General features: G+C 32.6%; 2 protein-coding genes across 7 annotated transcripts in view; both read right to left on the minus strand.

Moving 5' to 3' along the window:
* The window catches only part of LOC8284872, a 4,629-nt gene extending 291 nt beyond the window's left edge, over nucleotides 1-4,338 (minus strand). The window contains exons 1-6 of one of the 2 annotated variants that reach the window (XM_015716349.3): nucleotides 4,144-4,311; nucleotides 3,759-4,019; nucleotides 3,535-3,669; nucleotides 2,792-2,848; nucleotides 1,437-1,571; nucleotides 1-110 (exon numbers count right to left, since the gene is read on the minus strand). The exon at nucleotides 1-110 is cut by the window's left edge and continues 291 nt beyond it. In XM_015716349.3, coding sequence (XP_015571835.1) covers nucleotides 45-110; nucleotides 1,437-1,571; nucleotides 2,792-2,848; nucleotides 3,535-3,669; nucleotides 3,759-4,016 — 651 coding nt within the window. In that variant the 5' untranslated portion in view covers nucleotides 4,017-4,019; nucleotides 4,144-4,311 and the 3' untranslated portion in view covers nucleotides 1-44. Of the gene's footprint in view, nucleotides 111-1,436; nucleotides 1,572-2,791; nucleotides 2,849-3,534; nucleotides 3,670-3,758; nucleotides 4,020-4,143 lie in introns of both variants that reach the window. The other variant, XM_048373419.1, reaches the window with a different exon arrangement.
* A 9,360-nt stretch (nucleotides 4,339-13,698) lies between these two features.
* Nucleotides 13,699-40,489, minus strand: LOC8284871 (calcium-transporting ATPase 9, plasma membrane-type). Of its 5 annotated transcripts, XR_007215441.1 has the most exons (35): nucleotides 40,260-40,470; nucleotides 39,654-39,809; nucleotides 39,139-39,255; nucleotides 39,016-39,055; nucleotides 38,549-38,664; nucleotides 38,330-38,461; nucleotides 38,167-38,256; nucleotides 33,937-34,006; nucleotides 33,445-33,515; nucleotides 33,250-33,333; nucleotides 33,091-33,168; nucleotides 32,940-33,011; nucleotides 32,354-32,437; nucleotides 32,186-32,268; nucleotides 31,990-32,098; nucleotides 31,862-31,917; nucleotides 31,706-31,748; nucleotides 31,525-31,608; nucleotides 30,285-30,422; nucleotides 29,566-29,631; nucleotides 29,377-29,475; nucleotides 27,165-27,275; nucleotides 26,172-26,339; nucleotides 25,847-25,906; nucleotides 25,418-25,582; nucleotides 25,183-25,299; nucleotides 24,397-24,495; nucleotides 20,557-20,694; nucleotides 19,661-19,761; nucleotides 17,879-17,924; nucleotides 17,635-17,769; nucleotides 17,209-17,316; nucleotides 17,026-17,117; nucleotides 14,427-14,645; nucleotides 13,699-14,086 (listed from the first exon to the last, which is right to left on the minus strand). XR_007215441.1 is itself a non-coding variant. In XM_015716363.3 (34 exons), the coding sequence occupies exons 2-34, from the start codon at nucleotides 39,795-39,797 to the stop codon at nucleotides 14,540-14,542; spliced, it is 3,216 nt and encodes a 1,071-aa protein (XP_015571849.1). In that variant the 5' UTR covers nucleotides 39,798-39,809; nucleotides 40,260-40,489; the 3' UTR covers nucleotides 14,188-14,539. The 5 variants fall into 5 exon arrangements, 4 of the variants coding, with proteins under 4 accessions (XP_015571849.1, XP_015571848.1, XP_015571847.1 ...); XM_015716363.3 differs by lacking the exon at nucleotides 13,699-14,086 and having other exon boundaries at nucleotides 14,188-14,645; nucleotides 38,549-38,658; nucleotides 40,260-40,489; XM_015716362.3 differs by lacking the exon at nucleotides 13,699-14,086 and having other exon boundaries at nucleotides 14,188-14,645; nucleotides 40,254-40,474.
* Between the last annotated feature and the right edge of the window lie 31,600 nt (nucleotides 40,490-72,089).

Here is a 72,089-nt window from a genome sequence, read left to right on the forward strand (position 1 = left end):
GTGGATCAATGTGGCAGAATGAAAATGTAGATTAAACAGAAAATCTACTTGTAAATCCATTCATTTGCCCGTCCTCCTGACTCATCCATGTCTATAAAAATGCTTACTGCCTGCGGCAAAAGGTGACAGGGAAAAGTGTATATAAGTGTATACCTTCACTAAGAGCCATTACAAACTGCTAAGCTTTACATACTATTTTTGCCATTCAACTCTCAGCATATGCATAATTTGTAGCACATGGAGAAAACAAAATAGAGATAGAGAGAAAGAAAAACAAAGGTAATATCTTAGAAGAAAAAATGCGAAACTTTTCAGATAGGAAAAAATGCTATCAATAAAAAGTGTTCTCAGATCTGGCAGAAAATCTGCTAGTGTAAACCCCTATACCCATCAAAGTTCGTGTTTCTTGGATCGTAGATACCTTCTGCGAGAGCTTCAGCTTTTTATTTATGCATGTGCTCATTTGTTTTTCTTCTGTTTCAGTAATGTTGTGATTTCACGACTTTTATTATGGTCAATTTACTTCCAAGAAATTGGACCATAGGGGCTGACCAGTAAGAAATCTGTGTTAGCTAGAGTATCTAGTTTTATTCTTTTAATTCCTTGTTTACCCTAGTATAACTGCATTAGACATATATCAGTGGACATGGTAAGAAGAATGAACTCAAAGTTTGTAAAATAAATGAATTCCGACCTAGCCTCAGTTTTTACTGCTTTGGCTATGGTTAAGAATTTGGTGGATGGCAAGTTCCCAACAAACTAGGAACCTGATGGATTTGAAGGAAGGCATTTAACTAGTTGTGGGGGCATGATGTGCTTGCTGGAGATGTCAGTGCAAAGTTGTCTGTCTCTCGGCAGTTGTATTTTAAAATCTCAAGATGAGAGATTTCAGCAAATCAGATGCAAATTGTCTAGATGGAACTTGTTAGATGGTGTAAAGTGCAGGAAAAGGTAATTACAGACGATAACAGATGTGTTGACACCTGCCAGTGCCTATCTCTATATGTGTGTGTGCGTGAGAGAGAGAGAGAGAGACGGATCGATCTTGGAAGCCATGCCTGCAATATCAAAAGAGAAAATGGACACAGGAAACTAGGATCTTGTCCCATGTTACTTCATAACATCAATTTCATTATGAACAAGGACTTGTTCATTTCATGAATCCTGATTTCTCTCTTTACTGATTCATACATACTTCAACAGAGGTAATGGCATATACATGAGAGAAAAAAAAAAAAAAAAAAAAACAAGGTAACACATGAATATCATCTCTTCATACAAAATTATTTCTTCTTTCCTCTTTGATCTATTGCAAGAATTTTCAAGTTGAACTACAAAGAAAATTTTCACATTAAACCTAAATGGCTAAAGCACTCCCAATGCAGGATTCAGCCTTTATACATACTCAGGCAATTATGGAAAATCGATTAACTTACCTTCCCTATCCGAGGACGTTCTTTCGACTTTGCCAAGCTGTTTCTAATGTGTGAGACAGCTCCCCAACATTTCAATGTATTTGCTACATCATCGAGTCTTAATATGTACTCTTCTTCAGTCAGTGGAAAGGACCTCTAGATAGAGAAAATGACATGCAGAAGAAAAAAATGACATAAGAAATGATGGTGTAATTGAAAAATTGCTTATTCACAGTTTCCAGCAGCAGCACTCAGTATATTGAATCTTACAGAGAGATCATAAGTATTCAGAGGATAGTTGTCAAATCAACAACCGAAATCCTTAATTTTTGAATCAGGAATCGAGAATTCACTACATCATAAGATTCTGTCTACGTTTTTAAAATGAACTGAATAATAATGTATATCCATATGAAACATTTGGATAAATACAGAGGATTATATGCCCAACAAGAAACATGCTTGCTTATAAGGTAAGAAATGTAGGTCAAAGCCTCATCATAATGGATTATTCTAACACACAAATGCTTATATAATTTATAAATTGAATGCAGGTCAAATGCTTATTCTAAATCCACGCAATAATAAAAGTTGTATGAATATGTTTATTATTTGGTTGTCTATAAATTTTTTTGCTTGTATAATAATAACTTACTTCCAATCACTTGGGGAAGGGTTTGCAAAGAGTTGAATTTTAATTTTTAAATCTATGGAATCTTGCAGACACAATAAAGAACGAATCAACTGAATCAACCAAATTGTAGTGATTCGCTTATTCACTCTATAAATTCAAATTGCTAGGGTGGGGAATCAAATAAACTCGTAATCAAGAATCATAAGATTCTAACAACAATAATGCCAAGTTTCTTAGCAACAAGATTCAGTATATTGAATCTCATAGTGGTGTTCGACAAAGATTCTACACTTTTATACATCATTCATGATATTTCTTGTCGCAATAGAGTGGAAGCAAGAACAAGTGGTAACAGATATTGGTTTACTGCTAGCATAATTCTTTACCAATAAAATTCTGTTTATAATTTCTCAATCCTTCTATGAAATAAGATGTAAAAAAAAAAAAAAAAAAAAACATAAGATAGTTTCTGTTTTTACTTTTTAGGTTCTGTTAAACAATGGGGTAGCCTCTCCTTGGCTCAACATCAAGGAACTTTACCAACTAAATTACATGTAGCCGCAATTAGAACTTAAATTAAATAAGATATTACCAGCAAATACATCATTATTGCTATGGATAAAGCCCTAATAATAGCAAACTTTTTCGAGCATTTTACCAAATATTAAACTCTAGCCAATTCTTATCTTTATTATTTTTACTGTTGAATTCATGTATTTTATTATCAGAAGGACCTGCTTACCTGCTCCATGTACCTCCACATGACATTCAAGGCAAGAAGATTTCTTCCCATGAACTCCTACATCAGGCATTGAGAAGTAGTATATGAAGCACTTGTAACAGCATAACAAGCTATAACTCAAGTTGAACAGTCAAACAGAATTCTTGAGAAGTCAAAATTCTTCAACATGAACTGCCTGCTGACCTCCATAGTCATTAGGAAAATCATACATTAAAATTTCAGGGAAACTAGGGGGTTAGGACCATTCAGAGCACTCAACAATGACCACATCATAGTTTGAATGAGAAATATAACTAATCTTGAGCTTGCAGAAGTCAAATACGAAAGCCAAACAGCAATCATCTAATTTTCTTTTCAGTCTAAAACATGGCTGAGCCAAAACTGGGTCTTTGACCAACTTGAGATATGCGCATATACACCAAGCTAAGCCTGAGGTTGTGCAATCAGCTATATCGTGTTACACTAAGTGAGACGAATTTCTTACACAGAGATATTGCTATTTCAAATTTTAAAATTCCATTCAAGTGAGATAGAATTATGAAAAGCACAATCACATTTCCTAGGTAAGGCAATCGCTACATAAGATCACAAACATTTACTGAACTCGTGATTATTTTGTATTAGCAATTGAAAAATTCTCACAAACTAAGATTTCATATCAAAAGTGAGAAGAATAGAAACTAAACGATGCCTTGAATACAAACTTGTATATGGTGATACAAAAAGACAAGAATATTATGTACCTTCTTTATAAGTTGAACATCATAAGACCTACCATACTTGTTTCTAATAAGAGTTGCAAGGTCTATTCCACTGAAGGCAGAATCATCTGTACCAACAATTCTTTCCAGATTCCTTCTTAGTATTTCGCTATCAACCTGAAAAATAATTATCAAAGAGAATAAATAAATAAAAGTCCAACTGGGTGCTATATTATATCCTTATACAAGTTATTAAATGAGTATACCCCTCCAACATCATCTTTGGAAGTATCCTCGTTTTCATCTTCTGATTCATCATTAACATTATTATCCACAGGAGTGGAGAAAACAGGAGGCCTGGATTTCCTGACACTTAATAGGCGACAACTAAATTGAGCATATGAGCAACGAAAACAGGGAAGCTTATTATTATTACAATTGTAATATCTTCCTCTGCAAAGATGGTCCTGATGATGAGCTCCAACTGACAAATTACAATGTTGGCTTGATATAATGCTCGACATCTCCTAACAAATCACAAAACCAGTCATATTTGAAGCTAAATGAAAATTGGGTTCTTGAATTCCTTTCAATTAAGGCCAAAACGAACAAAAAGAAATAGAAAGTTAATAATAAGAAGAAAGAACGAACCTGGTGGTGAGGTCGGAGAAGAAGAGAAGTTTTGTGAAGTGAGTTGCCAAAAAAAATAAAGAGTTCAGATGTGTTATTATTTATTATTTATTTTTGGGATAAAATAGGAAGCAGAGGTCCACAATTCAACTGCCAACCTTTTCATAACTAATAACTTGCACCAAGAGAATTTTCTGCCTTGTTTGGACGGATTAGCCCCCGCCCGTTCCCTGGGCGCAATCAGGTGGCATTTGGTTGGCAGGACTCGACTGCAGAAGACAAAGACAAAGACAAAATAGTTAGAGCACCTCAATCGTGCTTTTTAATTTTTATTCAATATTTAGTTCACTAGTCTTTTTACTTTTATTTTAGTTTTATTTTATCCAATAACTATTAATATTTTGATCTTTGATTTCTTTTCTTTTCTTAAAAGAAAAGAAAATTTTATTTTTAAAAAAAATAAAACTAAAATTAATAGAAGATCAATTAATAAAATATAAAGAACCAAATTCACTATTTATTTTATAAAATAGCTTTTTATAATAGAAAATTTATTTTATATAAAGAGTCGGCGCTTATTTTATTTTAAATTGCATGATTTCTATGATAAATAGTATTTTAAAAAATATTTAAATATAAAAAATTATTTAAATTTAATAGTATTATTTTACTTTTTTATTATATAAATATTAATAATTTTTATTTATCTTTTCCTTTTCTTTTTAATTTTGACCAATGGCAAAAATAGAATTAAAAATATGAATTTATATTGTTGTAAATTTATAATGTATTTATTAAATTTAAAATAGAGAGTAAAATTTAGCTCTCAGATAATTTAAATACATTTATATACAAATAAATTGGCTTGTGGGTTGGCATGCCTTCTTGCGAGTTGGGCGAGAATTTTCACAAGCTCTAAAATCTTCTCGCCTAGTTAGCTAGGACGTCTGGGTTGGGTGGGGGAGTTCGCCTAGTTGCTTAGGCAAGGCTTGTGTGTGCTGGGCTGTTATGGGTGAGGCACCTCCCTAAGTTAGCTTGCCTTGCAAAACAAGACTTTTGAACTTGCGAGAAATTTATCGTTAAAGAGAAATCTACCGCAACTTAGCTTCTGTTTGATGAGACCAAAACCAAGAATCTAAGTCCTAAAGTATTGGATTCAAGTCAAATAAGATTTCAAGATCCTTTTATGCATACATAAAGGCAAATTATAAGATTTAAGGCCAAGAAGATGGCAAATTATGCCCCGCATCCCAAACCAATTTGCATTGTGGTCTGGGAGGTAGGCCATATGTGCAGGGACTATTTTCCCCGCTTATTTAGTTTTCTTTATTATGATAACATGAGTTATAAAATTAATATTATATTAAAAAAGTATATATTGACTAAAGTTTTATATATTTATGAAAACTAGTCTTTTATCTGTAAGTTGTATAACTGTCTTAATTATTTTAATTATAAATAATAATATAAATTGAGTTTATAGATAAAATTAAATATGATTTTTAATATTTCATAGTTATTTATAATATTTTTAGAAATAATAATAAATTAAATATTTTTAATATTTTTCTTAATTTTGTATTCATAAACTTTAATTCTACGTCTTAGAAACAAGTACACGTGTCAAAATAAAGATTTTATGTGTCAAAATATAGTAATACATGTCAAAAAAAATTATATCTCAAAATTACAAATATATTATAGGTAAATAAAATTTAAAAATTTACATAACTGTTGATACAATTTTTATTTTTCAATTAGTCATATTCGAAAAAATAAAAAAATATATATTTTTAACAAATAATGAAATAAATATTTATTAGAACTAATATAGTATAACTTTTAGGAAGTTTTCATATACTAAAGAGTTATATTATTAGTGAATAAAATTAATTTTTTACATATTTTTTTAAAAAGAAAAATTTCTTATACATTTTTGACAAAATAAGAATTTTATCAATATGTAATTGATAATTCTATTACCAAAAATATTACATTTTTATAAATGTATATTAATATTCATCATTCATAGGCACAATATTCATTTTATTGTAACAATGCTTATTTTGTATTCCATAAATTTTTAGATACTCGTTATTTAGTGAAAGATTAAATGAATTAATTTGAATGGAATTTATGTCAAGCATGTACATGTCATGATTATTAAGATACACACTACCATTAGAAAAAACATTGCACAAGTAAGTAAAATCAGAGTTTATATCAATGGTCTTGGAAGCAAAAGAAATAATGTCCTCATAAAGATCAGACATTATTACATCATCATAAAATGCATCAATGATATTCTTATTCCTAGTGAAATTGCCATTGTGGGCGGTGATTTTGGGCATGCAACTAAGTGCCTTTAGCGACTACGACACTATAAGGATTTACAACCTAAAAAGAATACACTAACTAATTATGGCGACTAGCATGGGGATTTTGGAGTCGCCACCCGGATAATTCACTCGGACACTTTTACTAATTAAGTAGCTTTTCTCGATTCCATAAGGAAGCTTCCCCCACATCTAGAGATAGATTCAGAAACAAGCTTTCTTATTTGTGTATCTTTGTCTTTAATTTATTATTTAACGGGCTATTCCCTATAAACATAAACAAATATAGTCTCTATGGTAAATCATTACTCTATGTGAGATCCACCTAGGTCTAGCCCATTTTATTTAAGCCTAATTCCCATTTAGATAGTTAACCTAACTAGTTATCCAATTATGTATAAAGACCATCTAGTCTATTCAAATTACAAGTTATGTATTTAGATACCAGCTTTTAAACCAAAAATGGACTACTTTTTATGTTAAGGCCTAATTGGATGATCCTATTCTAATGTGATCCACTAGTTAATTAAGAACATGGCAAATTTCCACTAAGTTTACATGAATTCCAGTTTAGGCCCAATGTAGCATCTTTTAACTTAATGGACTACAACTTTTATGTCAGGTCCTATTAGGCAATCAGATAGCAGATATTTGGCATACATCCAAAATAAAATAAAAAAATAAAATGTAGGAAGTTAAATATAGCTATTACAACATTTATATAACTAAAAATCAAGAGAAAAATGCATAAAATAAATTACAGTATACAAAAATTGCCAAAAATTGTATAAAATCATAAAATAGGGCAAAATTGGTGCAAAGCCGATTGGCCTGGGTCATAGAGCCAAATCAGCACTGCACAAGGTCGATCGGCTTTAAAGCTTAGACATGGTTGGTTTTTTATTTTTCCTCGGTCCCTGCACCTAGAAGCTGATTTAACATGCACATGAAACAAAAATATGATTAGAACTTGAAAAAAAAGAGATAAGAAACATAAAAACAAATTAAACTATACCAGAATACATAAAAATAGTGCAAACATGAAAAAGGGATAAATAGAAGACAAAGACCTTACACAGTAAATTCTAAATTTGAACATGTAATCCTAGAAATAGATGCAATCACATAATTATATGAGAAACACATAAATCTAACATATTACTTTAATCATTCAAATTATCATATTCAAAATCCAACATATATCATATGTTATCAGATTCAATGCCCAGCATAACATAAGCATGCTGATTCATATAGAAGCCTAAATCTAATCATGTGAATTATACAAAGAAATTAAAAATCATCCTAATCATGTTTCTAAAATCATAAAGTAAAGGAACTAGTATGAAAAAAGAGATGATAATGCTGGATTTTGGGAACCCTCAAGTTATCATCGTAGAATGCTAATCTTCGAGTTTGAGAAAGCTTCTGTCATCAAAAAAAAAAAAAGTGTTTCCTAATCTTGCTTCTTTCTTTAGTGACCTTTCTCTCAATTACCTAAATTCTTTGCCTTCAATAAATTAACATGGACTTTTGATAAGTGTAGCTAGTAGCTAACTCTAAACCTAGGATGTCTTATTCTATTTATAGTAGTAGGGTTTTAGAGAATCATATAGGACAAATAGATTTTAATTTATTTGAATTTAAAAGAACTGATTATTTTTTTCCTTATTAAATAATTAAATTCCTTAACTTTATATTAATATCCAATTAAATAAATAGCATATTTAAAATTCAAATAATTACCAATAAATATATTTTTAAATCAAAATAATTATCACTAAATATCATATAGAAGCTTCTTTTTTTACAATTTTAGCATTTTAGGTTAAAATACACATAAAAGAGCATCAAATTTTAGAAAATAAGCCAATTGGAACTGTATAGAGCCGATTGGCCTAGGGGGCAAAAAATTCTAAAAGCTTTTACGGTTTAGTCCTTGAATTTGTAAAAATTGTCGTTTCATTTCAAACTTAATTTTTTTTTACCAATTAGACCCAAATTGATTCTAAAAAAATAATTTTATTTCAATTATTCTCAACCCTAACTGAATTTTGCCTGCCCTTAACCTCCTGAGACTAGAGAAAGGCAATAACTTTCATTATCATATTTTTCATAATTTTCTCAATATCTAAATTCAAAAAATGAATGTTTACACTGTTGAAATAAGTTTACTATTTTAAACTACAAAACGTATCACATTTTCTAATATTTGATAAAAGTGAACAGCCTTATTTTAAGAAAATAATCCTATATGAAAAAATTCCCATCTCAAATTACTTTTTTTCATATCTTTTGGCTATTAAAAAATATATAGTTTTCGCTAAAAGAATAAAATTTTGAAAAATAAAAGAAGCTAGACAACTATCATAACTTTCAAGGATTTGCACGTATAGCTTACACTGATGTGGGTATATATAGGTTACACTGACAATGGGTATATATATCTCATGTTCGAATGCCCTTTTCTCGTTTATAATTTAAAACTAAAAAGAAAACAAACAATTTTCGAGGATTTGAATGAGATTTTGGAAGCTTATGCCTGTCAACAAAATCATTAAATGTTAAAAGGGGACCCAATGAATGTAATGGTCACTTGTTTTCAAGTAGCCGATCTCACTTCTCCAGATTGATATGATGAAAAAGTAATTGCACCCACTTTGAAATTCCATTGGAAAAAATTCTTTACAGACAGTTTCTAATTCACCATAGTAGCTTAAATGTTAGTCTGTTTATTGAAGAAAACAGAAAGTAGCTGCAACCTTTTTGGTCTCAGAGGCTGCACAAGCTAGGTTGCTTGTGCAGACCTTTCATCACTGACCAAGGGAAAAAGGAGCATCCTTTCCTGTAAAGCAGGAAAGGTCACTTCCATCTTTTCCCCAAAATTCAGAAGTGTCCGTTAGAAAGAAACTCAGGATCTCGGCATATATATAATTTCATCTCAAGTTGTAAAGAACTCAGAATTCTTGTAACATTAAAATTCATCACAGTTCTATAAAATTCTACATGGTATCAGAGCTGGTTTAAAAACCAGTCATCATCTACCCCATCAACTCAAAATTAAGCCTAAAAAATGGCTCACTCAGAAACCACAAATATCACAAACATTGTTCTGCGAGGCAGTCAAAATTATTTTGAGTGGTCAAAATCTATTTCCATTGCCCTCAGCGGCAGAAAAAAAATTAGGCTTCATTACTGGAAGTAAACAAAAACCCAAACCTGTAAATCCAGAGGCTCCAACAGAAGAAGAACTGGACAAGATGGAAGAATAGCAAACAGCTGACCATTTGGTCATATGTCTATGATCACTAATACCATGGAAAGCAAGATTTCTCGACTCTGTATTCTAATGGAGTCATCAAAGGCAATCTGAGAAAAACTAAAGGGCCTCTATGGGCATCAAAACAATTTTGCACACATTTTCATATTGAAACAAGAACTTTCTCAAATCACTCAGGGAACCAAGAATCCATCAGAATATGCAACAGAGATATTAACTAGATGGGAAGAGTTACAAAATTACCTTCCACGGTCTAATGATCTAGAAGAACTTCAAAGGAGAGCAAAACAAGACTTGATTTATACCTACCTCGAAGGCTTGGATTCAAGCTACGAAGGCTTGCGTTCTCAGATCCTCCTTACCTATCGTCTGCCTTCGATAGACGCTGTGATAGCGACTATTCAACACGAAAAAACCAAAAGGAACACCATGAATGGGTCATCAAAAAGCACAGACAACCATTCTTACCTCGCCCGTCGAAACCAAGCCTGACAGAGAGGAGGGCCGAGCACCATCGTGCGATGTGACCACTGCAAAAAGCAGGGCCATCACTGTGATGGCTGCTGGCACCTTCATCCGCAGCTTAGGCCATCGAGAGGGTGGGAGAGGGCTATAAGCTTGAAGGGAGGCGATAGGGGAAGCGGGGGGAGCGGGATGAGAAGAGAGGATAACCCTAGAAAGGGTGTGCATTTGGGAATAGGGGCGTCATATGTCGAAAAATATATGGCGCCCCGACCTGAAATGCAACCCGAGTTTCTAGGGTTTTCCCAACCCGACCCGACCCGTTTCGACCCGACCCGGACTGAATCCGACTGTAACCTAGCGACCCGACCCAATCTGGCAATTCGACCCGACCTCTTGACCCACAGTTTACATGGGCTGGACCTCTCCACTGGGCCTAGCCCAGTCTCAACTCAAGCCCATCCGGCCCAGTGGACTTTGGCAGCCCAGCAGACCCATCAGGCCCAGCCAACCAGTCAGGCCCAAATGACCGAATTTTTGGCCCAACTCCAAGCTTTGATTCGGCAACCCCATGGATTCGGGTCGGTTCAACCCGAAGGGTCAGATTCGGTTCAAAACAATTTGTTTAATAATGCTAAATCTTATCAAAATGCATGGATTATTGACTCCGGTGCCATTGATCATATGACTTGGAATCTTGCAAAACTGAAAAAAAATTCATTCCACGAAGGATTCCCATCATGTGACCGTTGCAAATGGGAACAATGTCAAAATTCATGGCCATAGCACAACAAATTTATTTAATTGCAACATTAATGATATTTTATTTTTGCCCGAATTTAATTCTAACCTTTTATCTGTTAGTAAGATTACTCGAAATTCAAAATTGCAATGTCATTTTCTCACCATCTTCAGTCTTCTTTCAGGATCGAAATTCCGGGAAGACGATTGTTAAAGGATACCTAGAAAATGGCCTCTACTATCTTCATAGTCCTCCCAAGAAATGTCTTGTGTCAACCACTCCCACCCCTGGCATGCTCATGCATCGGAGATTTGGGCATCCCTCCGACTCCGTTCTAAATAAATTATTTTGTTACAATTTAAACTCTAGTAATTGTGATGTGTATAAATTTTCCAAACACACACGATTGCCTTTTTCCTTGTCTTCAAGCATGTCAGAAAAACCTTTTGATTTAATTCATTCTAATGTTTAGGGACCTGCCCCCGTTACTACCTATAATCATTTTAGATATTTTGTCACTTTCATTGATGATTACTCTCGCATTACCTGGATCTATTTATTAAAAGGAAAATATGAAGTTTTTTCACGATTTCAAGAGTTTTTTAATTTTATCAAAAATCAGTATAATGCAAATTTAAAAAAATTTCGCTCCGATAATGGTACAGAGTACGTAAACCAAAATTTTTCTATTTTCTTTAAATAACATGAGATTTTGCATCAAACCACATGTGTTAATACCCCAGAGCAAAATGGTGTTTCTGAATGTAAAATTCGACATCTTCTCAATGTCACTCACACCCTTCTTTTTCAAAATAATGTCCCTTCCATATTTTGGTCGGATGCTCTCTTAACTGCCATCTATATTATCAATCGGTTACCTATTGTCACCTTAAGGCACATGAGCCCTCTAGAAGTTCTCAAAGGCCGTAAAATAGAATTAGGATATCTTCGGGTCTTTGGCTGTGTCTGCTATGTCCATATAAAGCGCCAGCATAAGCTAGACAGAAGCTTTGTCAAAACTCTCTTTCTAGGATATTCCTCCACCCAAAAAAGGTGCAAATGTTATGATCCCATGACCTATAAAACCTATGTCTCTCGCGATGTTAGTTTTGTCGAGAATGATCCCTATTACACCACTCCCACCAGTGCTGACTTTACCAATGGTCCTCCCCTCTCTTAATTTCCGCTTAACTCTGATTTCCCTCTTAGCAGCTCGGAATAGGATTGTCAACTTCAGGGGGAGTCCTCTCCCGTCTCCAGGCTAATTCCTTCAAAGGGAGACAATCCTACTCTAGAAGCTCAATCTCAAGAAGTAACAGAAGAAGCAATTGCCTTGAGAAGATCTACTCGACAAACTAGACCTCCTGTGAAATTTAGAGACTATGTGTCTCATACGATAACATACCCAATTAAGAATTTTATTTCCTATAATATTTTATCTAATCAATACCGCAACTATTTATGTCAGATTTTCAACCACGTTGAACCCACAAATTTCTATGAAGCCAACACTGACCCCACTTGGTGTAAAGCTATGGAAGAAGAACTTCTTGCTCTAGAAAGGAATGAGACATGGAGTATTGTTTCTTTTCCACCAAATAAAAATCCCGTGGGATGTAAGTGGATATACAAAATCAAGTTCAACAGTGATGGAACCGTTGAAAGATACAAGATAAGACTTGTAGCCCGAGGTTTCACGCAAACCTATGGAGTTAACTATCAAGAGACGTTTGCTCCTGTAGCCAAAATAAATACAGTCAGAATCCTTCTCTCAATAGCAATCAATCAAGGCTGGAATCTATTCCAAATGGATGTCAAGAATGCCTTCTTACAAGGAAACTTAGAAGAGGAAGTTTACATGAAGCTATCTCCTGGACATAAGTCAACCTCAGACACTTTCTTAGTATGTAAACTAAAGAAGGCAATCTATAGCCTGAAACAATCCCCGAGAGCATGGTACGCTAAATTTAACCGTTTTTTATTAAGCATTCATTTTAATAAATGTGAATTTGATTCATCTATGTTCGTTAAACACACTAACAAACATACTATTGTTATTTTAGTATATGTTGATAATATCATAATAACAGGGAACGATGATCAGGGGATAGAAGAGGTCAAATAGAGCCTAAAAAAGGAATTTGATATCAAAGATCTAGACCAACTTTCTTATTTCCTTAGTATAGAGAAATGGTGAAATCTGACAAGGGTTTATTCTTATCTCAAAGGAAATATACCCTTTAACTTGTTAAAGGAAACAGGAAAAATAGGAGTTAAACCGGCCATCACTCCAATGGAAACCAAAGTCAAACTCAATCTTGAAGATGGAGAACCCTTAACCAACATAGGGCATTATCAGCGCCTGGTAGGAAAACTGATTTATTTGACTGTCACTAGATCTGACATTTCATTTGCAGTTAGTATGGTAAGTCAGTTCATGCATGCTCCTCGCTCCAGCCACCTTGAAGCCATAGACCACATCCTTAGATACCTCAACGAAACACCCGGACAAGGAATCTGGATGAAGAAAAACAATTCCACTAACATAGTTGGTTTTTCTGATGCAAATTGGGCTGGAAGCTGTGACAGGAAGTCAACAACTAGTTTCTGTATCTTTATCGGAGGAAATTTGGTGACATGGAAAAGCAAAAACCAAAGTGTGGTTACTAGATCAAGTGCTGAAGCCGAATATCGTGCAATGGCATCCACAGCTAATGAACTCATTTGGATCAAACAAGTCCTTAAGAACATAAAGATTGAAAGCAAAAAACCTATGAAAATGCATTGCGATAACCAAGTTGTCCGTCACATAGCGTCTAATCCAGTATTTCACGAGCGAACTAAGTACATCGAAGTGGACTGCCACTTTATCAAAGAAAAAGTCCAGAAATGAGAAATTAAAACACCTTATATTAAGAGTCAAGATCAGTTGGCAGACATATTCACAAAATCTCTTGACAATCAAAATCATCACTCGATTCTTAGTAAGATGGGCTCGATATATACTTATTCGAACCCACCTTGAGGGAAAGTGTTGAAGAAAACAGAAAGTAGCTGCAACCTTTTTTGTCTCAGAGGCTGCACAAGCTAGGTTGCTTGTGCAAACCTTTCATCACTTACCAAGGAAAAATGGAGCATCATTTCCTGCAAAACAGGAAAAGTCACTTCCACCTTTTCCCCAAAATTCAGAAGTGTCTGTTAGAAAGAAACTCAGGATCTCAACATGTATATAATTCCATCTCAAGTTGTAAAGAATTCAGAATTCTTGTAACATTAAAATTCATCACAGTTCTATAAAATTCTACAATGTTACATATCATATTTCATAGTCCTAACTTGGAAGGAACATTATTTTTGCAAATGGGTTTGGATACCACTGCTAAATAGGACTTACTGTGCAGAAAATTACATTGGAACGGGAGACAATATTATCAACTAAGATCCAACATAGTATAATGTGGAAAACAAGGGATATACAATTTACCAATAAATTGTGTCAAACGGGTTAGTAGCAGAGCTTTGCTGCATCAGGTATATGCTAAAAGCCACGAGTTGACCTCTCAAGTCAAAGGATATTGCCTGCGGAGTATAGAAATTTTATGTACTTTGACGAGTTCTCCATCGTCGAAATGGCTTAACAAAGTACACAGACAATGGAGTTTTGGGAACTGGAAGAAGTTTTCCGACTGCGGCAAGAGGCCAACTGCAAGAAGACAAGAAGTCAGGATCCGTAATTTGTTAAATTGCCAAATAAGGTGCTTCAAGACAATTGCTCAAGGGACTAGAGCATAATTTTTACTATATTCAAGCAAATGAGCCATCAAATTGGTTTTAGGAGGCCATCTATAATTAAAATCTTGAAGGGAAAAAAAATAAAATAAAATAAAATAATAAAAAAAAAGGTTGCAATGGCCTTATGTGAACTCAATTCATGACAGGACTCTGAACAAACACAAATATATATTTTTCTCCCTCAGAAAAAAAAAATGAAGGGTATTTTTACATATACAGGAAATTAGCTGTAAAATTCTACTTTTACGACCCGGATTTTTTTTTTCTTGCAACTTAAGATCTCAATGTTTATTTATTTATATAGATTTACTGCACTGTAATGTCTCTTTGATATTTTATTGATATCTACATATCTTCTTTTAAACTGCATTATAGTATCTTTTCATATTCTTTTATTATTATTTTTCTCAATGAAATTATTATATTATTTTCATCCTCAGTCACTATTCATATTTTCAATAAATAGATGCTATAAACATAAAATTATTATTCTTCTTGGCATCTTTAAGTGATCTTTTTAATTTTATTTTAATTATACTTTTAACTGCATTTGAATATATTTTTCATATATTATAATACATCATATGATATTATCAAAACACATTAATATAATATCATCCAATTCATGAATACTAAATATAAAAATAAAAAATAAAAATAATAAATCTATTTTATTTGGATAATGATGCAATTAAATGATAAATTTTTCAGTATTTTTTATATATATTTTTAATATTTTTTCTGATAAAATTTTAAAATTTAAAATTCTGTATAGATGAAAAAAGACTTTGAAAGAATCGTAACAATAAAATTTTAGAATAAAAATCCGTGCCATGAAACTTCTTCAAAAAGTTAAAAGAAAAAGACAAAACAAGCATTTGGAGCAAAAGGAAACCCACACCTTTGCATTTTAGGATCATTTCACTCACTTTTGCACGTTTTTATTACACGAAATAACCAAGAAAATGAAAAATATTATTTTTATAGTGAAAATAATTAAAAATGTTTTTTTTTTTTTCAGAAAACAAATGCCGAGCAGTGTCAGAGTACTTTAGGAAAGCACCACACCACACTCCACTATCACCATCTCCATACACTAACTGTATGAAATTTGAAATAAAACTCAAATCCCTTATACATTTAATAAGCCATAACCAACACTGTTTTCTGATTCTTTCTTTTGTTTTTCTTTTTTCCTTTTTCTTCTAATTCAAACGACCCACTGTTTACCACAACCACCAACACCATGTAGCATCCACCACCATGGCAACATCCACACTTGGGTTATCATTCTTTTGTAATTTTTCTTTTCCTTTCTTAATCCCATCTTTAAAATTACCATTACTGCTGTATTTACAACCATCATCCCTATAACCTTTGTCAGCCTTCACCCATTAGAAATTTCTAGGTTCAGATAGATTTTCAGCGGATTTGTTTTCCTCTAGTTTTGATATCGTCCAAACTTCCATCTCAAGCAAGTGCAGTCACTCAAAAGGGTCCAAAATGATGGATCAGTGAAGAGAATTTTTGAAGTTTTCAAAGTGCAATAAAATTGTCAGTGGGTATGATTTGTGGTGCTGTTATGGTCTTGATGGGTATATCCAAAGAATTTAATTACCAAAAAATTCAAAGAATATTGATGGGGATGATTTTGTGGTGGGTGTTCTATCTTTATAATATTTCATATTTTCATATTATCTTTTTCTTTTTTCTTATTTCAAATATTATTTGTCACGTGTGCATTCAAACGGTGGTTTCAATTCAAAACTGTGGAGGAAACTGTCCTAAAGTGCGAACTTGTGGGCTCTTTTTCTCTAAAAGTTCATTCTATTTTTCCCCGAGGGTAAAAATGTCCTTGTCTAGATATTAAACGTATTGCAGAAACAGCCTCTGAAAAAAAAAAAAAAAAAATGAGAGCAAGAGAAGGCAGTGTTTAGATCGCTCTTCCCTAAAACTAAGCAAAGTGAGGTGCCTCGTGCTCTACCCTTCACTTTTAAGCATATAATGTTTTCCAACCAATTGAGTCACTCATATGTGCTCTACCTTTCCCTTCTCTTCTATTTCACTTGAACTCAGCTCAATTTTCTATACTGTAGCCTGTAGGCGTGTATCATGGATTTTAAATGGACGATATCATACCATCAAATAAATGATAAAGGAGTCTAGATAGTTTCAGATAAAAAAAGAAAAAAAGAAAACGGAAACTATAACTAGGTCAAAGAGTGCAGATTCAAGACATTTTCCAAATCTTTAACTCAGACAACATGCAACAACTTTCAAAAAAAACCAACCTGACAAAGGCAATAGCAAGGGATGCAAGCCATAATGTCCAATTAAGTCTCACAGTTGAGGTAAATTTTCCAGCAAACTCGATGAGGATTATCTGTGGAACAATTAGGAGTTTACTTTCACTTTTAAGCATATAAATGAAACATGCATTAAAAATAAATAAATAAAAGCCAAAGGCTGCTCACCTGCAATATGAAGGTAAAACCAACAATTCCAATAAACAAGCGGTTTTTGGTGACTCCACTAAAGACATTGATTTCATCCGGCTTTCGAGCATTGAACTCATTGAATATCTGCGCGTCAAAACAGTTGGTAAATGCACCTATTGCATCTTGAAATGAGAAAAAGGGAAAGCATAAAATGAGCACAATATGGTATGTTAGTGGCTTTAATTTCAGTTTCCATCTCATCAGCTGTGATGAACAATAGGAAAACCCCACAGAATACAAACTAATTGCATAAAGCAAACATAAGACCCATTTTTTAAAAACATCCTTGCTGGCTAGCCATATGTTTAGGACTCGCAACTATAACGAATATATATTATCCAACTAAAGTACATTGGGCACTCATAACTGTTGCAAATATTTGTTGTCAAGAAGGATACTTACTTGACAGAGCACAAATGCATTGAATATCATAGTATTCTTTACGTCTGTAGCATGTTCTGTCTCCTCATCATCCAAATGGAGAATAGTCTTGCCCCAGAAGTTGAGCACAAGGAGAACACCTACTTGATACAAAGCCTGCAACCAATAAACAAGAATAAGAGAGCATCATCAGAAGTTTATTTGTTAGTTACACACATTAAGCTTAAAAGGCTTCAATAAAACTACTCCATCAGACAAGAAATACCTGTATGAGTAAGTTCCTCCACATGATATTTGTTATAAGAGGTTCCCTGACATAACATCACACTATCCTTTCAGATCAATAAATCAAATCCTCATTACTATTGACTTAAAATGCATTGAAAACCAATGCTGCAACTTCTACAACCATAACATATAAAACAAATGAAAACAGCTACTTCTTGGAGAAGCACAAATGAGGAGCAAGTGAGCTACAGGATAAGATGCGCAAAACAAAGCCATGATTCAGTTCCCCACTTCCTATTCTTACTTCCTAAAAGTAGATGGTTTAATAATATTAAACAGTTTTTATTGCTAGAACAGCATGTACCTTGCCTGCTTAAACTAATACTTAGTACTTCCCTTTCCAGAATCACAAATAAATAACTGTTACATCTAGTGAATTATCAATATATTCCTGTAAGAGTCAAGAGTATTACATTAAATCAAGTTATTCTATATTTCCTTTTATATGATTCCAAAAGAAGAAAAGTCTTGCAGTTATTCTACATTTCATATATTAAGTTAAAAAGTACATTAGTAAACTTTGCTATTAAAAGAAAAGAGAAACCTTAATCACCAGCTTAGAATACGTGAACAAGTATATAAACTAGAAGAAATCAACATTACTCCACATGGATCCTCAATATCTTGTACTATCAGTGCTACCAGCAACTTAACTCTGTAGTGTCCAAAATTTTGAGCTTCAATTTATGCACCTATATCAAACACAAACTCTGTTCCATTCTTTTCTTATTTTTTTCTTTTTTCTTTTTTAATTTAGATATCCCCCAGAATTCAAGCCCATAATCGTGAAAAATATCTAGCGGTTAAATAATTTGACCCAGCTGATATGGTTGTTTATGTGGATTAAAAGATTATTTAATAAGCAGAAAAATAAGATGTCAGTTAAAAAAAAAAAGCCAATCTATTTTCCAGTTTTGACAAATTTCGCCAATCATTAAGCTTTTTTATCATTATAACCAATGACATTTCAACTGAAAATTATCTTTAATTTACTATTAAAATTGCGTTATTTATCTCTAAATAAACTCAAAATTAGCTTAAAGAGAGAAAAAAAAAAAGAAGATGAATCTTAAATATTTGAATTATTTCTTTAAAATGATTTACAGTGAAGACAAACTAAAAATACTAATCAATAAGTCTATAAACAACTATTTTAGTTTTTCTCCGTTTGATGATTGGTTTTTTAAATTAAGAATCATAAGTTTGTGAATTCGGTTAGCTACTTTTGTTGATTTTATTTTCAGAAGTTTTGGTATTTTAGTTTTTTTATTTTGAATTCTTTTAATATGTATTTCTTTTAAACTAAACTCTTAAATGAATAACGATGTAAATAGTAATTCTTAACAGTGTCTTATGTCTTAACTAGTTGTCTGAAATTGTCAATAACCAAAATTCTTCATTAGTCAAAATTAAAATGATCGGCCACAATTGTCAAAACTTGCAAAAGGTTTGATTATTTTTATTAACAGAATAACCAATTGCTACGCATTTAAATATCTCAAATACTAAACAAAAATGTTCATCCATCCTAGCCTAACACAATGAGATCAACCAGCAGCTTTTCTAATTCACATGAAAGATTCAAGCAATAAACTATCCCAATCCATTTATCTACCTAAGCAATGCCAACCGCCAAGACTAACCCGATTGACAATCAAGTGTGCCAACCACAATGCCTAGGCCACATTAGCTAAAGCTTCAATAAATTTGGATATGCATCTATATGTAAGAATATGTGACTAAACTCAGTAGAACAAACCTTCGACCAACTGGAGATCTATGCATGAGGTGGTCTGTCGGTGGTTCGGTAGCCAATGCAAGTGCTCCAAGTGTATCCATGATAAGATTCACCCATAGAAGCTGTACCACCAAGTTCAGGATATCAAAGTTAGCTCGCTATGAAGGATCAAATGAGTTTAACATTTTGGTTAACTATTACTAATGTAACTTACTGCACTTGTACCAAAAGAAATCTTAAAAACAAAAAGAAAAATTCAAAAATTTTCTTCTTTCGGGTTATGATTCAACATATTGCTTAGTGAAAGAATGAGTAATGCCCAGACAGGATGACACCAATTTCTTCTCTTCCTCTTTCTGTATTTAGTTGCACTTGAATGAGATAATCTTTTTACCAAAAGGGCTCCAATAAAATGGTTTTTCCTTCTATGCCAATGCAATAAAAGGATTTTCTTCTGTTATTTTGCACTTCAACTGGAATTGATTAACCATTTTACCAATAAGAGTGCAACGCGTTGGCCTTACATTTTGATACAATTATTAGAAGTAAGATAGCAACTTGTAAAACCAGAGAAAAATTCATAAGAAAACCAACACTTAAAACAAGCCAGGAAGTAAGTTCCTTTTTGTTTCTATATGTTGGCCGCTTTTCCCCTCATTTATTCAAATTTTAAAAGATCTGTATTCCAAAGTTTGGACTTTGGATTTGTTTTGTATAGAAAAAGACATATCTAATGTAGGAATCCTTCAAACCACAGAACTCAAGAGATTTCAACCTAAGAGATCAATCAACCCAAGATGTCAACAAATCCAGGCTAGGAGTACAGCCAAGAATACTGGAGAGGAGTTATGAAATAGATGAATAAGTGTATATAGTGAAGAATAAGCAAAATAATTCCAGACATGTGTAAAATATACCTGTACAGCATTTAAAGGAACATCACCAGAAGAGACTGCTGCTACGACATTGATAACAAGAGCAGCAACATTAACAGTAAGTTGGAACTGGATAAATTTCTGAATATTGGCATAAACAGAACGGCCCCATCTTACAACCTACATATAAGAAACCAGGTAACATTCAAAAAAATAAATTGTCAACATGAACTATTTTAATCATGATAATTCAATGGAGAAAAAGGAAAAATAAAATAAGCATATAAACTGCAAGCGGATTCTACAAGTTCAGAAAGCTTTGCTGCGGGTTATTTATTTACATTGATTGAAAATGTTGATGTTACATTTCTGCAATAATCCAGACTAAAGAAAATTTCTGCAACGAAAAAACTAATTATTTCAAAAAATATATAGCAAATTTGAAACACACCCTTAACTCTGTAAATGGAATTCTTTACTTTAATTAAAAACTATAGAAGAGAACTTTTATAGCTACAAAAGAAATAATAATAACAATAACAACCACAACAACAACAATAATAATAACAAAATAATAATTCAAATCCCTAATTCATCTTATTCCACTCATTTGTTCTATAATAATTCAATTTTCACAACTAATACCTGTAAATTACATGTCCTTATTAAATCTGTATTGTCAATTACACATTCATATCACATATTTTATAGTTCACATCTCAATTTCTTAAACTTTTAGTATAATTAAATACACTTCCAACTGTGCATGTAAAGTCCAAAATATATGTGATTTACTTGTTGATGTGTTGAAATCAAGGATTATTAACGTGCTTGTCAACCATTCCTCATATTACATATAATTATCAACAGAAACAAAATACTTCACATATCTCTTGATATCCTTTATACATACTTGCTGAACATGACTATTTAAATTTAATAAATTTCCAAGAGATTTGTGATTTAGCTTGTTATCTTTCCATATAAACTCTTACATAGCATTTTCTTGCAAATTCATTTCAGTATATAATAATTTAAATTTATTTTCTCCATGTTTCATGAATATAATCATCACATATTTGTTATGTATAAATAATGAATTATTTATACTACAACAAAAACTCTAATATTTAACCCTCTGAAGATGCAAGCCACCCACTTTGCAAATTTCAGTTTAAAAGCTACACATATACTTACCTCAATCTACCTTCTTTTTCTTCTGTTAAAAAATAACATCTTTACAAAGCTCATAAGAAGATCCAAATTATGCAATTCATAGAGTAACATTTAATATTTTATCTAATTCTCTATCTTTTATTGGCTCATACAATTTACATCTTTGATTGTATATTTTATAATTGCAGAAAACAATATTTATTTGTGTCAACATATTCTCACTGTTGTAAATTTAAAATGTATTTATGCAACTATTTTCATGTTATCATAAGCCTTTTATATTATATTATACTAATTATAATCAACAAAATGAATTTACATAATGACTAAAATAAAATAAGTCTAAAATTCTTAATATAGAAAGAAAAAAGGTTACTTATAGAACATATCAATATATCCTTAAAACTTCTTTAAAATACTATTATAAAACAATAAACTTCATTGATAATTTTGACATATAAAATGATAAACATGCATCAAATATTGCATAAAAATACTGAATAAATCTAGATTTTAAATAAAGAATTACCATGTAATTTAGATTTTGATATATTATGTTGCCTTTTATTTTATTTACTTATTATTATTTTTCTCTTAGCTTGCCTGTGCAGAAAGGCATTTGTGTATAATGATGGCATTTTAGACTTATAAAATGATAGTCTATGAAGTACATTCCTGTCTTTGCATATAAGAGTTCTGCTGCAAATTTAAAAGTCTAAAGGATGTTTCAGTCATTGTACCATTAAGAGTTTTGACCTCCTTCTATCATAGCTTTCAAATATTGTATAAATTTTCAGAAATTTCTTTGTCATTGTGATGAATTATTATAATGTATCAATTGTTCTTATGTGCATGTGATTAAACTACTGTTGTTAAAGTGATGCATTTAGAGGTCAGCTCTACTCTTCTTAAAAAAATAATAATGAAAAGAGGTCATCTGTACTTGGGGACAATACCAATCTGACACGTCCACCTCCCTTTTCTTTAGCCTCATATCCACCTCTGTAAACAAGCATAAAGACATGCTCAAGGGTATTGGAGTCTTTAAACTTTAAATGATTTCAGTTGTCAACTTCTTCAGCTCTCATATATAGTATAACGGCATCTGCTTGTAAGGATTCTGAGCATACAAGGCTACATTTTTTTCAATCTTTCCCCAGTAAGGTAGGAAGATTTTAACAGAGAATCGTGCCATAAGCAGAGATAAAAAAGCCGTTGGACATCAACTACTTCTATGTTCAAGCATTTACTTGATCATTTTCCTGACCTCAAATTCAAATGAATGGCATGAAGTAATGAAAACACTAATTGCTTTAACTTTATTCTCCCAAGAACAAGCATGATTATCAAAAGACTATAGAGCTTGGTTGTCCTACTGGTATCATTGATCATAAAGGAGGTTGAAAATCACTGATATCATTGATGATAAAGGAGGCTGAAAATATACTTTGTAAGATATTTATAAGCCCAATAAGAACATACAAGAGAACCAGCCTGCACTACAGATTAATGACTAACGTATTCAGAAGCAGTCAAGCCTGCTTGTAAGATAAGTTCCCCATTGCCAAGGATCCTAAGAAACAGATCAATTTTGTTTTTGGCTAAAGGATCCAAAAAAGTGCTTTCAAAACCTTAATATATGTAATACTAAATGGAGAGTATCAAGAGACTCTTGCCTTCCATCTTTTCAATCTTCCACCTATAAGAGTAATTTCAAGACCTCTCAACTTTACTTCAGTGTCGCGCAGCATTTCTCCAAGAGATTTTAGAATTTTAACTTTGGTAGACATACAAACTATATAGGTAGCTTATCATTTCTATCAGATGAAACAAGTGGTCATGCACTTCTCATTGGACTTGTCAATACCCGCATTTCATTCCAATATTCAGGATCATAAATAAACCATTAAACAACATATTTTAAAGTGGAAAACTTTCAAGACCTAACTAAAGTACTGGTATTTCAACTGATTAAAATGCATCTTAAAACTATATTTGACCTAGTGATTCTTGAAATTAACACAAAATGTTAGGCATCAAGTTAAATTGACAGGATTGCACACTTTATACCAACACCTAAGTAGAACAACTTTGGGACTGAGACACCCTTGAGCATTTGTGGCAAGTTAAAGGAGGGAAGCTTAAAGGTTTAGTATATATGAGGATTAAATTAAGGTACACAGTTAGGAATTACAAAATTAAGGAGGAAATGATGAGGAAAAAGATTAAGAAAGAATAAAAGCTAAATTTTACGGGAAAAGGAGTCTCCAAAACCTAGAAATAAACTACAAAAGATAAGGAAGAAAAATTAAGTTCAGCAGAAAGTATAAGAAAGAGAAAGGAAGAAGGATTGTGTTCACTAGGCATGCATGCCTTACCATATGAGAAAAAGAAAATTCTTTCTCGATATGAATTACAAATGAGAAATGAATGGAGCACACGGAAGGCCTTACTTTTTAGAAGGTAGATAATGTCTCATTCAACTATGGTATGTTCTTCTTTAACGTATATTGCCATATTCAAACATCTTTTGCATAATCTTTATACTATAATTTGAAGCATTAATATTCATTCCAAAAGAAATGATCACGTGAAGCATCAATATTAAGACCCAACTGTGATGGCTAAATCAAATACATGTGTCCCTCCATAAACGAAAGGGCATGCATAAATATTTCTTGGGTGAATAATAGAACTGGTACAAACCTTTACAACAGAAGCAAAATTGTCATCCAAGATGATGATATCCGAGCTTTCTTTTGCAACTTCAGTCCCTTGAATTCCCATAGAGAGGCCTATGTCTGCCTAAAATTTATTTAAAAAGATTTAAAAAATAAAGCAAAATACAATCAGACCATGTCAATAGCACATTAAATCAGACATGGAAAGTCAAGAAGATAAAAATGTGGAACAAATACCATAATACATGTTAAAGAAACACTTAATACCTCGGCATTACAATCAAGAAAATTTTGTCATCCAGGCACTTATATCATCTCTGTTTCCATGGATTATCCTCAGTTTCCTTGTTATTGTGATTAATATTGGTATTATATAAGAGACTTGTGCTTATAGCATGCTTGACTCTTGCACAATATTTATGTCTACACCAGTTTTCTTGTTCAAATACTAGCATATTGATTCGTGTGTATCCTTTCAGGGCATGTGATGAAATTATTCTCATGATCCTTGATCAGCTATAATACATTAAATAATCAACCAATAACTCCATAATCCATACTTGTCTAAAGCAGATACCAAGGTACTCTAGTTCATGCAAAATCCATTAGAATTAATTTGTTGAATCAAAGACAAGATTTGATGCACGAGCAAACACATTAATATTTATGTGTCTGGAGGAGTAATTGGAACACAATTCAAACTTGGATGTTTTTGATACTCTAGTCCAGTGTTATTCCAGTGTATTCTGAGACACCTTTAACTAATATACATATATTAACCCTGTATGACAAAGAAATAGAGATGGCAGACCTCATGAAGTGCAGGAGCATCATTTGTGCCATCTCCTGTCACAGCCACAACTTCTCCTCCCTTGCGTAAAGCTTGAACCAATAAAAGCTTGTCATTAGGAGATGACCTCCCCATCACCTAAACATAATTACTTCATAATTAAACCCCTTATGTTTCTAGCAGGTATTTTTAGCAGAGACAATTAAGATCTTTAGTTTCTGCAAGCAGTCTCAGAAGTTTTCCATTTGAAACCTACCGTTATTTTCTTGGCAATTAATTCTCTTTCCTTTTCAGAATACACTCGAAAAACCTTCCCTTCAATGATGTTAGGCTCAGTAGCATCTGCATTTGATTTAAGAATCCCACACTCCAAAGCTATTGCTTTTGCTGTTTGAAGATTGTCTCCAGTGACCATTCTTACCTATTTGAATTACAAACACATGATTCCAATAAGTAATTTCCCATGTTATTCACATTATAGATCATGTAAGAAAATTAATTAAGAACTATCCTTGCAGAGAGATATAACATTACACTGGAAAAAACAGCTAAAGAGGGCATTATGACCGAGTAATCAACATAAGCAATTGCAGTCATTAAATATTATCCCGGAACACATAAAATGGAATTTAGTACTCAAATCACGTATATTCAAAGCCACTTTCAAACAAAAGTAATAATTTACCTTAACACCAGCTTCTGTGCATACTCTTACTGCATTTTCTACACCTGGACGACAAGGATCCTACACATGATGGAGAAGTGACATTTATGTTGAAGAGGGAATGACTCAAATTTGATTAATTAATTTAAGAAGTAAATAAACCACATATAATTTCACTATTAATCAACTTCTTACGGATGTACAAATACATAAGAACATGAAGCATAAAAAAGTTAGCCATGCCGCAATCATGAGGCAGTTGAATAATCATATATCGAGGAAGAGGGAGTAAAAAGTAAAAGAGGAATAATAGGATTACAATACAAGAAGAAAATAGAATATAAACCTTAATGCCAACAATAGCAAGCAAAACAAGATCATCTTCAGGTAAAACCCATTTGTCTAAGCCTTCTTCATCAGCAGGAACTTTCTCCAAAACAATTGATCTATATGCAATAGCAACACAGCGCAAGCTGCTTGCTGCCATGTCGTCAATTGCAGCCTTCAGAAAATCCTGCAAAACAATTTACAGGAGGAAGATTCTCACCCAAATGTTTGCCAACACTGGAGAAATTCCTAACCTACTTCTCGAGTATTCGTATTAAAAGACTTATTTTGCAATTCAGACATTGTCTAGTTTGTGAAAATATCTCTCATTAAGAGCTGATCAAGTTCCAATCCCAAAACCCCACCCAATCCATAAACAGCTCATGATATTTACTAGTGATAATGATCATTTCATGCAACTTACTATTATTAGAAACATTAAGTTCAAACTTCATGGGCAAGAAGAATGCAACCTGTGTCTTTCATGAGTGTTCTAGTAATCAAAAAAGAAAAGCCCCAAGATTCTAGTAGTGATGACAAAAGGTCCCATAAGTTACATGCAATCAAAGTAGAGAATAGCCGAAGAAATGTTTATGACACATTGAGGAATCTCTAACCTCAAAATAAAAGGATGAGGAGTTCCCAATACATACTCAGAAAGCATTGAAACTCCATATATGCATGCAAAAATCATAACCTCATATGGGCAATGAGTGTAATTCTGGATGAGTTCATGACTTGTTAAGATTAGATATAATAAATCATCTTGCTTATGCTTCAATCATGAGAACAGAATGCCTATTGTTTGCAAAACCCAACATAAATGGATGCTTCAGACCATGACTCAAACATCCAAAATATACCAGACTATTCACATAATTTAAAAGTTTAGATATTTTGGCAGAAGCAGAAAGTCAAATATAACTTCCAATAGATTTCTCATAATTTCTGCTTTCTCTGGACAATCTTTCAAAATTTATAATGACTTCAGCAAGAGAGCAACATTGTTAACCTTATCTTCATCAATGGATTGCACAGACCCATTTGAGTCCATATATCTTGTACATGAGGCAAGAACTAGCTCTGCTGCTCCCTTCCAATGGATATGAACTTTAGAGTCAGTCTGTCAAAAATAGTGGTAATTCATTAGCATCAGGCAATCTATGTATAATCAATAAAAAGCACAATATAAGACATTTTACGCATTATTATTAAATTGTTGCTTCACAGACATTGTGCTTGAAAACAAAACCACAAAGAGTCCAACTCTTCCCTATATACCTTCATCATGTGAATATTTGACAGCCCTATAAGTCTCTGAAGCAGTGTTCTTTTAGTGAAGAGAGATTATGGAAATCATAAAAGCACTTATAAGTAATTGTGACAGATTTGACACTGGGTAAAGTACATCATTTTAAGGCTACTATTTTTTTTAAACGCGCTCCGCTAATGACACATACAATATATAACCCACCAACAATCTCATAGTACATGTATACAATTGTGACTAATACATTAACTATTAATGATATAATTGTTATAATTATAGAGTTAATTACAAATCAAAGTAATACTGAGGGATCATATGCTTTACCTAACATAAGCATCATTATATACTATGTTTATTATTGTTATTTATACTATGTTTACTATTGTTATTTTTGAAAAATAAAATTAATGTCTTTACAGATGAAATGGAATACATTTTTTTTTAACTTTAATCTTTTTCTTAATCTAATTACACTGTGAATAAAATATTCATAATCTAATATTATCAAGACCTAATAGTCTAAAAAATCCAAATCTTTGCAGTAGTTTGCTATTTGGCCAATTTTTAAAAATTATCAATTTAGCCATGATTTGACCAATTAAGTGCAATTTTAGCCAAATTGAGTTACTGGTCAAAATTAAGCAACATGGTTGGTAACATGGATGCAATTTAGGAAATGAGAATTCAAAATTAAGTAACACGTATAAATAATGTGGCATTAGAACCCATCAATTTGGATTTCTCATTTCCTAATTGGCGTTCATGTTACTGTTCGTGTTGCTTAATTTTGACAAATAGCTCAATTAGGCCAAAATTACACTCAATTTGTTAAATCGTGGCTAAATTGACAATTTTTTAAGAATTGGCCAAAATCTCATAAAAGTTTGGATTGTGTAGGCTATTAGGCCTATTATCAATATCCTTAACTAAAATGAGAAATAATAGTTACACTAAATTAAAATAATTTTTCCCATTATTAATTTACTAAATACATCTTCATAGTATATCACTAATTTCCCAAGTAAACAAATTTATCTTTATCCTTGAAAAAAAATGGTAAATAAAATATTTGTGATTTATTATAAGTTTACCTTTAAATGGTAAACAATTTTTATTTTCTAGTTAAAAAATGATTACTTATCCTAAGAGATAACATGCTTTTCTCCTTTGAGAAAATAGGAGATTGTGTTAATATTATATTTTTAATAGTAATTTAAATGAATTTAATTCATTTTTTAACTAATAAATTACTAAAATAACACAGTTTAATATGAACATTTAACACGCGACCGTTAGTGAATTTGTTTACTATTCGTACTTTTATATATACTATAGATTATAAACATGCAATTATGAAATCTTTTAGTGTGGTACTCTGGAGAGGACAGTATCAATTAACAGAAAAACAGATTTGATATTAGAAATTGCAGATATTTAAAAAAGTTCTTTTCTTTTAGAAGTCCTTTCTCTTTTTCTCAATTTTTTCTTCTAAGTCCCACATACCTCTTTCTTCCTCTAACTTTAATTTCCCTTTCTTATGCACCAAGGGTTTTGCATCTCCACGCATAATTATCTTACTCCGCACATTAGCAGAAACAAATATTCAATTGGTTTATGTCCTCCCTTAATGCAAGAAATAAAAAGTGAGTTATAATTAAACAATAGTCGTTGTGTAACATATTTGGCCATCTTAAATCTTCTAGAAATAACTAAAATCATTCTTCCATTTATGACCAAAAATTTTCTTTTAGGGGAAAAAAATTACATGCAGTATCATTTTCTTGCAGTCTTTCATGTCATCCCCAAAAAACTAAATCGAAAATATTACAGTTCAACAACTATTTCTCTAGCCATGCATATAAGAAGTCATTCAATGACTAAGAGTTGACAGCAGCATGATAAATAACCAGCAAAGTTTCTAAATTAAATGAAAAGTTAAATCTTTAGAGGCTACCCTTTGTATTGCAACACCGCCTCGCTTTTTCTCCGAGTTGAAAGGGAAAACCTGAAGAACTTTTGACTGTGATCTGATGCTATCAAACTTCATCCCCAACTGGAAGCAAAAAAGAAAATATGTTGTTGTTGTTAATAAGAATAAATTTCACAAATAAACAAATACCAGGGAATATGATTAAAAGTTTGCCTTGACAGCCCAAGAAAGGATAGCCTTTTCAGTAGGAGATCCAGAAATCTCAACATCTCCACCATCCTGGCAAAATTAATTCGTCAATTGCAGATTTCATTTTTTAGAAAGCAATTATATTAAGAATTAACAAAATTGATAGGCAATACCAAACTAGTCTCAAACATCAAATTAGATCAGTAATGGAGGAAAACAAGCACATATATAGGTCCAAGATAAGGGGATACAGAAAAGAACAACCATCATACCTAAAATTACTTTTACCCCTAATATTTTCTTTGCATTTTTCATTTTAGCCCCTCAAATGATATCATATTTTCCTTTATATATAATTTTTTTCAAATCCTTTGCAATAGGTATGATATTTTAATTTCCCCCCTCCCTTCCTAAGCAAATTTCTTGATCCGTCACTTATTGTACCAATATTTGTCTCCATATTAAAAAAAATTAAAAAATATGAAAAAGACTCTTCTACATTATTCCTAAAGCGTTACCGAAAGGCCATGATGAGAATTCTTTTTTCCATTTTATCATTTTATAGGAGTAATATCCAGACAATGGAATGACTCTTTCACTATATAACACTTAAGAAATAGAAGAAACATTTGTTACATATGTGAAATATTCAATGAACTGCCAACTTACAAGCCCAAACTAAAAGAAAAAAAGAAGAAAAAGAAAAAGCCCTCAAGAAAAGGGAAGGGATAGAGCGTGCTTACCTTAGGCACAAAAACACTTCCCGTGCTGTTCTGTGCAACACCCTCGCACAACAAAGAGCTAACCTCAGAATGTAACTGTGCAGAGTCATCTGCTGGGATCATCTTCTTTTTTCCAACATAAGCCTCAACTACAGTCATCTACAATATAAACAATTGGACCAGTCAAACTGAGATATATTGAACTTCTTAACCAATAATTAAAAATGAAGAAAAAGTTTTACTTATATATGTCTGTTATATAGCATATCAATCAAAAACAGGAGATTGATGAATTTTTATTAATTAAAACATCCAACTATCATCTTGAAAATGCTAATGAACATCCAAAGAAAAAAGAAAATGAAATAAAATAATATGTAGCACAATATGTGTTCTACCTTTTTACTTTGATCATTTGTCAAACTAATTAGAGAGTGTAGAAGAAAGGACAAGGGAATTGAGCGAGCTGGCTGGCTATGCTACCATAAAGTTTTCTTGGGACCAAAACACTTATAAACAAGAACTAACAAAATATGCAGTCGATCAAGCTTTACAGCTCAGATTCTATCCTTATTATGATATTTATGAATATTTCTATTGATCCTCGAGAATTCTTGTGGTTTCCAGCTTCACTGGACTTGAATGGCTGGATGCTTCTAGAATTTATTTTCAAGTCTTATTCTATTTGTCTAGGAAAATATTATTCATTTTAATTATCTTCATGGAGTCAATGTTGTACAGGTTTAGTATTTCTTTCTCATAGTTGTGATGTTCCTCAGACTATGATCCTAGGGATGCTAAGAACGATGGTTAGAATCTTTTATGTTTTTAATCAGATCTGAAAACCTGCACAGATAATTGCAGATTTCAATCACCCAGTTATCCTCAGGCTGTCTGTTTAAATTTGTACCGTAGTTATTAAATCGACTCAAACCAGATTTAGAAGACAAAACCTGCAATATTGATGAATAGGACTTTAGGGAGCCAGCTGAATAAAGATGAAAGAAACTAGGAGCAATCTATCAACTAGAACTTACTGTTCCATTTTCTAATATATATTTATGTATGTATGCATGCATGCATGTAGATATGTATATACAGGAAATTTTATTGCATAATGAGATTTACTTTTTTAAATCTGACTCAAAGCCATAAATCACCCCAAGTAGCTAACCCATATAAATATCCAACACATGTTGCATATGGTAATGACTCGATGACTACACCCAGGAGTATCTATGCTTCCAATCAGAGAACCCACCTGGTTCAGAGTTAATGTCCCAGTCTTATCACTGCATATTGTTGTAGCCGAGCCCATAGTTTCACATGCTGAAAGCCGACGAACCTGCAAATCTATTGCTTCAGGAAAAAGGTTGTAGAGCCAGAACTTTGAAATAGAAGCAATTGTAGTGGAAAAATTTTGAGAACATAAAGATACTTGCCAAGGCTTTATCTGCCATCATCTTCCGCATAGAATATGCCAGTCTGTAACCAGTGAAGTAAAACAAAGATGAAAAAGGTCACAGTAGAATCTTTTCCAAAAGAAGAAATTCTAGCTCCAGATTAGCTGCAGTTGTTATGGTGGTAAAAGAACTTACGTCAGGGTAACAGCCAAAGGAAGCCCCTCTGGCACAGCAACAACAACAATAGTGACCTGAATGGCTCAACAGTTAGTCAAAAGAACTACATAACCTAAAGGAAGAATTTATCTAGGGCTTGCACATACAGCAATGGTAACAATTTTAATCACTCCATCTATCGCCTCGCTGATCTTGGTCTCGCCTTTGACAAACTGAACATCTCCATTTGAGTTCCTTGTGTTTCCAGTAAAGTAACTAGAAAATTTGGACCAGATTCTAGTTGGTAAGTAGGTATGCAAACAATTGAACAAATCAGGAACTGCTGAAAAATAAATAACTCACCGGCCCAAAAGGACAGCAAGAACAGAAACAGCTACTGAAAGACCAACAATCCCAATAAAAGTAGCAACTCCATTCAAACGTACCTATCTCGAGTCATCAAAATTTTCTTAAAGGTAAATTATATGAATTGCTATTAAGAACTTTTAACTAAAATATCTAAGAGTAAACCTGCAAGGGAGTCTCTTCACCAGTGTCCTCTGAGATACTTGCCATCAACAATCCCCATTCAGTATTTATTCCAACACCCGTTACCTATAAATGAAAAAGAAGTTGAATCTTTAAGGCACGTGGTAAACTGGAGAAAAAAAATAGTGGATTCTTTTAAAAATAAAACAAGGCTATGCCGCATGTAGTCACTATGAACTGCATAAAGATAAAGGAAGATTTTCGTACATAGCCAAGCAAGGATCATGATGATGGTATAAAGAATAATTTACCTGCTAAAAAACCAAAGGTAGTTCATGCTTTCCTAACAAAAGACATGAATACTATTCTGCATGCTTAAACGGGAACTTTATTATGTTGAAGAATTTACCCTAGGCATTTTTTTCATGTGGCAATATGCACATGCATGTGCTATGTGCTCTGTTGGCTGATCAACTTATCACATGCAAATACTCTTATGTCATCTAACATGAGAGAAAACCACAAATTTTCTATGATAACTAACTAAAGATCACTTGATTAATAAGAACACGCATGACTCAACATTCTAATGACATCCAGCAGAATATAATTATACTAAACATCTTACCAGCATAGTGCCAACACCATCAGCTACTTTGCAACCAGACATCAAAAATGGTGCCTTATAATCCTTGTGAACCTGCAACAAAGATCAAGCTTAAAGAACAATGCATTTGCACCATCAGAAATGCATATAAATACAAGATTAACTAACATACGATCTTGCTTTCACCCGTCATGCTGGATTCATCTAGGGCAAGGGAATGACCAGTGATTAAGATTCCATCAGCAGGGACCTAAGTGAGCCCACTAGTTACCAAGTTAATTTCAAGAACAGTTGAATTCAAGAAAACAAACTCATCTAGAACAAAACTCACCTGATCACCTATTGTAAGAGGGACAACATCACCAACAACAATATCAAATATTGAAATTTTCAATGTTCTGCCACCTCTCATGACCTGCAAAGTTTTCAAAGAAATGCACTTAGTTAGAAATCCGACTTCTAAAAATAGAAAGATGCATGCATCTACAGCCATATATGTTTATTCACATGAATTATGACGACATACCTCTAGCTGTATATTTTGCTTTTCCTCATTTAAATTTTGAAACTGGAGAGATTGACGATAGTCACTAACAGCTAAACACCAACAAAAGAAAAAAAGAAGAATTAGAAAGAATCACAGAGAAATAAAATGAGAGTCATCATACCAATAGTTAAAATATATATATATAGAAATAACAGAACTTATAGCATAAAAGTTGTGACTTGGGATTAGTCAGATCCAAATAGCCAGCAAGGCATTCAATCCTTTTTAATACTTCTATTAAACATGATAAAGCTGGTATCTAAAAGGTGTTAACAAGGAGTTGCCCAGTGATGCTTTTTAGCATCAAGGTAAAAGTTTAAATTGATGCTGTGTGGTTTTCTAAATTTTTCCAACACATCTATGTAACCTTTAGGCTGCTTAGTCCTGTTCTACTTCCATTTCAGCCTGCAGGATACAAATGGCAAATAGATGCACCAAAAACATGAAAACAATGCAGATCAAATGCAATACCTGTAACAACTATAACAAGAATAACAGCAAAAGCAATGCTTGCCCCATCATACCATCCTTCTTCTGGTCCCTGTGAAAAATTTCAAAGCATGAAGAAGATAAAACTTCAGTCTACATAGGAATAGGGAAACAAAAAGAACAGAAAACAGGAATTTACATGTTGAACCAAGGAAATACTTGTCAAATCAAACACCAGTATAATACCAGTAGGTAGAGAGTACATGTCAAACACAAAATGGAGACATACATATAAACTTCAAAAATGTTGAGAAACAAAGAACTTAAGTACAACTAAGAATAAATCGAATGTAAAAGATATTTCAGACACATCTGCAGTGTCAAAATGCTCATTCTATAATGAGTACACACCGCTTAGTGTCACTATCAACAATACTGGACTAGAACTTTGAACACTTCCCAGAAATACCTTAATAGCCCAAAAAAACTAAAGAGAGGAAACATCGAAAGTGTACACATTTTGAGATAATTCCATATGTCTATTATGTGGGCAATAAAAGAAAATCCAAAATCTAGGGACCATCTTCCAATACCATTTTCTGTAACATATGAGCAGCAGAGCAGAAGGTTGCACATGTAGGACCTTTCATCATGCTATTTATGTTATTGCCATCTATACCAACACGTATGCAGTGTAACATGTTAGAAGCAGTTGTTTCAACAACGCTATATTTTTACTATTAAATTCTTCTTTTGGCCTTGCTGTGTACAGTTCTTCGATGAATTTTTATATTTGTACCCTTGCAATCCATGATTGCATAAACACATGCATAAAAGCTTTCCAGCAACTATTAGAACCCTATATTTATATTATAAGGAGATCCATTCTCAGTGGCATTTCTTATTTCTATTTTCATAAGTCCGCACATTAAAATGCCCAATTGCATTGCAAGAGCTCCAATCTCATCAGCAATTTCTTTGAAAAAAACAAAGTAATAAATAATCTGTTTTATCTTTCAAATATGCACAATTTATAAATCAATGAAATAAAAAATAATAATGACAAGGACCTGGCATATAGGAATAAAATGCTCTATTCTTACAATTGGAACACTACTGACTTCACATTTGCTGTCTAGGCAATAAACTAGGATACATTTTCAATCTCAGTCTCAAATTCATTTCCTAATATGTAATAGACAGTTTGACTCCAATTTTTATATGACCTATTCATAAGAATTAGATTTCATCAATTCATTTGGCCTTCCTTTATTGTCTTTTCTTTTCTTCTTATTTACTTTCTTTTTTATGTGCTTATGATGCATCAAGGGTGAGATTGGTGGTGTCTTGAGTCAAGGGGAACATCATGTAGCATTCTTTAGTCAAAAACTTAATGAGGCTAAACAAAAATATTCATGACAAAGAATTTTAAGCTTTTAATTCCTTCATTACTGGCGATTGTTGCCACAAGAATTTGTTTAATTTCTTATCATCAAGCAATAACATTTGAACTATCAAAAGAAAATAATTCTAGACATGCAGCATGGGTTGTGTTTCTCAATAAAATTTTCTTTTGATCTTAAACATCATTCTGATGTTGAGAATAAACCAGTTGATGCACTTAGACATGTAGCTACTACCCTTGAGTAATGTATGCAACAGTAATAAGGCTTGATGGACTGAAGGCTGAGTATTCAACTTGTATTGATTTTGATCTATTTTTTTCAAAAGGCAACTAATTATAGTTGTCTTGATTATGTTGATTTTGTCGTACGTGACGATTAATTGTTCAGTGCAACCAAGTTGTGCATTCCTCATACATCACTTAGAGATTTTCTAGTTTGGGAATTGCACACAAATGGGTTAGCTAGACATTTTGCGAAGGACAACTATTGCTCTTGTGGAAGATAGGTTTTATTGGCCATCTTTGAAAATAGATGTTGCTAGGATTATTGCAAAGTATCGCACTTGTTAGTTAGCTAAAACAGAAAAACAAAACACTAATTTACACACTCCTCTGCCAATCCCACATGCCCCTTGGAAAGATGTGAGTATGGATTTTGTTCTTAGGTTGCCTAGAACAACTTGAGGACATGATTCCATTTTAATTATAGTTGATCTATTTTCTAAAATGGTCATGTTATTCCATGTTATAAATCAATTGATGTTTCACATGTAGCTGCATTGTTCTTTAGGAAAGTAGTTAAATTGCATGCTTTATCTTGTTCTATTATGTCTGATAGAGATGTTAAGTTTGTTAGTTATTTTTTTAGGACTTTGGAAGTTGTTTGGCACTATTCTGAAATTTTCTTCTACTTCCAATCCACAAATAGATGGTGGCTGCAAATCATACCTTGGGTGATTTGCTTAAATGTTCTTGTAGGAGAAAAACAAGGTAATTGTTCTATTAATGAGTTTGCCTAAAACAATTTTGTCAACCATTCAACAGTTAACAGCCCCTTTGATATTGTCCATGGTTATTCTCTTTGTACTCGAAGTGACCTTGTCCTTCGCCTCTTAATATTTGCATATCATAACCTACTAAATTTTTTGTATTCACGGTTTGTATGTCGAGATTAGGCAAATGATTGCATTAAGTGATGAAAACTAGAAGCTTTTTGCTTATGCACATTGTAGGAGTAAAGAATCCAATATTGGTGATTATTTATGGTTCATGTTAGACTTGAAAACTTCCCTAAAAACTCTTTGAAGAAACCACATGCTAGAGCCATTAGCCCATTCTCCATTTTCAAAAACTTAGAACTAATATATATTTACTTGATTTGTCTAATCATATGAGTATTAGTCATCTTCTCAATGTGGACGACTTATCACCTTATCAAGGCAGTTTTTGCCTCCTACTTCGCAATCTAGTGTTTATATAGGTCGACACGTTCCTAAATCTCCTTTGTCACAACAACAATCGGAAGATAGGATTGAAGTTATGTTAGAAAATAAGTCTGTTACTTCTTCTCGAGGTGATTTTAGAAGATTTCTTGTCAGGTGGTGTGATCATCCTAATTTTGATGCTACTTGGATTTCTAAGGGTGAATTTCAGACTTTAGATTCTACTATTTTGGATTCTTATTTGCAATTCAACTCTACCGAGTAAAGTTCTCTTCAACCCAGCGGGAATAATGCAGGACTAATTGTGAAAGATTTTAGGACCACGTATTTTAGGAAAAACATTTAAAAATTAAATATCCATATTTATTTAGAAATTTTAGCTATCTTGGTATTAGACTATTTAAGAATCCTATTGTTGTTAGCAACTCCTTCCTAGCTAGTAAAAGTTTCAAGTTCCTATTTAATGATGGTTTTAGTTTTTCTTAGATAGGAATCCTAATCCTAGTAAGTTTATGATTGATTTTTTTGAGCTGTAAATATACATATGGGTTAAAATATTCTCAGCAAAAACATAATCACTATTTTCTCAAGCTTTGTGCTTCTTTTTAAGCTATGTTCTTTTCCTATAATTATATGCTTACGTTTATGAGTTTGTATGAGTGTAGTTACTTAGTGGTTCTACATCAATGTCTTTTTTCCTTTTCTTTTTCTTTTTGTTCTCATGTATTTCTTCTGCTTTTTGCCTCATCAATCTCTTTCTAATTGTTCTAAGTTTATTTCTTGTACCTTCTAATAATTACTTTTATCTTTTAGGTAGTTTTCTCTTTGTTATAGGTATGTAGCTCTATAAGCATAATATACATTATCTATAAAGACTTGCTAGATTAGATAATTTAGAAAAGAAATTCTTTTTGTTTGTTCTTGATGTTCGGCTTCATTATAGACTTTCAATTTTATGGTTCACATGTGGGATGTACCAATAATTTTTCTATTTTCTTTTTCTTGATTATATTTCTCCAATTGTCTTTTATTATTTTCAGTTACATGCTTAATTCATCTTTAATAAACTCAGTTTCATCTTTTAATATTTGATACTATTTTTGTTAGATTTGTGAATTTTAATTGATTAAATATTTAAATTATCACAAAAAATGCAAAGGATTACAATTTGTAATATCACTAAACTTGCATTGAATAATGTTTCTTTTTTATTTGATGATAAAGTTATAATTACTAGTAGTTATGCCAAAGCCAATAGAAGTATAGATTGGAACCGTGCATCTCAAGATAATGTTCAACTCCACACAATTGAAGTAAATGGATCAACCCAAAACCAAAATTCTCACAACAATTACTAATTAAGAACTCATTTCTCAAGGTTAATTGAGCTAAAATTAATTGTACAATTTACAAGACCAAACATACCTCTGTTTTAATTCCCAGTGCCAATGATGCTATGGCCGCTATAATCAAGATGATGAGGGTTACATCTTGCCACGCTTCCCACAAGAACCTCTGAAATGCAAAATACACAACAAGTGGAGTATTCCTAATGCAACTTAATATCAATGAAAAAACCAGGACATACCAATAAACTACGTCCTTTCTTCCTAGGATATGTATTTGCACCAAATGCACTCTTTCGCTTTATTAAGTCATCTTCATCACCATGGATTCCAGTTTCCAAATTTGTTTTCAACATACTAGATAACCCTTTAGCCTAATAGAGCGACCAGCATTAGGAACATTAGATTTAAGTAGTAAGGTGATTTCTAAGAAGGAGAAACTATGTTAACAATTGACTTACACCTCCATACTGTTGTAGCGCAGAAAGATTTTGATCCCTGGTCATTGAAGCAAGTTGTTCTAGTCCAATTGCATAATCACCATAGGGAGTTGGAGTTGCAACCGTGGGATCTATCACTTGACAAGCAGAAAGAATAATGGAACATAAGATACATTAGACCGCAAGAGCAAAAGTGTGGGAGAAAATTGCATTGAAGATACTCCAGAAAGGCAAAAATATTATGCCAAACAAATTGACTTTCTAAAATCAGTTTGAGGAAAAAAAAAAACATCAATTCAGTTTCTAAGTTAGATATTTGAGTATTTGAATTTCAGATCCAGAAACTTCAAGGTAACAGGTGACTTGCTGATACACCATACTGAGCATAATAGGAAATGATATAGTCAATGTGAGAGAGAGAGAGAGAGAGAGAGAGAGAGAGAGAGAGAGAGAGAGAGAGAGAGAGAGCGAGAGCGAGAGAGAGATACCAATTTGTCGCTCCCCAGCCAATTTGAAAAGCAATGCAGCCTGTGAAAATAAACATGTATTACTTGAAGAGTAGAAAAGCATAAATGTGTATTGGAATAGCTAGTTAAGAATAGAAATAATACTCTTATGACTTGAGCATGGGCTCTAATCATTCGTCTTCTTTGTTGTTTCTCTTCTTCCTTTTTCAAGTCCAAAGTGTATCGGAACCGACGAGAAGCATTGAGCACAAGGGCTGCTTGCTGTGAAGGGGACCAATATACACCTTCAATCCCCCGAAAGAAGAATGCAATATAATACTAATACAACAAACACTACTTGGGACATCAGCATCTAATTTCACTCTAGTTTTAACATGTATAAGAAGCAACAACAACTTAGCAATAAATACATATATGCATATACACATATAGAATAATACCCGGCATTCCTTAAATGATAATTAGTAAATGTCATTGCCAATTTTGATTAGTAAAACATTTTCGAGATTGGGGTTGCATTTGTCTTCCAAACCAAAAGCTAACAGAACTCTGCGTATCTGACATTATTAGTTACAAGATTGAGGGCTTGAATTGTAAATGTAATTTAAATGGGCGATAAATTGAATGTAAATAAAAGAAAATGCAAATTGTATACGAACCCTCCAACGCCTAAGAGTCTCAAGAGGAGCATTTTTGGTGTGAGCAATATCAAAGGGATCATCGGATTCATTATGATGAGGGTGATGGTCTTGGTGCACATCCACCTTAGTATTAGGCCCGGCCTCCACATCGCTCTGCCTCATTGACGACGGCGACTGCAATAATCCATTCGAAGAGCAACTACTTCTCGTCATAATCTAATCTATACTAAATTTTGTGCTATAAAAAAATTTAAAAAATTAAAATCAAATCAATTTAATGTCGCTAAGAGAGATGATGATGGCACCACCAAACCCCGTGCACCAAACGCCGGGAGAGGCCACCTCGTCTCCCGCACCAAAAAAATATAATCAAATAAAATAATGACAATAATATTTTAATAATAAAATTAGAAATTCCGATAAATAATTTTTTTTAAATTAATAAAAAAAAAAATCCAAGAGAGAGGGAATGTTGGTTGAGAACAGCCTGATGCAGAACTCGGACACGAATATTACTCCGCTAATGTCGGATACTTTTTGGCGGAGAGTACGAGGCGGATTTTATTTTCTATTTCTATTAATTAAAATATTAAAAAAAACAAAAAAAAAAATCTGAACCTGAACCTGATGATGACGATGATGAATGGATGGTTAAGAGAAACTATGACAGAAGCGAGCCGAAAAGAGAATATTTTGTTGAGTGTTCCGAATCAATAGTAATACTCTCTCTCTCTCTCTCTCTCTCTCTCTCTCTCTCCGTCTCTTACTGGCTCTAACTCTCTAACTGAGTCTTTCTTCTGGTTTGTTTTCAAAAAATAAAAATAATATCAATAATAAAATGATATTGGAAATTTCAAGGAAACTTCCCGCCCACTGCCTCGCACATTAATTCCAAACATGTTGTTTAGCCATTATTAGGGTGTCCCTGTCAATGTTAAAAATTTCTAAGGTCACTTTGTATTTGTACCAAATAATCAACGTACTTCATACTTTATGTAATGTGGGACTCACCGCAGATTCACAAAGTTAAAAATAAATTGACGCCCGCAACTATTATTGTAATAAAAATTTAATTTAATTCTTAATTTTTTAAAATATCCTTTTTAATTCCTCTAAATATTTTTATATTTCATAATTTATGTAATATTTTTTTTAACTCCTATAATTATTTTTGAGTATTTTTATATTATTATAAAATAACATGTTTCTTTTAAACTTTTTTAAAGTAGGTGTAGAATTTTGAATAATATATTTATTTAAAAAAACTAAATAAGAGAATAAAATATTATTTACTTGTTTACTTGTTTAATAATAAATATATTTTATTCAAATATAAATAAATATATTATTGGAAAGTTTAAAGGGTCAAAAAGATAATTTAGAAAATATAAAATATTTAAAAAAGATTATAAGGATTAAAAAGAAATTTCACATAAATTATGAATAATAGAAAAAATTAAAGGATCAAAAAATAATTTTACAAAACTATGAGGATTAAATTATATTTCTATTATAATAACGTCGATTGCATCAGCTTTGTTTTAACATTTTGAGTGTGCGTAAGTTACATGTGTGTTAAGTCAACACTCAAGTGTTTATATGTTATCAATTTAGCAAGTAGAAGTGCTTAATAGATAAATCGTAAAATATGAGGTACTATTTGACTATTGCATACAAACACAGGTATTTAGTGATGTATTTTGCCAATTTCTAAGGCTATATTATTTATCCAATTAAAATTACCCGAATGAATTTAGATGATTAGGTTAATATTTTAGATGGTAACTATGTATCGGTTTCGGGCGTGAATTCAAGTGTTTTTAGTAACTATTGCATTGTAAGACTTTTCAACCTAATTAGGAATACACTAACTAGTCATTGATACTAACACGGAGATAGGAGTTGCCACCCAAGTAATAATCGGGACACTTTTACTAATAAGTGGCTTTTCTCATATTTCATAAGGAAGCTTACACCACAGAGTTCAGAGATGGATCCAAAAGTCAACTTCTTTATTTGTGTATATTACTTTTTAATTTTATAGTTTAACAAATTACTCTTATAAATGCAGACGATTCATACACAAGCATATGCTAAACCATCACACATAATACACCTAAGTCTAGTCCATTTTAATTAATGCATCTCATATTTGAATTGTTGATTTAGTTTACTAACCAATTATATGTAAGGTCCGCATAGTTTAGCCCAATTACATATTATACTCTTAAGATTCCAGCCTTTAGACCTAATAGATTTCTTATTATGAAAAGCCCCATTCATTGTGATCTGAACTCTAACTAAGTTCAAATCTTAAATAAACATGTCAAAGCCCTCTAGTCTAATTGGAATTTAGGGTTTCAAGCCCAGTTTAGATTAATTAGCCTATTAAACTACCATATTCATATTGGCTCAGTTTTTACTCCTAAGTCTATGTAGCCCATTTTTATCAATCAGTCACATGATCATAATAAACAAAATAAACAAGAAAATTATAATTATTACAACCGCCTACAACTACGATTGTGAAAAGAAAAAAAATCTAAAATTATACAGAGCCAATAATACATCAAAATACATCAAAAAAATTCAAAAACAAGTGTCTGGCACTAACAGTCGATCGGCTCTAGGGTTTTAGGGCAGGTTTCCATTGAAGCTTTCTCAATCATCAGCACAATCCTACATCCTTAGAGCCAATTTCCACATGCACAAATGTTAAACATTGATTAGAATGAGATAAAGTAGGTTAAAAAAAATATCAAAATAAAATTTACAAAGCCAATTAAAATCCTAAATTACTAAAAAAACCCCTAAAACTCATAAACTAACAAGAGGCAATCCAAACAAAGAATCATGTTTATTTAATTCAATTATTTAATCATAGTATCAAATAGATCTAAATATCAATCCTATAACATATTTCTAATCAAGTTTAAAACCCTAGTGGGCAAACATTAAATCTTAAAAACACTTTAAGTTCTTATTATTAGATTCAAAATCCTATTAACATGCATATTAGTAAGAACCTAATCTAATCATATTTATCAAATATCAAAATTCTAATCATATTTCTAAGAACAAATAATATAAAAAGATAAGAGAAGGAATGGATGTGAATGTATGATGAAAGGGACCCTCAAGTTGTCATCGTAGATGTTGGATTTGCGAGTTTCAAGCGATGAGGATGCAGTTGAATCGAAAATAGGATAGGAATCTAGCGTTGGATCTGACTTTGAGAAATCTTCTATTCATTGAAAAAAAGTTTCTAGAAATGCTTTTTTCTTGAGTATTTGTTTCCTAAAACGGCTCTTTCTCCACTAGCTTGGGCTTTCTAACGATAGCTAAGATTACCAGTGCTTTTCCTTCTTTTTCTTTTTGATTTTCTCTCTATTCTTTCTTTCTCAATGTTTCTTTTACATCGATTTAACTCACAGCCAAATTTTAGTTCTTGATTCCTTCATGAAACCCTTCTATTTATAGAGATAGAGTTTCAAAGGAAACCCTAGAGAAAGCGATAGGTTTTTCAGCAAATACCGATAAATATCCAATTGATTTATTTAAAATTTAAATAATTATCAATAACACAATGATTATCATCAAGAAAACCTTCTAGAATTTGTATTTGGACGTAAAATCATTTAAAAGAATAACGTCGGAGTGTTAAAATCCAATCGGTTCTATGAAGAGCCAATTGGCTCTTCGCAAAAGAAGTATTAAAATTTGCAGGTTAGTTTCTAATTTTGCAAAAATTATAGTTTTGACCAAACTTAATTTTTTCTAATAATTAGGTTCAAATTGATTTTAAAAAAGTAATTCCAGTTGGATTAACCTCGACTATAGTCTTAAATTCACCTATCCTTCACTTTCCGAGAAGCAAGAAAATAGTAACTCTCATTAAAGGGTTTTTCATTTTTCACTAAATATCTAGATCCGGAAAAGGGGTGCTGATAGCTACCTCCGATTTGTTGAAATTTATGAGCATGCAAATGCGTTAAATAAATAGAGATAAATTATAAATGCTAAGGATATGGCAAAATGATATGTGCGAGATGTAGAAGCCATGCATCGTACGCTTGAATTTCGATTATTGACTCGATGTGGGGCCACACTAGCTTGGGTTAAGGACTTCGCCTGCTTAGGATTCTGCTCCACTATGGAACTGCTGATTTTACTCCATTAGGGATTTGAGGACTTCGCCTGCTTAGATTTGAGGACTTTGCCTGCTCGGGTTTGAGAACTTCACTTGCTTGGGTTTGAGGACTTTGCATGCTTGGATTTTGAGGACTTTGCTTGCATTCTAGAAAACTATGCCTACTTAATTGGTGATTGCAAAGAGTTCCCTATGGCTACTTTCCATTCTAGGAAAAAAATTATCGCTCCAGGTCGACTTGGTAATTTTCTAATTTCAGGTACTTAAATTAAACTTTCCTACCTTGGGGTACAATTTGACTTGTTTTAATGCTTTCCGGAAACTGTACTGGCATTTGGCCCGTCTTTGGTTAAAATGTAATTTTACTAAATCAGGGACCTAACTTGTAATTTTTTTTTAAATTTCCCCTCAGAGTGTCATCTAGGCTTCTTTGTGTCTTTTGTGGATTTACACCAATTTTTGGACTAAAATTCAATTTTGATAAATCAGGGACCTTAATAACATTTTTACCCCTTCCTTAGGACATATATATAAGCTTATCCATTCTTCTTTCTTCACCTTACCCATTTCCTTAATTTTATCTTTAAAGCTCTTTTTGCTCTTTCTTTGATTTCTTACTCAATTCTCAGCCGATTTTCATAAAATCAGTCTCTAAATGGTAAGTTCATCTTCTAGATTCATTGAATGCACCCTCACTTGCACCAAATTGGGGGTTTACCGCCTTGATTTTCTGCCAAAATGACCTTGGACTTGTGAAAGGATAGAAGATTCCTCTTCTAGCTAATTTGAGCACACATCACGCCTTTTGAGCTGTCAAATAGGTAATTCTTAATTTAAACTTCATTTTTTACGAGTTAGAAACTTAGTATACATGTTAATTACTCAAAACATATGAGAAGTTATGAAAAATTGAAGAAAATTATGGAAACCTAACCTATACAGTCGATCAGCTATATGTACAACCGATTGGCACTACATAGTGCTGATTCAGCTCTACATAGGCCGAAGAAAAGGTATTTTAGGATTTTTTCATAAAAATAACACCGGATAGATGGTTAGTTACCTCCTTAAAGTCTTTTGTATGCGAGTGATGCTTAAATACCTGCTTCTTACCTTCTAAGGCAACGTAGTGCTGATCCGGTTCACTAGAAACTTTTACGGTACACATAAGTTGTTCGATGAGCTGCCTAGCTCGGTTCAAGCCAGGATTGGGGACATTGGCTTTCATTGGTTCGTGGCCACGGTTCCCTCGGTTATCGAGAGAGTTGATCACACCTCGGCTTTACGCCTTGCTTGAGAGGTGGATGGATACGACACACACCTTCCATAACCCTGTTGGTGAGCTGACTCTTTCTCCCCTTGCATTTTCTACTATTACTAGCATCGACTTCTCTAGCGCTCTTGTGCCTTTCGACAATGCGATTCACTATCGGCGTTCTGATGCTCGAGAGTGCTTCATCATGGACTTACTTGGGTTCTTGTCGACACTAAAGAACATGAGATGCATTGCTTACCAGTGCATGCATCCCTTTCCACTACTGGGGCTTCATTCATTGGAATGCTCAGGAAGTTGACTAGATGGCCCGGGCTTTTTTGGTGTACCTTTCCGGTACGACCTTGTTCAGCGACTCCGAGAACTCCCTGATCTTTCATTACCTGACACCTTTGCGAGACCTGAACCAGGTTTTTTCTTATGACTAGGGGCATGTGGCTCTCGCGTACCTCTATCATTAGATGGACGTCACTGTCCTTGGTAGTAAGAGGATTTACGGCTTCTCGCATACAGTCCATGTAAGCTACTCTGACTTCTTTTCCTTTAGTTTCTTTTATATAAATATTATACTGACTCTTTGTTCTTCCAGGATTGGGCCTTAGAGACCGGCCTTCTGGTGGGCTCACAGCCCATCTACACTTCACGAGCTTTTGCTCACCTAAGCTGTTGGGACTCGAGCAGGACTGTTACTCTAGAGTGGTTGCAGGTCCACGTGCACTGCATGTGGATCAACAGTCTGAATTGGGACATGGTAAACACAACTCTTTAGTTATATTTATGTCTTATTTATATTGTTACTTACCTTTTTTGGCTTGTAAATTTAGAGCGATTGGCTGCAGAGAGCGAAACCAATGGGAGCCTTTTATGCTGCCTACAGCCGACCTTGAGCATAGGAGAGTGCTACTGGCAGGGCCTGCCTGTTGGGCTTGGTACCTTGGTGAGAGGATTTATGGTTGGGAGCGAGGTCCCAAGAGGCCTCGAGTTCCTTTATCTCCTCGACTCTCTATGTTCTATATAACAGATCTTGTCGGAGATGAGGTGGCTAAATGCTTGAATGGGTACGATGAGCTTGAAGACTTTACCATCCGAACACAGCTGACTAATTACACCTCATTCATCCTATAGTTGCTGGGAACTTTACCTCTTAGTGATGATGCCATCGTCCAGGTATTTTCTCATATTAGCTTAGAATTCCTCTTTTTATCATGTACTGCTTTATTATTCACCTATTTATGGCTTGTTCGCCAGGCCCCTATTGCTCACGAGCCAACTGAAGGACGGTCTTCTCGACACACTCGGCCTTCCCATATTGCAGGCTCATTCGCTGATGTGACTTTCGAGGCACCACCTACGACTACGTCAAATGTGGTTTCGAAAAAGTTCTAGAGACAATCCAAACAAAGAATCATGTTTTATCTTATTCAATTACCTAATCACAGTATCAAAAGATCTAAATATCAATCCTATAACATGTTTCTAATCAAATCTAAAATCCTAACTGGCAAACATCAAATCTAAAAAAAATCTTAAGTTCTTATTATCAAATTTAAAACCCTATTAACATGCATATTAGTAATAACCTAATCTAATCATATTTATCAAAGATCAATACCCTAATCATGTTTCTAAGAACAAATAATATAAAAATGCAAAAGGATGAATGAAAAAAACCAATTTTTATGATGAATGTGGGTATATGGTAGAAAGGACCTTCAAGTTGTCACCGTGAATATTGGATTTGCGAATCTCACGCGACGATGATGTAGTTGAATCGAAAATAGGGTAGGAATGCAGAGCTAGATCTGACTTTGAGAAATCTTCTATTAATTGAAAAACGTTTCCAAAAACACTCTTTCTTAAGTGATTTGTTTCCTAAAACGGCTCTTTCTCTAGTAGCTTAGTTTTTTAATGATAACTAAGATTAACAGTGCTTTTCCTTTTTTTTGTTCTTTTTGATTTTCTCTTTGTTCTTTCTTTCTCAGTGTTTCTTCTATATCAATTTAACTCTCAATCAAATTTTAGTTCTTGATTCCATCCTAAAACCCTAGATACCTTTTTTTTATTTATAGAGGTAGGGCTTGAAAGGAAACCTTAGAGAAAGCGATAAGTTTTTTAGGAAATATTAATTTATTTAAAATTTAAATAAGTATCGATAAAACAATGATTATTGTCAAGGAAACCTTCTAAAATCTGTATTTGGACGTAGAATTGTTTGAAAAGATGAAGTGTTAAATTCCAATCGGTTTATGAAGAGCCGATTGGCTCTATAGAGGAAGTTTTAAAATTTGCAATTTAGTCCATGATTTTGTAAAAATTACCGTTTTGACCCTTAAATTTTATGATAATTAGGGCAAAATTGATTTCAAAAAAGTAATTTCAGCTGGATTAACCTTAATCTTAGCCTCAAATTTGCATGTCCCTCACTTTTCGAGACTCGTGAAATAGTAACTCTCGTCATAGAGTTTTTCATTTTTCCTTCGATACTTGGATCCGAAAAAGAGGTGCTGACAGTAACCAAATTTTATTTTATTTTATTTTTAGTATCAAATCTTAATTTATATTATTTTGGTACCTAAATTTTGTAACTATAGTATTACTGAGATATAATGGAGTGCTAAATTTTACCTATGGCAATCAAAAGCTACACATTGGTAATAACGTTTGCTCTTGTTAACGAGAAATCTTAAATTCTCTCCTTTGTACTAGGTGAGTTTTCGTCTTTATGGTCAGTGTAATGAGATGGTTATCCCTGTTATGTAATCCATGACTAGGTACTTCTTCCATGAATAAAAAAAAGACTACATAGTAGCCATTTAATATTCAACTCAATTTTAAATCATAAGTTCCATTAATTCTAGTCATTTTTCAATTAATATATTACAATTTCTAGAGTTAAGATTAGAGGTTAACTTTTGAGAGGAAAATAACTAAAATTAGTGAGACTTATAATTTAAATGAGTTGAATACTGAGTAGTTGTCATGTAGCTTTCATATTGTTATATAAGCAATAAATCGTCTATATTCATCTCTCAATGATACTATAATTGAAATTTGAATACCACAGTGATATAAATTAAAATTTTGTTTTCAAAATTAAATAAAACAAAAATTTAGTTGATAAAAGTTTAGTCACTTAACTTGTTTATAACTATTTGATCCTAAACAAATATCTGATTTATTAGTGATAAAAATAATCATAAAATCTAGACTGATCAAATAAAGATTTAAAATATAAATAAAATATTAATATTAAATAAATATTATGATTATAAAATTTTATTTCTATTCAAACTTACTATAAATATTAAAAGTTAGATCTAAATCCTTCAAGTTAAATTATATATTTTTTAAAGTCATTATAGTACAACTAAAAATACCCTACCATTGTCATCCTTAGTCAATATCTAAAAAGTATTATTGTTAATGAGCTTAGATTTAATTTTTAATAATGTAATACCTTGTCATTTTCGTCCTTAGTCAATACCTTAAAAGTATTTTTTTCTCGAATAAGTTTAATGAGTTTTGATAATGTTGTCCCCTTTTAAATGAGTTGACTTAGCATTGCACCATCTAATAGTTATTTTTTTTTTCTTTTTTCATTCTAGTTTAAATATAATTTATTTTTAAATTATTTATAATATCTTTTATTCATTAATAACATATTATGACCTATTATAAAATTTTCACCTTTTTATTGAATAATTATTTTTTATAGAGAATGGTAAATCTTTTATTCTTGAGAGAATAAAAACACTAATTGATTAACGATAAAATAAAAATAGATAAACATAAAAAAATACCATTTGTCAACTTAGAATATGTGATTCTTTTTTAGACAACAAAAGATATTTAGTTAAAAATTATAATAAAAAGAAGTATTTCACCATTAAAATATATCAATTAGTAAAAATTTAGCTATCTTTATTTCGATCAGCCGTCATTATTATATTTTTCGTATTTGATAATATGAGTTTAGAGCTTAATAACTTAAAATATTATTGTTTGACTGTTAGATCGATTTCATCATATCAATGATTTCCTAAATCGTGATTCTACGGCCAAATAATTGAATGAGAAGTTGTTGAGCTCCATACTCATGTGATCAAACACATGCTACTTGATAATGATGGTTGATTGAAGTGAAGGTGGCTAAATCCTTACAGATCGATACTTTTTAACAATGAGATTTTTTTTGTCACGATTTGTAACTATATTTGTCTAAAAAAAAAATACTTACTCTAAGTTGTAAAACAGTGAAGCCACATGGTATTTCTTTGTACTTATCCCAAATAAAAAGTATGTGCAATCAATAAATACAAACAAGAATTCTCAGTTGAATAGCAAAAGCTTATGTTCATATTCTTCAATGTTGACAAATTGACTATTTGTGCACTCCACTAAGTAGCTATATAAAACTAAAAATTGATTATTTGGTCTTTGTGCGAGTTCAACTATAAGAACATCAACAAAAAAGGTTTTACTACAAACACTTCAATTTTACTAGATTTCACAAATACTTCTAAAAAGGAAAAATCAAATATCATCGCCAACTCTATAGAGAGAATCAAATATTCCATGAACTCCATAAAGGAAATTAAATACTCTATGAAGAAAATATAGAAAATTCTAATAATCAATAAGAAAATAAACAAGTATGAAAGATCTGTATTTATAGAATTAAACAGAGAAATACGAAATATAAAGAATAAGAGACCACTGCTGATTTAAAAAATAATCGACGGTGGGCCAAAAGTAAGAATTTAAACGAAGAACATTGAGAAAAGAAAAGTAGAAAGAAAAGAATTTTTCTAGTATTTTCAGACATTATTGATCTTTTTTTTATTTTGAGTTCTAATATAATAGTTCTTTTTATTTGACTTTCAACTAATATGAATAGTAACATTATCTCCTTGTCTGAGAGAACTTCCTCTTATTCAATCTTATTGGCTTAGCCTAAAGAGTTAGCTGATGCTGATTTGGTAGTGTCAACTAGGCGATTCTTAATAGCTTCAACAACAAAGATTATTAGACATGAAGATAAGATGAAGATGGTGGGATGAAGCAGTCTTACCGTAACTCAGGCCCCTTTCGCCACTCGGAAGTGAGAAAGCGAGCAAAAAGTTGACAAAATAGAAGAATGAAAAATATATTGTAGGTGGTAATTTTGAGCGCACACCCAAGTGTCTTTAGTGAATACGGCACTGCAAGGCTTTTCAACCTAATTGAGAACACGCAAACTAATCACAAAGACTAGCACGGAGATAAGAATCGCCACCTGGATATAATTCATTGGGACATTTTTACTAATGAGTGATGTTTCTCGATTCCATAAGGAAGCTTACACATAGATCCAAAGATGGATCTAGAGCCAACTTCCTTATTTGTTCATTTTTATCTTTAATTTTATTGTTTAACATGTTATTCCATATAAATTCAATAATTATATTATTACACATCAAGCAACATATTTTAGGTGTAGCCTAATTCCCAATTATATTGTTAGCCTAAATTAACTATCAATTATGTACAAATAGGCCCACCTAGTCTAGCCCAATTACAAATTATACTTTAATTATCAAGTTTTTAACCTAAATGGCTACATCTTACATGCCAAGACTTGATTCAGTGATCCTATTCTAATGAGTTAATTAATTAACTAAACATGGCAAAGTCACTAAATATAATTGGATTTTAATTTAAGTCCAAACTTACTAATATGTTAACCTAATGGACTATAAATTATATGTCAAAGTCCACATTTTAGGACCTCAGTCTAGATGTTCAATTTTAGTTAACAGTCATATAATAATTCTTTGCGATTACCATAATAAAGTAAAAAAATAAAACAAAATAAAGAAAGCAGTAAATCTAATTATTAAAACTCTTCTTACAACTAATAAACTTAAGGAAAATGACTAAAATAAGTTAAAATTGGCAAAAATCAGTAAAAGGACTAAAAAATTCGTGAATTAGGGCAATTTAGGATGAACAACTGATTGATGACATTATAGCGCATAGCCAATTTGTGACATCACAGAGCCGATCGGATTAGCGCAGAGCCGAGTTGGCTCTACACAAACCGATTGGTCTTGAGGCTTAATTATGGTCAGTTTTGTAATTTTTCGATCCTCCCCCACCCAAAAGCCAATTTAACATGCACAAGAGATAAAAATATTATTAAGACTAAAAAATATGAAGTATAAATCATAACAAAACAAATCAAATTAAGTCAGAAATCATAAAAATAATATAAACCCTAGAAAATAAAAAAACTGATAGAAGGCAAATAAAACTTCACATGGTAGATCCTAGATTTCAAACATGCAGCCCTAGAAATTCAATATTGATCATATAATCAAAAGAATAAATCTAACATATCACCCTAACTATTCCACAGATTCAAAACCCAATAGAAAACATATTATTATATTCAAAACCTAATATGTACATATTATCAAATTGAAAATCGATCATACATAAATATTATAGAGACATATAATACTATTAAAAATCTAGATTTGATCACATAAGTCATATAAGACATTTGAAATCGATCCTAACATGCTTCTAAAATCATAGAATTAAAGAAAAGGCAAGAAGATGGTGATAATGTTGGACTTTGGAATCCTTAGGTTGTTACCACAGTTTGCTGATCTACGAGTTTCTAGAGATGATGAGGTGGTTGAATCGAAGATTGGTTGAGAATCTAATGTTATTTCAGGCTTGAGAAAAACTTCTACCATTCAAGAAGAAAACTTTCCTAGTCTTGAGTTCTTTCTTAGTGACTTGTCTCTCTAATTACTAGAAAAACTCTTTGCTTAGTCGAATTAGGTTTTTAGTATTTTTAGTAACAATAACCTATAATCGATGTAAATAACTGTAGACTTAGGACTTAATAATGTATTTATAAAGGTAGGGTTTTAGGATACCCTAGATATATTAGATAAGTATTAATTATTTAAAATAAAAATTTTCGATTATCTTTCCCTTTTATCAAATAAATATCTAATAAAACAAAATAAGATCTTTTAATTCAAATAATTATCATTAGAAATATCTAATAATTATCACAAATCACTTCTAGAAATTTATTTTCATCAATTTCAACATTTTAAGTAAAAAAGTATGAAAAACGACATTGAATCTCAAAAATAGCCATTCAGTTATGCACAGAGCCGATTCTGCTGTACATAGAACCGATTGCCTTTGTGAGCAAAAAGTTTATGAAATTTTAGTGACTTAGTCCTTAAAATTCCAAAAACTGCCATTTCATCCCTCAAACTTAATTTTTTCTACCAATTGAGCCTAAATTGATTCTAAAAAAAGTAATTTTAGTTCAGTTATTTCAATCCTAACTTAGATTCGCCCATTCTCAGTCTCTCGAGACTCGAGAAAGGTAGTAACTTTCATCATTGGATTTTCTATAATTCTCTCGGTATCTAGATCTAGAAAATGGGTGTTGATAGCTTCTCCCGATTTGTCAAGATTTATGCAAATAAACTTTAAATAAATCGAGATAAAGCATAAATATCAAGGATAAAGTTAAAAGAATATAAGTGTGAGTTGTAGAAGCTACATTTCAAAAGCTCGAGCTAGTGAATAATTTCTGACTTTGATTTAGAGGCCACAATCGTTGATTCTCGAAGACCTCTTTTCATGATAATTATAGCTATGTGAGCTATAGAACTATGCATCGTAAGCTGGTGCAGAATTTCTAACTTTGATTTAGGGACCATACCCATTACATTTTGAAGACCTCCTCTTAAGATAATTGTAGTTAAGTGAACTGTAGAAGCCCTACTTTCTAGGCTAGTGTTGGTGCAGACTTTCTATTTAAATTTGATTTAGGGACCACGCCCAATGATTTAGTGACCATGTCCATTAATTTAGGGAACCACGCTCGATGATTTAGAGGCTATGCTGGATGATTTGGGAACCACGCCTATTGATTTGGGAACCATGCCTGATGCTTTTGGGAACCATGCCCATTGATTTTGGATCCATGCCCGTTGATTTTGGAAACCACGCCCAATAATTTAGGAATCACGCTTGATGATTTATACTTGTAGAGACTTTCCTCTAGCTTTTTTTGTCACTTTCCACTTCAAGATGAAATTATTTTGTAATGTTTCGCCTCAGTTTGTGATTTGGTATGTAGTTTACTTTCTTGGATTACTTTTGCTTTGGAATATGAATTGATGACCTTCCACTTCGAAAGGTAAACCTGATAATCTTCGTTTTAGAAAGTAAACTTAGGTGCAGATCAACCATTTTTCTTTTCTTCACTTTTCTATTGTGGACGATGATTTCAGGCGCGCACCCAAGTGTATTTAGTGACTACGGCATTGTAAGGCTTTTTAACCTAATTGGAAACATGCTAACTAGTCACAAAGACTAGCATAGAGATTGGAGTCGCCACCCAAGTAACCATGATACTTTTACAAATGAGTGATGTTTCTCGATTCCACAAGGAAGGTTACGTCACAAATCCAGAGATGGATCAGGAAGCCAACTTCCTTATTTGTGTATATTTGTCTTTATTTTTATTGTTTAACGGGCTATTCCCTGTAAATGCAGCACAATATTTCTACACATCAAGCATTACAGTATGTGAAGTCCACCTAAGTCTAGCCTATTTTATTGAGCCCAACCCATACTCCAAGTTATTAACCTAACTTACTAATTAATTATATATAAAGCCCAATTAGTCTAAGCCCAATTATAAGTTATGCTTTAATTTCCAACATTTAAGCCTAATGGATTTCTTTTTTTATGAAAATGCCCAATTCAGTAATCTTAAATTTAATATGGCTCAATTAATTCTTTATGAAAAAACCCATTAAGTCTATACAGATTTTAAATTTAGCCCAACATACCATCTCCTTAACCTATTAGACTATAATTTTCATGCCAGGTCCAATTTTAAGGCTTAGTGTCTATATATCCAGTTTTAATTAGGCGATCAAATAACATATATTTGGCATACATCTAAAATAAAGTAAAAATCAAAAGAAGAATGCATAAACTAAGTTATAGTGCACAAAAAATTACCAAGAAACGCATAAAATTCCAAAAATAGAGCCAAAATTGGTGCAGAGCGGATACGCACTGCACAATGCCGATCGACTCTAGGGTTTGGTAATGACCAATTTTGCATCTAACCTTCAATTCTCTTGCCTGGAAGCCAATTTAACATGCACAAGAGATAAACACATGATTAAAACTCGAAAAGAATAAGGCTAAAGACAAAAAAAATTAATTAAGCAGAAAATATAAAATAATACAAACCCTAGACAGGAAACTGACAGAAGGTAAATAAAGCTTCATATGACAGATTCTAGATTTTAATCATGTAGACCTAAAAACTTGATGTAATCACATAATTATTAAAGAAAAGCCATAAACCTAACATGCTACTCTAAATATTTCAATTATCATGTCCAAAACCAAATACATTCATATTATCAAGTTCAAAATCTAAAACATTTTATATTATTATATTCAAAACTCAACATATATAAACATCATAGAAACATATAGAACTATTTAAAACCCTAGATTTAATCATATAAAGAGGTATAAAGCATTTGAAATCAATCCTAATATGTTTCTAGAATTATAAAATAAAAGAACTAGTAAAGGAAAAATAGATGTTGATGATGCTGAATTTTAGAGAACCCTCAGGTTGTCACTGTAGATTGCTGATATGCGAGTCTCTAGAGATAATGAGATGGTTAAATTGAAAATGAGATGAGAATCCACTATTGTCTAGGGTTGAGGGAATCTTCTATCATTCTAAAAAACTTTTCTAATTCAAAGCTCTTTCTTAGTGACTTTTTTCTTTGTTTCCTAAAATTCTTTGCTTAAATGAATGTCTAAAGTAATGAGGTTTGTTGCTTAATGAATGTAGCTCTGCTAGACCTAGAGCATATTGCTCTATTTGTAGCAATAAGGTTAGGAAATTCTAGATGTATTAGAATAGTGTTAATTATTTAAAATAAAAATCATCGATTATCTTTCCCTTTTATCAGATTAATATATAATAAAATAATAAAAAATCTTCTATATTCAAATAATCATCATTAAAAATATTTAGTAACTATCACAAATCACTTCTATAAACTTATTTTCATCAATTTCAGTGTTCAAGTAAAAAAATATGCAAAAAAATGGCGTCGAATCTAAAAAAAAGCCAATCGGCTCTATTTGTGAGTAGAGAGTTTGAGAAATTTTGGCAATTTAGTACCCGAACTTGCTAAAATTATCGTTTTACTCTTGAAAGTTAACTTTTTCTAACAATTGAGTCTTAATCGATGCTAGAGAAGTAATTTTGATTCAATTACTCAACCCTAACTTGAATTCGCCCATCCTCAATCTCTCGAGACTTGAGAAAGATAATAACTTTCATTATTAGGTTTTTTGTAATTCTCTCGATATCTGGATTCAGAAAATGGGTACTAACAGATGTCACAAGTTAGTGGCATATATACAAGTATATAGAAATCCAGCAAAATTAGTGAATGTGCGTGATATGCATGTAATGCATTTCTAAAAAGGCATTCTGGTGCTTGTCAATATCAACACTTTGAGATTTCCATCACCTACTCTTGTACACATGGGATGGTGCCTAATAGTCAATACTATAATTGATTCATATCAAAGATCTTATAGTCATGGTGACAACAGGAGGTGTAGATTCAGAGATAACTCAAGTATGCTAGGACTGAATAATTTTGCCTGGAGGCTGTATTGATACTTATGTAATGATAATTGGCTTTGCCACAATCTTATGTAGATAACAACAAAATCTCTTTTCTTTTCTTACTTTTATGTCTTAACTTTTGCCTAAGCCGTCCTTTCAAGTTTTTAACTCATTAAACTATATTTTTGCCTAAGCCACCCTTTTGGATTTTTAACTTAGCATTTTATTTTCTTTATATTTTTTTTCTCTTGTTTCTTTTTTTTTTCTCTTTTTTGTAGATTTGGTTATTCGAGTACTTGCAGTCTCTTTTGTCAAGCTTGTAGATGATTCTACTGGTTCTCAAGATTTTCCTTGAGATAAGCCTTGCATGTTTCAGGATTAGAACAACAATATTTAATCTAGAGGTCATTGCTTCAAGGTTGTAATTAATGTAATGAGGGTTGAATTTGGCCTTCTTGCTTTGCCCCTAGTGTGTTACCTTAAATTCAATCGTGCGTATCAAATACTATTTTTCTCTTTTTCTTTTTTCTATTCTCACTTTTTCTCTCTTCAAAAGTTATATTATGTGTAGTAGAAATATACTTAAGATTGTCATTTATGCCTAGATTAAATAAACTAAATCAAATAGAACTAATTTCAAATATACTTATGTAATAATCATTGTCATGCAAAATACAATCAAGATAAACATTATAAAATAAGCAAAACCAAAGTTATATCACTAATTCTAAAAGCATAATCATATTTTTGTGTTAAAACAAAACAAGAGCTAAATCTTGTGAAGCTTCATCATCTTTAGATGGTAGCTTTTCAATCTCTGTACCTTCAAAATTTTCCATGCTCCAACTAGCTTTAGCATTTTCAATTTCTTATACTTGTAAGTCATCATCATACAAGCCTGCGAAGGTCTTGGGCTTCATCATTTCATAGCTCTTCCACCCATGATAGGAGAATATTTTGGACTATCATCTAAACTTGATCCTTTTCAAAAGGCTTGTTCTTTATTAAAACTGCTTTGTTTCTCCATCTAGTCAAGAAGTCATAAAAAGATTCATTTGGCTTTTGCTCCGTTGATTCTAAATCTCTTATAGGACTTCTAGGTGAACATTGTAGTCATATTGCTACATAAAAGCATCACAAAGCTTTTTCCAATCAGACTTGATGAGCTTTCCAAACCATGGTACCAGTTCACGGCCAGCCCTTCTAATGATAGTATAAATAACTTAATGATTTGGGTCTTAGCCAAATGAATAGTACTTATGATAATAGCATATTGCATTAAATACACCTTTGGATCTCCATTTCCATTGAACTTTTACATTTCAAGCATTTGAGATTTGAGAGGCAACTTGTCTTCTCCAATCAGCATCAGTTCATCGAAATTAAAGGTTGAATCTAAAACCTTAATCTTTCAGTATATCTTACATCTTATCAAGCCTTTTAGTCAAACTTTGCAAAATCTCAGATTCTATAACAGTAGTTGGAGAAGGTGCTCACCATGTAGTCTTCTAAATTCGATAGGTGCTCACCATCTGCTTCCACATTATGAGTAGTTATTACAGTAGTTGTAGGGCAGTAGTTGTCTTTTGGATAGTCTGTTTTCTAAAAATCTTAGCCAAAGCTTATTAGAGTTCCTCTCGGATCATAATCCTTAGGTCATCCATAATTGCAGTCTTGATAGCATCAATGTCTTGCACATGGGCCATCTTTATTTCAACATCTAAAGTATTACTTCTTGGGCTCTTGTCTTGATTGCTAGTAAGAAGGGCCCTTTTAATATCTATTCTAGCTTGCCACCCTCTTGTCTCTTCCAAACCAAAGGTGATAATTTTATGTGGCTAAAAAACAAGGTGTTAGTATGGTGCATGATGCACGTGCTATGCAAAAGGTCAAAGAGAAAGGGTTAGCATACACAAATTCATTATACAAAACATCCTTTCGACCTTATTTCTCCCACACACGGTTCATAGTGAGTCCTTTTTTCTTAGGATTTTGGGCTTGGGCTTCCTACCAACAGGGGATAGTAGGTCCGAGCGCATGCCATAATCTCTTAAAGCAGATTTAAAATCAAACAAGGCAATGATTTTCAATATAAGTATGAAGCATGCATATTTTGGGCATAGGGCTTGATTCCATATGTTCATGGACTAAGGTTTTTCAATATTTAGGCTTAAGTACTTATAAAGAGAAACATCTTGAATACCAAGCAATAGGGTTCCCAAGGGAGATTACTACTATCATTACCATGAGTTGAGTCTTGGGTAAGGATAAAAGGCTCCCACAAGTAAAAAAAAAATGTTCTTTCTTGGCTTGTTTTCCCACTTAAGGGTCAATGCGACAAAGAAAATCCACTCATTACTTATGAGTGATGGTTAGCAAATATCATAATTCTAGAATTCGAGTGGAACCAAAGAACCATTGACCGACGTCGTTAGGGCTATAAGGACCAAAGTGCATAATGTGTGAAAATAGTGTAGTGATGTAAGAACCACTCGTTAAAATTAAAGACAAAGATACACTAAAATCAGCTTCTCTTATTCTAAGTGGAGTCGCCACTGTGGCCGATAGTTTTGGGGGGGCACCTAAGTATCTTTAGCGATTACAGCACTGGAAGGCTTTTTAATCTAATTGGAAATACGCTAACTAGTCATAGAGACTAGCCGTAGATGGGAGTCGCCACCCGAGTAATTCATCGGAACAATTTTTCTAATGAGTGATATTTCTCGATTCCATAAGGAAGCTTACGTCATAAATCCATAGATGGATTCAAAAGCCAACTTCCTTATTTGTGTATTTTAATTTTATTGTTTAACGGGCTATTCCCTATAAATGCAACAATCATGTTATTACACATCAAGCACTACATGCGAGGTCTACCTAAGTCTAGCCCATTGTAGGTTTAGCCAAATTCCCAATTGTATTCTTAACCTAAATTGACTATTCAATTATGTACACAGAGGCCCACCTAGTCTAGCCCAATTATAAATTATGCTTTAATTACCAAGTGTTTAACCTAAATAGGCTACATCTTACATGCTAAGACTTGATTCAGTGATCCTATTCTAAGTGAGTTAATTAATAACTAAACACGGGAAAACTCACTAAGTTTAATTATATTTTAATTTAAGCCCAAACTTACCAGTATGTTAACCTAATGCACTATAAATTGCATGCCAAAGTCCAAGTTTTAGGACCTAAGTCTAGATGTCCAATTTTAGTTAATAGTCATATAACAATTATTTGCCATTATTAAAGAAAAGCAAAAAAATAAAACAAAATAAAGAAAGTAGTAAATCTAATTATGATAACCCTTCCTACAACTAATAAACTTAGGAAAAATGACTAAACTAAGTTAAAATTGGCAAGAATCAGCAAAATGGCTCAAAAATTCAGGAATTAGGGCAATTTGGGAAGAACATCGGATTGATGACATAATATAGCTGATTCGGCTTAGTGCACAGCCGAATGGTGACATCATAAAGCCTATCGACATAGTTCAAAGCCGTGTCAGCTTTAAGCTTGATTATGCTTAATTTTGCAAATTTTTTTATTGTCCCTCGCCCAAAAGCCTATTTAACATGCACAAAAGATAAAAACATGATTAAAATTCAAAAATATGAAGCATATTTCATAACAAAACAAATCAAATTAAGCCAAAAATTATAAAAATAATACAAATCAAAGAAAATAAAAAAAAACTAGTAGAAGGCAAATAAAACTTCACATGGCATTATCCTAGATTTCAAACATGCAGCCTTAGAAATTCAATATGATCATATAATTAAAAGAATAAATCTAACATATCACCCTAACTATTCCAATCATCAGATTCAAAACCCAATAGAAAACATATTATCATATTCAAAACCTAATATGTTCATATTATTAGATTCAAAATCCAACATACATAAAGATTATGGAAATACATAAAACTATTAAAAACCTAGATTTGATCACATAAGTCATATAAAACATTTGAATTACATCCTAACATGTTTCTAAAATCATAGAATTAAAGAAAAGGCAAGAAGATACTGATGATGCTGGATTTTGGAAGCCTCATGTTATCACTGTAGCTTGCTGATATGCGAGTCTCTAGAGATGATAAGGTGGTTGAATCGAAGATTGGATAAGAATCTAGTATTATTTGAGACTTGAGAAAAACTTCTACCATTTAAGAATAAAACTTTCATAGTTTGGAGTTCTTTCTTAGTGACTTGCCTCTGTAATTACCAAAAAACTCTCTACTTAGTCGAACTAGGTTTTTAGTATTTTTAGTAACAATAACCTATAATTGATGTAACTAACTTTGGACTTAGGACTTAATGATGTATTGATAGAGGTAGGATTTTAGGAAACCCTAGATGTATTAGATAAGTACTAATTATTTCAAATAAAAATCATCGATTATCTTTCTCTTTTATCCGATTAATATCTAATAAAATAAATGAAATCTTTTATATTCAAGTAATTATCACTAGAAATATCCAATAATCATCACAAATCACTTCTAGAAACTTCTTTTAATCAATTTCAACGTTTTAAGTAAAACAAGTATGAAAAACAACGTCGAATCTCGAAAAATAGCCAATAGGCACTATGTAGAGCTGACTCTACTCTATGCTAAACTGATCAGCTCTGTGTAGAGCCAACTTGTTTGTATATAGAAGCTGAATCGGCCGTTTGCAGAGCTAGTTAGCTTTTCATAGTGCCGATTGGCTTTATAAGCAAAAAGTCTAGAAAATTTTAGTGATATAGTCCTTAAACTTGCAAAAACTGCCATTTCAGGCCTCAAAACTTAATTTTTTCTACCAATTAAGTCTAAATTGATTTTAGAGAAATAATTTTGGTTTAGTTATTCTTGACCCTAACTTAGATTCGCTCATTCTAAATCTCTCGAGACTCGAGAAAGACAGTAACTTTCATCATAGAGTTTTTCATAATTTCCTCAATATCTAGATTCGAAAAATGGATGCTGACATACATGTTTTAAATATTAAAGGTTAAGTAGTAAAAATACATGGGTATATAGTAATTACCCCTTAAGAGATAGAAACAATGAGATAATTAATCATAATTGTTTACATTATAATTTTTCGGCCCAATAAGTAAATGACTGAGGCCTATGAAATAATAAATCCTAGCCAAAAATTAAGTATCATCTGTAGTTAATTATTGATTAAGGAATTCAGTTAAAATAATTATTTTAGTTCTATTTGTCAACACTTATTTTTTCAGATCTAGATATCGAGGGAAGTACGAAAAAGCTTATGATAAAAGTTACTGCCTTTCTCGAGTCTCAAAGATTAAGGAGGGGTAAAATCTGAGTAAAGGATGGGAAAAATTGGACTTAAAATTACTTTTTCTAGAATCAATATAGACCTAATTGATAGAAAAAATAAAGTTTGAGGGTAAAACGATAGTTGTTTACAAGTTTAAGGACTGAATCATTAAAATTTTTAAAACCTTTTGCTCTAGAGCCAATCGACTATGTGTACTACTGAATCAACTCTACAATTGCTGATTGGCTTAGCATAGAGCCGAATCGGCTCTATACAGAGCTGATTGGCTCTGCACAATGCTGTTTGGCCGTTATTCAAAATCTAATATCGCTTTACATATATTTTTGACCTAAAATGTCAAAAATTGGTAAAAGTAAGTTTCTAGAAGATAACTATGATAATTATTAGATTTTTAATGTTTATTATAATAATTTTTTGTAAATAAAAGATTTAACCCTTTTAATTTGATATTAATTCGATAAAGGGAAGGGATAATTATAATTTATTTTTTTTCAAATAATTGAATACTTATCTGTCTTTCCTAGGGTTTCCTAACCTTACTGCTATAAATAGATTGATACACCCCAGGTCTAGGGTTAGTAATATTTCTCAAGGCTTAGAAATAATAGAGATATATTGACATATACAGAGAATTAGTTTTTAGCAAGTCACTAAGAAAGAGCTCCAAATTAGAAAACCCATTGTAGAAGGACAGAGCTTTTCTAAAATCCCAAAGCCGAACTGGATTCTTAACTAATCTTTGATTGAACAACTTCCATATTTTTTGAGACTCATAAAATAATAGCCAACGGTGACAACCTAAGGGTTCCGCTATATCCACATTATCAACATCCTTTTCTCAATTGGTTCTTTTTATTTGTTTATAAAAACATGATTATGGATGTTTTTTTTTTAGTTTTTATGTATGATTCACATAATTAGACTAGAATTTCTTTCCATTTAACATGCTGATTTTTTTATGTTTTGAATATGATAATAGGAACATATAGGGTTTTGAATTTGATAATATAATTTTATTGGATTTTGAATTTGATAGGTTAATGAGTAGGTAGACATAATCGATTTATATTTCTATGCAAGTGAATTAAATTTTAGGCTATATAATTAAAGTTTGGGATCTGCCTTAGAATTCTATATTTGATTACTGCTAGTTTAATTTTTAGAGTTTACATATCCTTTTAGGATTTTCATTGTTATATTTCATTTTTTATGTTTTTCATTTTAATTTTATATGTTATAATTGAAAATTTTACCTATGCCCATGTGAAACTCAGTTCTATGCATGAAAAATTGAGGAAAATCGTAGGAGGACCACCTGAAGCCCCCTAGAGCCTCAGCTCTACACCTTGAGCTGATCGGTTGTGCATGACTTCAGCTTAATTTTCGAGTTTCTGATGTATTTTTGCGATTTTATGTTTAACTTAGTTTTTTAGGTGTTTTTCTTTCATTCTTTTAGTTGTAGGCGGGTTGTAATAGCTTGATTTACTTCCTGCACTTTACTTTTTGCTTTATTTTGATTGCGTGTCAAATTACCTACTGTATGATTCCCGAACTAAAATTGGACATATAGACAGTAGGCCTTAAAATTGGACCAGGCATGAAAAGTGTAGTCCATTAGGTTAAATAATGGTAGTTGGGCTTTAAAATCAACATAGACCTAGTAGGCTCTGTCATGTTTTAGTTAGGTTAATTGGGTCATACTTAGATTTAAGGTCACTTAATTTGGGCCTTTTTATAAAAAGTAGTCCATCTAAGCTTAAAGGATTGGAATCAAAGCATAACTTGTAACTGAGCTAGACTAGGTAAAGCCTTATGCATAATTAATTAGTAAATTAGGTTAATAACTTTAAATACGGGCCAGGCTTACTAAAATGGGCTAGACTCAAGTGGACCTTATATGCTGTAATGCTTAATGTGTATAAATATAATTGTTACATTTATAGGGAATAGCCCGTTAAACAATAAAATTAAAGACAAAGATATACAAATAAGAAAGTTGGCTTTCAGGTCCATTTCTAGATTTGTGGCGTAAGCTTCCTTATGGAATTGAGCAACGTGACTCATTGAAAAAGTGTGCCAACTCCCATCTCCATGCTAGTCTCTATGACTAATTAGAGTATTTCGGATTACGTTGAAAAGCCTTGTAGTGCCGTAGTCACTAAAGACACTTAGGTGCGTGCCTAAAACATCACCCACAGTGGCGACTCCATTAGGGATAAGAGAAGTTGATTCGAATGTATGTTTTTCTTTAATTTCATTATTTAACGAGTGATTCTTGTATCACTACAACATTATCACATATTGTGCACTTTGGTCCCTATAGCCCCGATGGCATCGGTTAGTAGTTCTTTGGTTCGATTTGAATATTGGAATTACAATATTGGTTAACCATCATTCACAAGTAATAAGTAAGCTTCCTTTGTTACATGGACCCTTGAGTTGGGAAACGAGTAAAGAAAGAGTATTCTTTACTTGTGAGAGCCTTTTGTCCTTACCCAAGACCCAACTCATAGTAATGTCTGTAGCAATCTCTCCTAGAAATCCTATTGCTTGCTATATGAGATATTTTCCTGTATAAGTGTTTTAAGCCTATATATGGAAAGGTCCTGGCCAAAAACACGTGGAATCAGGCCTTAGGCATGAAGATATAGAGGCTTTACCTTTATATTGGAAAATATCACATTGTCTATTTAAATTGCTTTGAGAGCTATTGGTATACGCCTCGAGCCTAATATCCCCTACTGATAGAAAGCCAAACCTAAAATCCTAGGGAAGAAAGAGTTACCATGAACTATGTCCGAGAGAGTTACCATGAAGATATGGAAGATTTACCCTTATATTGGAAAATATCACCTTGTTGTTTAAATTGCTTTGAAAGCTATTAGTATGCGCATTGGTACTTATTATCCCTTATTGATAGTAAGTCCAGACCAAAAATTCTAGGAAAGAGAGACTCACCTCGAACCATGTATTGGAGCAATAAGGTTGGAAGGATTGTTGTAATATACTTTGTGTATTTTTTGACTTTGATGTGTGATAGGCTATTTGTGTAGCTAAAATCTAAGGCAGTGAACCTATCAATACAGACTAGCACAAATGGTGAGTATCAAGGTCGTATTCTCGGGAAAGGATGATCCTAGACCTACTGCAGCGTCTTATACTATCTAATCTAAACAAAAAATTGATGAAGTATTATGCTATAATTAAATATGAACAAACGATTAACTAAATGTCATATAATCTGAAAGGATTTAGGAAAACACTTGAAGGAAAGAGCAAACCCCTAGGGACCTAAGCTAGTTGGATTTTAGTGGAGATAGAGATTATATTGATTACCAATTGCAACTACCCGTGGACAAATTCTTAACTGAATTCGGTCTCCCTCTCAAGATAATCGAATTCCTAAACCTAATAACCTAAAGTTGGAATCTCTTCCTAACGATCGATTATTCGATTAGCATTATTGCTTTAACCCGCCTCTATTAAGCTTTGTTAATTCTTAATCTGGCTAGTCAATTACCCTTATCTCTAAGTGATCATTAACCAGTTCTTGCTATTCAAATTTTTAATTACTAAATGAATTTCTCAATTACATGAAGCAATCTGAATACCACAACTCACAACATCTCATGAATAAAGTGATTTCTCATTAATAATGAAAGCAAGAAGAGACAAGCATTGATAATCTAAATCTCATTAGCATTAAAATCAATCCAACAACATAGAAACCCCAATGGGTTTGACAAATTTAGTTACTCATACTAATACGCAACACAAAGTAAAGAATAGATTCAGAAAAGTAAATTAAAGGCATCTACACCCTTCTTCTTCAAGTTGGATGAAAAACCCTAAATTTCCAATTCAGAATAGTAAACCCTAATTTGCCTCTTGAATGCTCCCAAATCTTGTCTTGATCTTCAATTTAATGTTAAAACAGTTGTAATCCTTCCTTCAATGGATGAAATGATCTTCTAAGGTTGAGTATTGAAGTCTGGAAGAAGATGGTCTAAGCTTGTATATGTGAAATCAAGTCAGAAAATCGAGCCCTAATTCAGCAAATCATTTTTGCCTATAAAATTCTTTCAGCATGGTCGTGGTCAAGCCCATGCTGATCAGCACGGGCGGAGTCCAGGCCGTGTTGGACCTCCGTGTTCCACATCTGTTGACTTCTTACTGGCCATGCCCTAGGCGGTGCTGAGCCACCACGGGCCGTGGTGGAGGCCGTGGTGGCTTCGGAAATCGTGCCAAAATGGCACTCTTGAAGGGCAACTATTTGATGGTTCAGAATGGCCGAAGTCTAGGCCGTGCTCAACCTTGGAATGCTAGTCCTTGCTCAATTTGATGGATTTTGGTTCGTAATTGCACGTATTTTCCTTGATTACTGATAATGTCCCTCGATAATGATCTGAAACGTGAAAGGAACCAAAACACAGGTGATTCTGGTATAAAACAAGATAACTATGCACAAAAATTTAAACAATTGGGCATGCAAATATGTATAAAATGATGCATATCAATGTGTTTGCTAGCTGTTTTATTGTGCTTATACATGCATCACGCATGCCATGCATCTCATGCATCATACTAACTCCTTATTTTGATTCCATTTTAGATTATCATCCTTAGTTAAGATAAGACAAGAAGGGTGTCAAGAGGACCCATTTCATTAACAATCAAAAGCTTAAGAAGTCCACTACTTTTAAAGATAGTCCACGTGCAAGACATTAATGCTATTAAGACTACAATCATGGTTGACCTAAGGATTGTGATTCGAGAGGAACTCTGACAAGCTTTGATTGAGATTTTTGGGAAATAGACTATCCAAAAGACTACTACTTCCCTTATGACTACTGTTGTTGCTGCTCGTGATGTGGAAGCACATAGTGAGCATCTCTATAATCTAGATGACTACATGCTAAAACAAGCTAAGAAAGATTATGCTCTTACTGTAAAAGCTGTTATGGAATCCAAGATTGTGGAGGGTCTAAATAAAAAGGCTTAATAAGATGCAAGATATACTAAAAGATTAAGATTTAGATTCAACCTTTGATTTTGACGAATTGATGTTGATTGGAGAAGATAAATTACCTCCTAAATTTCACATGCCTGAAATGAAAAGTTCAAGGGGACTGTAGATCCAAAAGTGAACTTAAAGCAATATGCTACTATCACGAGTACTATTCATTAAGCTAAGACCTAAACTATTAAGTTGTTTGTACTTTTATTAGAATGGCTAGCTATGAACTGGTACCATGGGTTGGAAAGGTCCATCAAGTTTGATTGAAAAAAACTTTGTGATGCTTTTGTGCAATAATATAATTACAATGCTCACTTAGAAGTCTATATAAAGGATCTAGAATCAATAAAGCAAAAGCTCAATGAGTCTTTTTATGACTTTTTGACGAGACGGAGAAATAAAGTAGGGTTAATGAAGAATAAGCCTTCTGAAAAGTATCAGTTTGAATGATAATCCGAAATGTTCTCCCATCTTGGGTGGAAAAGCTGCAAATGATGAATTCCAAGACCTTCACAGGCTTATAGAATGATGGCTTACAAGTAGAAGAAATTGAAAATGCTAAGGCTGGTTGGAACATGAAAAATTATAAAGCTACAGAGATTGAAAAGCTACTATCTAAAGATGATGAAGCTTCACAAGATTTAGCTTCTGATTTATTTTAAGACAAAATATGATTATGTTTTTAGGATCAATAATATAACCTTGGTTTTGATTATTTTATAATATTTATTTAGATGGTATTTTGCATCACAATGACTATTACTTGAGTATGTTTAACATTAATTCTTTTTGAATTTTTTTATCTAGGCAAACATGATAATCCCAGGTACATTTCTACTACATATAATATAACTTTTGAAGAGATAAAAAAGTGAGAGAGAATAAGAAAAAAAGAAAAAAGAAAAAGAAAAAAAGAGTATATGATATGCATGATTGAAGTCAAAATAGCAGAATTATCCACTAGACTATTGACAAAGTAAGAAGGCTGAGTTCATCTCTCTTCGCATTACAACCTTGATAACAATAAGGACCTCCAAAGATAAAAAATAATAATTAAAGATTAGTGCGCAAATCTTGAAACACGTGAGGCCCATTTGACTCCAAAAAAATCAAGTTAAAAACTTCTATATAGAAAAAGTAAAGATTATGGTCGAAGATGCTCATATCTCGGGGGCAATAAGTTTACAAGTCAATTTGGATTATTTCAGATGCTATCTTTAAAGAAAAAAAATAGAAAAATAAGAAAAATAAAAAAAAAAGAGACAAAGAAGTTTCCTCCTGATTGGAAAACCTTTATAAGCTAGTCAAGCAAAATTTAAGAAAAAAGTGAGGAAAAAATAGTCGACTAGAAAATCTGAAAAGACTAGTTAACAACAAGAGTAGTATTATGTGAAATAAAAAATATACCCGTTTGTGCCCTTATTAAATGGAACAAATTTGACTAGAATTTTTATTAAATTTGCATTTTAAATTTCATTGTGTGCGCACTACCAGAAGGAGAAAATAAAATAAGAAGCAGAATCTATGAGATCTAATGGAAGGAAGACTACTTCCTTGTAGCACTCAAGGCTGCATCAGTTGACATCACACTCAATCAACGAGCCACAACCACTCAATCTTGTGGTAAAATCATACCTCCATGATAAACCTTCAAAGTCAGGTGGGTATTCCAGAATAAGTTATTGATGTCAGAGCCTAGATAGGATATAGAAAGTAGACTCTCAAAGTCTTGGCAAAAGAACACATGCCACGCATATTCGAAGAGTGATATATCAGATCTTCCACCAGGGGCAAAGTCATTGGATAAGGGTGTTTGGTAGGCCCTTCATCCAATCAACTCTGTCCTCACTGGTGAAGTCAGCTCTAGCTTAATTGTAATATGAGTCCGCAAATGTTTTGGCCTATACTTGGTAATTTCTCTTGGAACTATCACCAGTTAGAGCTTCTCACGTGAGCCAATCTATAAAAAGAGAAAATAAGAAAAAAATGAAATTAAGGAAAAGTATAAAGAAAAGAAATGCTAAGTTGAAAACTTGAAAAGGTGGCTTAGGTAAAAATAGAGTGCTAAGTTGAAAACCTGAAAGGGCAGCTTAGGCAAAAGTTAAGACATTAGTCTGTTAAGTTAAAAATCTAAAAGGGCTACTTGGGCAAAAGTTAAGGCGAAAAAGTAAGAAAAGGAAAGAGATTTAGTTACTATCTGCATGAGATTATGGCAAAGCTAATTATCATTACACAAGTATCAGTACAATCCCCAAGCAAAAATATTTAGTCCTCATATACTTGGGTTATCTCTAGATCTGCACTTCTTGTCGTCACCATGACTTTCAGATCTTTAATGTGAATTAATTATATATGCCCGAAGAGCAGGAACTTTCAAGGTATTTATGCTGATGGGCACTATAATGCTTCTGTCCAAACTAGAGGATGAATTTTAGAAATGCATTACATGTCATACATAACAATCATATCATGTTGTCAATTGGATCATACTTAGATCTAAGGTCACTTACTTTGGGCTTTTTCATAAAACGTAGTCAATCTAGGCTTAAAGGACTGAAATCAAAGCATAACTTGTAGGTAAAGCCTTGTACATAATTAATTAGTAAATTAGGTTAATAACTTTAAACGGGGCTGGGCCTTAATAAAATAGGCTAGACTCAGATGGACCTCACATGTTGTAGTGTTTAATGTGTAGAAATTTAATTTTTGCAATTACAAGGAATAACCCTTTAAACAATAAAATTAAAGACAATGATACACAAATAAAGAAGTTGGCTTTCGGATCCATCTATGGACTTGTGGTGTAAGGTTCCTTATGGAATTGAGAAACATCAATCACTAATAATAGTGCACTGGTGAATTACCCGGGTGGCGACTTCCATCTCCGCGCTAGTCTTTTTGAATAGTTAGCGTGTTCTCGATTAGGTTGAAAAGCCTTGTAGTGCCGCAGCCACTAAAAATCCTTGGGTGCACCCCCAAAACCTCCGCCCACACTATTCATGTGCGGTAGTTACTTAAATTAGTAGAGCAAGGGAAAGGAGATTCAAATAAGAAGTTATCTAAAACTCCCTCCATAATAGTTACTCAGAACTTTGGCTAACAGTGTTCGTGTTAATAATGATAAGGACTAATAGTTGTTCACTTCAAGCAGTTATCATTTTGTAGTTACACAAATTATGATGGTAACGGAAATACAAGAAACAAAAAGGGGAAAAAATTGAGAGAGGGGAGACACAATTAAACACAGATACATTTAGACAAAACTAAATAAACTAATTATCTCTATATATACTTTGCGAAATTAAACTTTCTTTATGCTTAAAACTTTCAGGAAATATTATTTACAATAATTTTTATAGTCATTCCGTAGAACATTAAACAAATTGTAGCTAAAAGGCATTTAAAACCTATAATTATTTGAGAAGAAGTCGGAAATGTAATTAATTCACGATTGTTCATGTACCACACACGTGGCATGCCTAAATCAATTAGCAGCCAATATAATTTGGCATGCCTAGTGGACCTTGCTCTACAATGGCTGCAAGTACAATAAATAATAATAGAAAAGAACCAATAGAGTCTTAGGACGCTAGAGTTGTTGCTGATGAAGTAGAACATGAACTTGAAAATTTTATTGCTTACATCGTGGAGTAGTTAGAGAAGAACATGGTGCCTCAAGGCACATCTCAACACTCTAAAGTGCTACCACCTACTAGAAGAGTCATGGGCGGACCACCTACTATCGATATACTTGGAGGTATAGGTATTATTTTAATTAATCTTGTTATTAATCCTTTATTAGGATGTTTAATTCACTCACAAGAAGCCTAGAATATGCATCTCATAATTTTATAGGAAATTAGTGATAAATTAACTGGTAGTGACTTTAATACTCTTAGGAGTGAACATTTAAATGCTAATGCTGGAGAGAAAAATACCCAAGAGAGACTAGGGGCAATTTTATATTGATAATGAAAGAGCTCTTAGGAATAATTTAGAGATTACTAGTGTGGTGGAGCCTTAGGCTTTCTTAGCTGATGTCAACACCCATTTTTTCGATCCGTACATTGAGAAAATTATAGAAAAACCAACGATGAAAGTTATTGTCTTTCTTGAGTTTCGAGAGGTTGAGGACGGGCAAATCTCAATTAAGGTTAACAATAATTGAACTAGAATTACTTTTCTGGAATTAGTTTAGACCTAATCTTTGAGGGTCCTTGCTTCAAGTTTGTTATGATTGATGAACTCAGCCTTTTTGCTTTGCCCTCAATATGTTGAAAAAGGACCCTAAAGATTAGAAAAGATTAAAGATTAGTGCTCTAACCTTGACAAATGCAAGAACTATTGCATTTGACTCTAAAAGGAAATTTAGATCGAGCTGGAAAACTTCCATATCAAAGAAAGAAAAGATTAAGCTCGAAGATGCTGAAAGGAGTTCAAATCTTGAGGGCAATAAGTTCATAAGTCAATTTGTACCATTTCAGATACTATCTTTGAGGAAAAAAAGAAAAAGAAGAAAAACAGGAAAATAATAGAAAATTAAGTCCTGCTGATTAAAAGACATGTATAGTTAGGCAAAAATTAAGGAAATAAAGTGAGAAAAATATTCGACTAGAAAATCTAAATGGACTAGTTGATACAAGAGTAGTATTATATGAAATATAAAATATACCCATTTATGCCCTTATTAAATGAACAAAATTTGATTAAAGTTTTTGTCAAACTTGCACATCAATTTTCATTGCTTGCGGGCTACCAGAAAGAAAAAAAAGTAGAATCTATGAGATCTAAATAGAAGTAGGTTCAATTTTCTTCAACTTTTATTCTTGTGTTTATCATAGGAAAACCTAAGAAGTTGTAACACTCAGGTCTGAAGAGAATCTTGACATCTCGCTCAATGAATCAACAGAGCTAGAGTTTTTCAATTTTGTCTCATAGGAAGTCTTGAAGTTTAGTAGAATCATCTATAAGCTTGACATAAGGGACAATGAGTGCTTTAACTCACACTTCTCAAGCAATCGAATCTTGAAAACCTAAAAGGCCGCTTAGACAAAAGTTAAGGCATAAAAAAGAAAAAATGCTAAGTTGAAAATCTGGAAAGGCGGCTTAAGCAAAAATGAAGTCTGCCAAGTTAGAAACCCGAAAGAGCAGCTTAGACAAAAGTTAAGATATTTGCTTGCTAAGTTGAAAACCCGAAAGAACAGCTTAGACAAAAGTTAAGCCATAAAAGTAAGAAAAGAAAAGAGATTTGTTTGCTATTTGCGTGAGTGGCAAAGCCAACTATCATTACACAAGTATCAGTACAACCCCTAAGCAAAATTATTCAGTCCTTGCATGCTTGAGTCACTCTAGATATGCACTTCTTGTTGTCACCATGACTTTCAAATCTTTGATATGATATAATTACAACATCGACCATTTGGCTCCATGCCATGTGTCGAAGAGCAGGCGATTAAACTCTCGAAGTGTTGATGTTGATGGGCACTAGAATGCCTTTATCCAAACTGAAGGATGATTTTTAGAAATGTATTACATGTCATACATAACATGCATATCACACACCTTATAACTTTTTGCTTGATATACTCTTATATATTTGTCACTAACTTGTAACAAGAAAGTGAAGAAAAGAAAGTGCTCAATCTACACTTAATTTTACTCTCTAAAGTAGAGATTATCAAGTTTACCTTATGAAATGGAAGATCATTAATTCAAATTCGAAGCAGAAGTTATCCAAGAGAGAAAAGTACATACCAAATCACAACCCGAAGCAAACATTATAACATAATTGCATCTCGAAGTGGAATGTGATCAAGAAATTAGAGGAAAGTCTCTGTAAGTATAAATCATTGGGTGTGGTTCCCAAATCATCGAGCGTGGTTCCCAAATTATAGGACGTGGTCCTTAAATCATTGGACATAGTCCTCAAAATCAAGCGCAGTCCTTCAATCAAGTAGGTGAAGTCCTTAAGATTAAAGCAGGTGAAGTCCTTAAAATTAAAGCTGGCAA

Source organism: Ricinus communis, chromosome 4 (assembly GCF_019578655.1).
Source record: "Ricinus communis isolate WT05 ecotype wild-type chromosome 4, ASM1957865v1, whole genome shotgun sequence".
Lineage (NCBI taxonomy): Eukaryota > Viridiplantae > Streptophyta > Magnoliopsida > Malpighiales > Euphorbiaceae > Ricinus > Ricinus communis.

Coding starts and splice junctions, on each gene's coding strand:
- LOC8284871 (XM_015716362.3), bottom strand. CDS start 39,797: ATGAGGCAGAGCGATGTGGAGGCCGGGCCTAATACTAAGGTGGATGTG. Junction 38,462..38,548: donor CGCTACAACAGTATGGAGGT/GTAAGTCAATTG, acceptor TCGCTCTATTAG/GCTAAAGGGTTATCTAGTAT. Junction 24,496..25,182: donor ATGCTCCTGCACTTCATGAG/GTCTGCCATCTC, acceptor AATAAATTTTAG/GCAGACATAGGCCTCTCTAT.